This window comes from Lontra canadensis, unplaced genomic scaffold (assembly GCF_010015895.1).
Source record: "Lontra canadensis isolate GAN:19392208 unplaced genomic scaffold, GSC_riverotter_1.0 scaffold30, whole genome shotgun sequence".
In the NCBI taxonomy this organism is placed as follows: Eukaryota; Metazoa; Chordata; class Mammalia; order Carnivora; family Mustelidae; genus Lontra; species Lontra canadensis.
Genome location: NW_022631024.1, coordinates 6,968,516 through 7,040,604, shown reverse-complemented (window position 1 = coordinate 7,040,604; position 72,089 = coordinate 6,968,516).

Sequence of the window (72,089 nt, the reverse complement as noted above, 5' to 3'; positions counted from 1 at the left end):
GTGAGGCATACGGAGCGGAGAACTTTCCGTCCCCCGAGACCTGTGGGGGAACTGCTGCTCATTTATCATGTAGGAAGCATCAGCTCTTTGGTGAAATATCACCCTCGTGAACAAACACAGTGCGGGCATTTGACCTTTCTCGATGAGCGTTGGCTTCTTTGCTCACTGCCAGAAACGAAGCAGATTCAAGGAGGAGACGTGTGTCAAAGGACCTTTCAAAGGGGTCATCAGATGGGTGCTGGAGTGATGACCTTGGGGCTGAGAACAACAGTCGAGGTGGATTGGAGGCTGCAGATGAATAAACCTGATCCTGCTATTCCGACGGGCCAAGAAATTTCAACATCTCCAGGTGCAAACTCTGGAAACGAAGTCAGCCAGGCAGGTGCCAAGAACACATGGGCTGCGTGGCCCCTGCAGTCTCTCTTTGGTCTCCCTCTTGTGCCCTCTGCAGTAGCCATTGGCATCTGTCAGGCAGAGCCCAGAAGGCACAGCTGACCAGACCCTGACAGGTGAGTCTGCAGGTGGCATCAGTGAGCCCTCCGGGGTTTACAGTGGCATCTCTGAGGTTCTCCCCAGGGCCGGTGAGCAGGAGTGGTCTGGGATGGAGGCTGAAATTCCCACAAGGGACACAAGCAATCATATAACATGAAACCTTCCAGACACTGCACTTGGTTATAACAGCGAAGTTGAAGACTCTAGTGACCACCAAGGGGTCATCTCTGCTGCCAGGGTCTGTATAGGGCTCTATGAGGGATGGAGCATTTGTGTGAACTGTTGTTCTGACCTCAGGGACTATGACTATGAGCTGGCTTCCTTCATTCACCAGCGTTTACCGAGATCTACTGTGTTCCAGGTGCTTTGCTAGGGGCAGGGATACCAGAATGAAGGAAACAAAGTCATTGCCTTTGCAGAGCTCAACATCTTTAGAGAGGTCAGTGTTAGGGGTAGGGGTGGGGAGAGGAGAGATCCAGCATGGCTGAGACAAGGCCAGTGTCACCGGCACAGATGAGAGGTGTGGTTCTCAGCACTGCCCACGGGAGATGGCTCTGTGGTAGGTTCAGGTCCTGCAGGAGAGTCTCGGCTGGGAGTTAGGAACAAGGGACATGGGGGAGGAAAGCGCTACACACTTCTGGCACACAGGATGGGCTCATATTTCTGGGGAGCAGGGCAGAGGGAACAGTGGCAGCTCAGATTTGAAATGCAGCCTGTAGCTGAACCACAGACACACTGGGGAATTTCTCCTAATGGCAGTAAGGGGCCATTGAAGATTTTTGGGTTGTGCTCGAGGCCATTTCATACTGTAGTCTTTTATAGGCTGCATGGGGAGGGGCTTCAAGACCAGACGCAGGAAGATTAGTAAAGTAGCTACCACGCTCAGGCAGAGGGCTGGAAATTAATCTCTCTGAATCTACCAATTTCTGTGGTCGCCTTCATGACCCATCTCCAACCAGGGCTCTAGAAATGGATGAGCTAGAGATGTGACCGGACCATTACCATGGAGGACATAAGGAGGCACCGAACAAGACGGTGCAGACGGCAGGAAATATTTTCAATACTGGAGCTGCTGAAAAGAGTCTGCCTTCTCATTTCTGACCTCTCTTTGCAGCCGGGATCTCAGATTCTGCAAATGCATTAAGAACAAACACACGAAAATCAATGCAAACTCCATCCTCCTAGGCTGGAGGGTGGAGATGGCAGGTGTCCATTAAGCCCCTTCCATAAGATAGAATGCAGAGCACAGTGAACTACAAACCAACTGGAATCAATTCAGGTCTCCATCACTTGGTTACCGGGTAACCCTGCCTCAGTTCCTTACTACCGCTGAGCTTCAGTTTCCTTGTCTGAAAATAGGTGGTGCCACCTTCTGTCGTTGCGAGGGTCATGATGTTCTTAGGGAAATAGACATGAATCGTCCAATCAATATTAGCTTGTTTTCCTTGTCACTTAAAAAAGCCTGATGACCAGCTCTTGCTGTTGCTAAAATACTGCCATCGGAGTGTCCTTTCTCTTGTCCAAATATAACTGTAAATACTGGTCTCAGTTAGGTTACAGTTCTCATGACAGAGGTTGAGTTTTTCAGTGGTAAGCAGTCATTTATGCTTCAGTATGAAAGAATCTTAATTTACAAGATGTTCCTGCTGGAAATGTCTTTACAGATTGTCCAGGATGACCCACTTATTTTAGTCCAGAGGGCCCTGTCGTCTAGAGAAGGGAGGGAAGTTCTCAGGGTCTTAGAAGGAGATGCAGAAAGAACCAGGATTAGAACTCAGGTCTCCTGTGGCATGATTGCTAAACTTCCAATTATTCATGATGAAATTTATTTATCTGTTATTTTAATAACATGCAGATATTGAGCCTGAAATAGAAGAAAGGAGATGACTGAAGAGGCAAATATTTAATTTGAAGAGATGAAGCATGCTATCACAATTTTTGGGTCCTTTGGGGTTTTGGGAACCATGGAGACAGGCCTGCCCCATGTGATTGCAGGAGAAACAAGGTCATCCTGAGCCCTGCAGGTGGCCACCTGAGATGCAGAGCGGGGGCAGAGATATGACCCTGGGCAAACTGCCTTAGGGTCTGAACCTCTGGTCTGATGCCTCACACACAGTAGGTGCACATTAAACACTTGCTAATACATGAATGAAGGCAGTGATTTGGAGGTTGGGTCGGTTGAACTCCCAGAATCACTTTATTTTGAGCCTAGCCTTCTGTGAGCATGTTCAAGGGAGTGATCTGGCCTCCTTCTTGCTCCCTGTCAGTCAGAATGGTGCCTGGGGGCAGGAAGACATTCATGAAGGTCTTTTTCGGGAACAAATAAGCTGCTCCAGGTCTTAGTTTCTCAGCCTAATGCTGTCAGGAGAAGAAGGGACCCGACATTGGTTGAGTTCCTACTTTGTACCCGACACTGTGTCTCTGGCCGATGGCATGACACTCCACTCCCCATCACCCCACAAAGCAGATCTTCTCAGCTCTGTTTCATAGGAGACTCAGAGAAGCCAAAGAACTTGTCTAAGGTCACACAGCTAGGAAGCTGTGGCCTTGGGGTTTGAACCTGGGCTGGTCCACCTCCAGCATCCATGTTTTCCTTGCAGTCTGTGTTGTGACTCAAAATTTCCTCGGTAAAAAGCTTCCAAGATCTACAGAGCAACCCCATGCTGAGCTCCATGTGGCCTCCGACTCCAGGTCCCCCTGTTCTCCACTGGTGGGGACCCAGCTTCCAAGAGTCCCCTTTACTTGAGCCCTCAGAGAATGTCCCTCCTCCCACCACAGGCTGGGAATGAGTCTGCAGGACAAAGGGCTTTGTGCCTGAGGGACACTTCTCCTCCAGCTGCCCTTGACTTCCTTCTGCCACCCCTCTGTCACCCCTCGCCCACACCACGGGCAGGGATAAAAACGCCGTTATAATCGAGGGCCCGGTTCCAGCTTCACCTTATTACACGCCCAGGGAAGGAGAGCAGACGGACTAAATCACCAGTCAGATTAAAGCTCCGTTTGGCTGGAAACAGAGTTGTTTTTGCAAAAGTCCTTCCTTGATTTTTGCACTGTCAGAGGCTGTTTTTAAATTTTATGTTTTCCGGTCTTTTAGCATTCTGCCTGGTTTGCTCTCACACTTTACTGGGCAATTTTCAAACATTACACCTCAGTCCTGCCAGACACCCCGGGGGTGGGGTGGGGTGGGGAGGAAGGTCAACCCTTCCGGGCTCTGATGGATGTAAAGTTGAGGATGCAGGAGCTAGGAGGACCCAGGAGCCCCACACCCTGTCCCAGAGCCCCCTACCAGCACCATGCATTTGGAGCTGGGCCGTCTCTGCTCTGTTCACTGCCTCCAAGTGGCCGTCTGGGGGAGGTGGTCTGTCTGGAGCTCAGCTGCATGACACCTTGGCCTTATTCACTGCAGACCACCAACGGTGAGCCCTTGGACAAGGCATTCTCCCTCTCTGTGCTTTCATCCCCTCCTCCTATAATGAGGGAAATAAGTGTACTGGCTTCATAGGGTCACTGTGAGGGGTGTTTACGTGGAAAGCACTTGGAGCTAGCATGGCCCATACTAAGTGCTCAGGAAAGGTCAGTGAGCAGAATCCCAACAGCATTTATTTACCAAACACTCACCTTGTATTTTATGCATATATCAACTTGTTTGATTCTTATTCACAGTGCTGAGTCTCAGTGTTGACTCCATTTGGCAAACTAAGTAAATGATCCTCACAGAGGTTGAGTAAGTCCCCCACATCACACAGTTGGTCAGAGGGGACCAAAATTTGAAACTGGCCTATTGGATTCCAATGTCTGAGTCCCTTGCCCTTTCTACCCTGTGTTGAAAATACTGGGGCATGTGCTTTCTGTCCCCTTTGAGAATTTGTGTCTCCAGATTTCAGCTCAGCTTTGTAATGCCTGTATCATCAAGCATGGGACATTGCTCTGTGGATATTGTGGAACAAATGAATGGTCTCAGGGAGAAGAGGAATCAACACTCATAGAGTTTCCATTGTGTGTCGGGCACTCTGCCGGGCATGTCTTTAAAGTCTCATGGGTGGGTATTATCTTTGTTTTACAGCTGAGAAAGCACCAGAGGACTCTCTTAGCTCCAAAGTTAAGAAAGAAGATTAGATGCTAGATGACCTTTTAATGGCCTTTGCAAAGATACACTTAGAAGAAAATGGAATTTTAATACTGAAAGGAATTGCAGAAAGGCAAAGAGAATGCATTTAGACACCGCACTGTAGTAGAAGACGGTGCGGTGGTTAGAAGAGTAGCTTGAGAATCAGACACAACTTTTCCCAAATTTGGCTCTACCACGTTCTAGCTGTGTGATGTTATCTTGCTACTTGACATCTCTGAGCCTCACGTTTCTGTAAAATGAAGCCAGCAAAGCCCTAACTCTAACTGGTCAGCCTACAAATCTAGATGGAATGTCTGTTATAAGCCAAGCCCAGTTCTAGGCACTGCAGACAGAGTAATGAGTTAGCCGGTGCCATCCGACTGTCACCAGGAGAGGGACTCTATTGCAGGAGAGGGACATCAAACACTGCAAACAATACTTAGATTGGTAAAGTAGTGTCAAGTATTGATTTGTGCTTGAATCAGTTGGTTAGACTGGCGGTGTCTAAGGTGGATGGGGTGGTTACTTTAGAGCAGTGATACTTGACTTAGTCTCTAGATGTGGGAAGGAGCCAGCTATGTACCATGTAGGAACAGGAGTGCCCCAACAGAAGGACGGCAAGTGGAAATCCTGGTGTGGAGTGTCCCAGGGTTGAAGGACAGGCAGGTTGGGGTAGCTGTCATTGGGTGATCAAGCAGGGAGTGGGAAGTGCAGAGAAGGAGCTAGCCAGGGGGTCTTGTGCCTAGAGACTTCAGGGGGTCATGTGGATTCCACATGGGGTGTTCTGGGAAGGCCATGCAAGAGTCCCAAGACCATCAGGAGGCTGGGGGTAATTTTCTAGATAAGAGCTGACTGTGGCTTAGCGAAGAGTTAGAAATGACGGCAGGTGCTCCGACTGACCCCCATCACAACAGGGGCAGTGAAGCCCAGACACTTACTGACGGACTGAATGTAGAGAGCAAGGAGGGAGAACAATTGAAGATGACCCTAGGTTTTGAGTGTGGACCACCTGGGGGGAGGATGGTGCTGCTGTTTATGAAGATGGGGAAGACAGGGTGGAGGGAAGGTAGGGTATCAGTAGTTCTGATCTGAGGAGTTAAATTTTAGATACCTATTAGACTTTCCAATGGAGATGCTGGAAGGGCAGCAGATCAGGAAAATGTACTGGGGATGTATACTTGATGTATACTTCGTATACATCCAATATGACACAGATGTTTGTTGGAGATAGAGAGATAGATATGGCAGTTTAAGAGATGGGAGAGTCTGAGACCCTCTAGAGAGTGAGGTAAAGGAGAGGCTGGGCAGAATCTCAGACCATGACTATATTGGGGGCTCTGGAGAACAGAGGAACTCAATCAAAAGAAAAATGAAAAGTCACATTGGACTTTTTACAAAGTGAAGTGATTTTACACCCAGTGCAAAGTGCTCTTTGGCTGAAGTGAAGAGGTGGAAAGAGACCTCATATGGGAAATTTGAGTGAGGTGCCTCCAAAACTCCCTCCCACCCCGCAAATTACCTGCACTCTTTATCTAGATCATCCCAACTGTCTGCCTCTAGAAAATGGATGGCTGGATATCACCTCCATCATGGCAAGAAAGGCCAGGGAGATGCGTAAAGAGAACAGGCATGTTCACGAGACCCCAGTGAGGAGACGAATGGGGGCAGAGTGCCCTCCTGAGCTTTGGCACTGTCCTCATGTCATGACACAGGAAAGAAGAGGAAATGAACACATTTTCTGCCTGTGAACATAAGTGGAATATTAGAGAAAAGAGCAAGCCTTTAACATGACAGGACCCACCCTGCCCACTAGTGAAACATGGGCTAGACCTTCTGGTTCCTGCTGGTCAGATGAGCACCTCCCTCTCCCCTGGGGGGAATGAGCAAAAGGGGGCCAGAGTCATGCACAGCCTTCTGCATGGCCCCTGAAAGCCCAGGCTGTTGTCCTGTCCTCGACCTAATTGGCCTTCTGAGCTGGCACAATCTCAAGACCTTGCCCTTCTTTGCTGCTGCTCTTTTCTCTCTCTCTATTGCCAGTAACTTTCATGCCCAAGTCCAAAAAAAACTTGTGGGGAGATGGGCCCTGGAGAGCGCTGTTTAAATAACCGATCCACTTACATGTTTTGCTCCCACCTCAAGGCCTGGATGAGAGAGGTGTGGAATCAGAGCAGCGCATTTCAAGCCACATGATCCAAAATGTGTTTTTTATTTTTAAATTGGGCTTATTTATATATTCAACAGTTACTTTTTATAAATCCAAATGGAATAGCAATGAAAATCTTCTTCTCTTTTTTTTAATGCCTTGTGCAGACTCCTCAAAGTTTTGGGAGCCCTGGGTTCTCCCATCCCAGCTGGATCACACTGACCAAATTGGCCTGGAATCTATAGGAGGGGCAATGGGTCTGTCTTTACCAAGGCCTGTGGCAAGGTTATCTGTGAACATTTTTTAGCATTTGGAGATCACGCTGACTCTGAGAACTTTCTTCTGTGAAATATCTGACCAGATTCATGCTCTTTGACCTTGAAGAGGTCAAAGGGAGGGAGGCATGAGGACTTGGATCAGACCAGGAGTCTAATTGCTCAAGGTTAAAGTAATGTCCCACTCAAAGTCAATGGCAGTTTCATTGTCAGAGTCTCAGAGAACTTTAAGAATTCACTCATTTAACCCATATGGACTTGACACCCACAGGTGGTACTCAGGTGGCAGGAATCTAATGTTATTCAAGACAAGCTGGGTCCTGGAGTCCATGGAACTTAGGTTCTCATGGGTCATGGACCTGTCCAGTAGTGAAGACTTAGCTGCTCCATGTCATTAAAGTCAAAATCATTCTACCCTGATGGTGTGGAAGGTACTTGAAGAAACCAAAGGGAGTGTTTCATGCATGTCATGGAGTTATCAACAGACCTAAGCTCTGTGCAGAAGAGAGCAGGAGATGGAGAAGAAGGTCTGGAATCAGACCTGAGTGTGGATGTTGGACTCACCATAGATAAGCTGGGTGAACGTTGGTGAGCTGTTGCTCTTCCTTGGATGCCAGGTTGCTCAACTCTAATGGTGGGTATGAAAATAATTGCATAGGGTTGTGGTCAAGATGACAGGGAAGAGCCCAAGTATGGTGGCTGCTTTCAATAGCTCCACATGTCTCCCCAGGGCTTCCTGCAACCCCATGCTGGGAGATTGCTTAGAAATAACGACCTTCAAGGAGCTCCCAGCCTGGACCAGAGCTTCAAGAGGATAGGTACAAGGCCTCCCTCATTCTCTGCTGTCTTCCCCAGTGCTCAGCATCATACCCAGCCTACACTCTACACTTGATATGTATTTGTTACTCGCTGACTCAATGGTCATGGATTTAAAGAGCATAAATTCAAGGCAGAAAGTGATCAGTCCTTTGGGAGAGGTACTCAGGGCAGCAAGGGGGCAGCTACTGGGTTAATGCTGGAGTTTCCATGATAAACTGGGCTATAGGAAGAGGGAAGAGCACTATAGGGAACAACATGCCTCCTAGTATTGATGGAGTATGAAGTGCAATGTGGCAGAAGAGGGGTGGCAGGAGGTGAGGCTGGAGCGATAGGCAGGGTTGGTAGGGCATGAAGGACTTTGAACTTGACTCTGTGGGAACCACTGAAGGGATTGATTCAGACATGGTCAGACTTTAATTTGGGGAAGATCACCTGGGATGGGTAGGAGGGATATAAAAGCAGAGGCAAGGAGACTGGTTAGGGCATGGTTGCAGTTGCCTGGGGAGAAGATGACCACGGCTTAAGGTCCTGGCAGTGGGAATGGAGAAAACAAGAAGGTCCAGGAGAAGTCAAGGCTTCATAATCTATGGGACTCAGTGGTTACATAGTGTCCAGAGTAAGTCTTGGGGTCTAGGACGTGGTTGAGGATGGAGGATAACACCTTGGATTTCTGTCCCACCAAGTGGGAAAGGAGGACTCTTGCATTTCCCAGCGAGAGCTGGGCAGCCCTACTGGAAATTCCTCCCCAGAGCTCTCTGATGAGGGGAGAAGAACCACTCTGCCATCTCTTTACTCATGGGGGCTGTCAATCTGGTAAACAAAGGTGTTGTCAGCCTGCCTTATTGAGAAGTAGTTTAAATTAACCTTGACAGATGGATTAATAAATAATAAGGCCTGAATGGCTTATAAGGAAATCAATTACACTATAAATTTAAAAAAAAAGCACGTGCTTGGCTCCAACTCAGTGAAGCTGCAGCATTCTTGAGAAATTCCAAATGTGCCCAAACTCAATTCTAGACAATTTCATCATTGGTGGTAGTGGTGGGGGGGTTGGACAGGATGCATTTAGGGGCATAGATTACTGTATGTTCTGCGGATGGCTAAGCGACATCCAGCGGGTGAGGACAAATTGTGGAAAACAAGATAATTTTCCATCATTCTCTACCTGTAATGTGCGGCAGGTGATCAGGCCTGCTTCTCTTTCCGTAATACCCCTACTTTGCCTTGGCTGGAAGCGACCCGGGGGTCATGTGACCCAGTGGTTCTCAGCCCTTTCAGACTCATATTTTGTGATGCTTCCTTTATTATCCTGAAATAGAATTCATAAATTATATAACCCACCTAGACATCTCATTTTAAAAATCCATATAATGTCCGTACGGCAAAGTAAATGAAAAATAAAAAGCAAAGTAATTTATAATAAAATAATATGTATGTTGATATGTGAATAAGAGGCTACGGCTGGACCAGAAGACATAATAGCAGTCGGATGATTGCTTGATGGAAGCCCAAGTGACTGTGTGGAATTGGCCCCTCGAACGCATGAGGAGCAGCATGGCCTTCAGAGCTGTGACTTTCTGAAACAGTGGGGATCTGAACAAAACAGGAACTATCTCTCCTTTATTTGCATAGTAGCTGCATTCCTGGAAAATTCGTGTGTATTAAAATCATGCAAAAATTTGTCGTATCTCTATGTAGAAGTGAAACTAGGAGTGAGGCTCAGGTCACGAGAGCAGGCATTTTCAGGTGTGGCCCAGTTCTTTATCTGGCTCTGCCTTCCCATGTGTTGCAGGCTGTCCACAACCAAACACCAGCTCTGCCCCTTCCATCTGTTGGGATCACCAAAATGCCCCTGGAAATGTCCAGCCAATAGCAGTAGAACTGCCCATGGGGAGACCCACAGTTCTAATTCAATCTCCTCATGGTCTGGGTGGAGGTAGAGAAGACTGGAGAAGGGAGAGGACTTGCCAAAGGACTTTGGCAAGAAAGTTTTTGGAAAAAGCCTAGAATCTAGTCCTCCTGTCTGGTATCCTAGTCCCTTCCCATTTGCCTTGTACTTGCCTGCAAAGGGGTGTAGAGTGGGCCTTCCTCCAGTGCCTTTGCACCCCGGACTTCCTTTGGCCAAGCAGATGTCCATCTCTCAACCTGTCTGGGGTGAATTCTAGGCTTCTGTACTCTGTACCTATTCTTAAAGTGAGTCTCATCTGCATTTTAAGGTATTACTATTTTTCTGCCTCCTATTGTCTTAGTCTAAGCAATGGTGGATAAAATACTATGGATAACAATGTGTGTCTTGTGATCTAAGTGACAAAACCTTGTTAATCTTCCCACTGCTTCATAAGGAATTATGGTAGACACAAAGAACACATATGGATACCCTCAAAAGCTGATCTTAGGGCAGACATCATTAATATATCTCAGCACTTGTACCCATGGGGCAGACATGACTAATCTATCTCAGTATTCACATGCATGGAGACCATCATGGTCTCAGATTCCTTCCTGATTTAGAACTTCAGGCATCTAAGACCAACCTGAACCAGTAGAGATATTAATAGCTTTGTTCATCTTTGCCTTAGCTAGCTGCTGGATGGTTTACTATTAGTTTGGAGGGTTTATTATTTTATAATTCCATGATTTCTAGGTTCTAGAATTCAAAGATTCTAGGATCTATAACTTGGAGTGTCTAAAATTCTGTGATCTCACACGTCATTTTATTGTGCCCCTGCAGAAACGGGCTTTCTTGAGAGCATCCCCCTTGGCCATTTTTGGAAACTCCCGTGGCTTTCCTCAACTTCTTGGTGTTGTCTCTAGTGCCCTCTAGATGGCACCCAGCCCTCTGACCAATACTCAGCATGACACTGGCCCCTTGAGGCTGCACAAGGGATCCCTTGACAATACTCGAAGGGATCGACATCACTACTTTGCAAATAAGTTAACTGAGGCACAGAGAAGGGAAGTGACTTGGCCCAGGCCCCAGAGCTAGTAAATGGTAGAGCAGGTCTCATGCTCAGCTCTGTTCTAGCCCAGAGATTTCCACTGCACAGGCTGACATAAGAAAGAGAGTGGAGAATGCAAGACCCCGCCACCCAGCTGCCACTGCTCAATGTGGAGGCTTCAGGGGTCCTGAGGGTTCAGAGGGAGTGGCTCTCCCTCTGTCTCGCTCCCAGTTCAGCATCTCTCACCAAGACCATTGTGATCTCTCCCCTGTTTTGAGGCTCACCTCTCCAGTTCATCTGTCCAGGTAGGGGAACTTTGTAATGGACATCTGACCACACCCCTTGTCCTACAGTCCATCAGTGGCTTCCCATTGTCTACACATTTCAAAATCCTTACCTTGTAATTTAAAACTCTGTGGCCATGAACCAGGAACCACTGCAGCCAGCTTTCTAATGACATGATCTGCACTTCAACCGTTACAAGTTTTCATCTCTGTATTAGTTTCCTATTGCTGCTGTAAAAAATTCCTACAGACTTAATGGCTGAAGACACAGATTTGCTTCTTTATAATACAAATTATTACCTTGCAGTTTTAGGGGGGTCTGAAGTCTCAAATGGGTCTCAATGGATTGAAATCAATGTGTCAGCAGGGCTGCATTCCTTTCAGGATGGTTGAGGGGACAATCTGTTTCCTTGCCTTTTTTAACTGTTAGAGGCAACCCAAATTCCTTGACTCATGGTCCAATCCTCTTTTTCCATCTCCAAAGCCAGCAGTGACTAATGGAGTCTTTCCGATTTTCCTTCACTCTGACTTTCCTGCCTCCCCTTTTCTACTTTTAAAGGCCTTTGTGACTAAATTGAGCCCACCCAGATAAGTGCAGGCAGTTGATTAACAATCTTGATTCCAGCTTGCCTTGTAACATAAGATATTCATGGGTTCTGGGGGTTGGGACAGGGATATATATGGGGGACCATCGTTGTGTCTATCACATGTTCCATGTCCTCTGTTGCATCCATACTCTTTTATGAGCTGTTGCTTCTTCCTGAAATACCATTTCCCCCTTTTACAACAACTACCACTTTTCTATGCTTTTTTAGGACCCAGATTCAATGGTGTCTCCCTAATAAAGTCTTTCCTGAGCCCAGAGAGTGTTATGCCTTCCTGTTTGGTGCTCCTACACACACACACACACACACACACACACACACACACACACACAAACACGCATAAATATATTTATTTAAATAAATCTAACATAATTTAAATAAATATATTTAAATAAATCTCTATATATTTATATATAGACTGTAACTTTATAATTTGTTCTCTGGATCATGAGTTCCTGCCAAGAGCAACCATGATTTACTCTGTTTATGCAGCACCTGTTTACTCCGTGACACATTGTGTTCAGAAAGGTTTATTGAATAGGAGAATGAATATAGTGGAAGCTGGAACTTGGGAAGTCTGCTATTTCGTGATTATCTAATTGGCCAGTTTGATTTTGGGCATTCTCTCCTCCCGTCTCCGGGAGTCAGTTCTCTAAGCCTATGGAATTAACACCAGGAACTAGAGGAACTCGGTTTTACTACAATCAGGTGCAGACTTCAATGCATTGGAAGCTTATTTCTCTCATGTTCAAGTCCAGGGCTGCTAGGGGGCGTTATCCCATGGAGTTCCCAGGGACCTCTCCCACCATCTCTACAGTGTGCCCTTCGATCTCAAGGTCCAAGGACAAATTCTAACGATCATATTAATGTCACAGAAAGGTGGTAGAAAAAAGAGACTTACGAGAGGGCAAAGGATACCCAACAGTGGTACCTTTAGAGAGGTTTCTGGATGTTTCCATTCAACACCTGTCCTTATATTCCTTAGCTCGAAAGACGTCACATGACATTCCTAGCTGCAAGGGAAGCTGGGCAGTATAGCTCATATTCTGGGCAGATAAATTCTATTGTTGTGAAAGAAGAGGAGTTTAAGTGTTAGAGGGACTCTAGAAGCCTCTGCCATAAGCTCTAATTTCCCTCCACACATTCTGAGATTTCAAGTCAGATACTATAGCTCAAGGATTAAGAAGGTCAAGACGGGCAGGATGGTATCTGTTGTGGATGTATTAAGTTACATCCTAAAGAAGTCTAGTGTTAACATAGAACTATAGTGAATCTAGAGGAAGGCAAAAGGCTTTCATTAAATCTCGCTGACTTTGATTGGCCTCCATTTACATAGTGACCTTCTTTTTATCCTCTCCATCCTGGCTAATTGATCTGGGATGGTTATGTTAAATCACTGGGCTTACAGACCTTGGAGTCAGTTATAGCCCCCTATAAACAGGGTGACCATGCACAGGCTCACTTGGGACAGTGCTGGTTTATGCCTGTGTCCTGGTGAAGTAGCAAGAATGCCCCCTTCCTCACTCAAAAGCATTCCAGTTTGGATGATAAATAATACAATCACCCTACCTATAAACAGTGCAGAATACAGGAAAGGAAGAGGAATAGTGGTTCATATTTGAATATCAAATATCAAATCTAGAATTCATTTTGTTTGTTTGTTTTTTGTTTTTAAGGTTTGGTCCAGTGGGGGAGGCAGAGAGTGTGGAGTCAGGAAATAAGCTATTTGGGATATCAGTGTTCTCAGGACAAAAACCTTATGGGTTATAACACCCATTTATCTTTTTCCCCCCTTTTTAAAAAAACATAAGGTTCTATCCACCTGCCTCAAAGATCACTTTCTCAGTGGCCTTCTATGACGATTAGATCTAAATTTGCTTCCCTACCTTGGTTTTATGTTCTACCTAGAAATTATCTTGTTGATTCATTAGCTTGACTGTTTAGTTGATGTTTTCCTCCAACCCTTCTGCTGCTATGAATCCAAGCTACACATGATCACAGGACTTTTTTTGTTCACTTTTGTGTCCCAACTATCTAGGACACATTATCTATGGATAATATATAATTAATGGATTGGTGGATGGTTGGGTGAATGTAGATAGTTAAAATAGTTTGTTGAAAGGTGGAAGAATTGGGAAGAGATCTGGAAGCCACTGAGATTTGAAACCTATACAATGTTTCTGAAAAGCTCTTCTGTGAGGGACTGAGATGTGACTGCCTGAGTTCCATGACATGAGACAGATCACATGGACAGTGAAATCCACAAAGACATTATCAGTCAGAAGAGGCCAGAGCTTCAGGGCAAGATGGCTGCTGGTGGATGGGACATCTGCCAATCATTTTGTGTTCTGCCAGTGCTACCGTATTAGTTTCCTAGAGCTGCTGTAACATGGTACCCAAACTGAAATTGATTCTCTCTTGGTTCTGGAGGCTAACATTCCAAAATAAATGTATCAGCAGGGTCAGGCTCCCTCTGAAGGCTCTAGGGGAGAATTTCTCCTTGCCTCTTTCTAGCTTCTGATGGTTGCTGGCAACCCCTGGTGTTCCTCAGATTGTACACCCATCACTCTGTCATCACAGGGCATTCTTTGTGTGTGTGCCTCTGTTTCCAAATTGTCTTCTTTGTGTAAGGACACAAGTCACTCAGGATTAGTGTCCACCCAAATCCCATAGGACCTCATCTAGGGCTTGGGTTTTCTCATCTCTAAAATATGAAAATAAACATCTACCATTTTTCTCATTGATTATGAGAATAGATAAAGATGAACTTTAAAAAACTCCAAAATCTCCCCCACATGTAAATTGTGAATATTAAGAGGAGGAAAAGGGGCTTGTGGTTGTTAGTTAAAACAATAGGAGATACATGAAAAATTTGGTTTGGACAATTTGAGGCTCAGAGAGATTAAGTTACAATATTTAAGGTAGCATAGCACTTAGCACAGGACAATAATTGTGCTGACTTCCTTTTTTTTTCCCCCTTGAGATTTTGTTCCTCTCTGTTCATCCCTCAAAGTAAGATAACTGAGCCCTTCTGTCTCCTCCAGCTGCTTCCTCCCACCCTTTTTGGGGTAGCACTGAGGACAAGCAGGAGGCTTTGCCTTCCAGGCAGCAAGGCTGTCATGAGTTCATGGGAAATATGTTTGTGGTTTACTTTATCACAGAGCTATGGGAGAACTGGCTTGCCTGGAATACAAAGGAGCCTGAGGCTGAGAGCAGGCAAACTGAATCTTACCCAACCCTGGGATAGAAGGCAGCCAGGGCCAGGAACTGCCACCAGCAGAAAGAGCCAAGGTGATCTCTTGGGGTCACACAGCCCAAGGCAAAAGAAGATTTAGAGTCACTCCTGTGTGCATTGGTGTGTGTGTGTGTGTGTGTGTGTGTGTCTGTTCACTGCTTTGTCTGATTTCTCCCTGATGAGTGGGATGTGTCTCCTCCCATCTGCACGTTTTAGTTTTCAAAGGCTTTCACATGCTGCATTCTGTGTGCTCCTCACGACAAACACAGGAAGAGGTTGGTTTTATTCTCCCCATTTTGTAGGTGGGGAAACTGAGCCTCGATATGAGAAGGGACAAGAGAGATAAGATAGCCCACAGCTTTCTTTACCATGTACCTTATGGTACGATCCCCCTGGCTCTTGTGGGGGTGCCCTGCAAGCCAGTTAAGACAATGATTCCCTGTTTTGTCATGGTCCCCAACCTTGATGACTGTAGCCCTCTTCCTGGTTAATGCTTTGCCTTTCCTTCCAAACTAGTCTCTGAGTTCCACAGGCTGCTTTAGTCTCCCCCTTCTGTGAACTAGGCACTACACAATCTTCATGAGATACAGAATTATTCTCATCTCATTTTAGTCCTGTTTCTAAAACTAGAGGTTAATGTGCTTGAGAGTAGATATTTAATCATGCAGTGATGCACTTTTCCCAAGTGCCTGGTATGGGGCTAAGAACACGGTAGATGGTCAATAAAGGTCTAGGGGTGGGTAAAACTTGTAATGATAAGGGCCTTTTACTGAGTGCTCATGATATCAGGGGAGGAGACGTTAAGAAGCAAGGAATTCTAAGGATGGGTGATGGTTGAGGGAGAGCAACCAGCTGTGCAGCCCCTACAAGGTCAGGGGAGCAGCATTCAGGAATAGGTAGGGGCATCACCCAGGCTATTATATGTAATACATAGAATTATGTGATGAATTTGCTGTTATTCCCACATTAGAGGGGAGGGAACAGAGTCTCAGAGATTAGGTAACTTACTCAAGACCCCATGGTTTGAGCTGGGCAGAGCCAGGATCTAGACTCAATTCTCTTGGTTTTCAAAACATTTTTCCAAAGGGTTTTCTCCAGCATCAGTTTAAGAATGTTGTTTTGCACACAATAGGTACTCAATCAATGCTTATTAAGTGACTTTGACTCTCACAACAGTTCTCAGAGAGACAGGGCAGTAGGTGGGAGAATGTTTATTTGCATTCGTACTGAAGCACCTGACACATTCTGAGCTCTCTGTGAACCCAAACAATAGGAGAGGAAGCCTAGACTCCAGAGAGGGGGTTCAGACGGTGCAGTAGGATTTGGACAGAAGGCCCCTGTCCTCTTAGCCCTGTGCTGTGCTGCTGCTGATTCAGACCGAGATGGTACCGGGAGAATGGTACCTGGGGAAGCCAGGAGTTGGAGAGGGGGGATTGCATTTCGTCTCAGCATTTACATTTCCCCAGAGTGGATCTCACCGCATTTCAGGACCAGTGTAAATCACTTAATTGAAATCCATAATTCCAGCCCTCATTAATAACCGATCTTGGGAAGCAGAGAGCCTCATGACCATTAGCAATGAGCGTGATGCAGGCACAGGTCTTTAGAGGGGTACAGCAAGTCCCTGGTTCATTTTACAGTTGATTAGAGTGAGTTAAACTTTGCCCTGCTTGTAAGTTGTATATTTAATATAAGAAGCTGGCAATATGTGAAGTTATCAAAATACCACAGGTGCATTGGCAGGTCTCCAGCCGGCATCGCTCATCCTAAACAGCATGGTGACCCCGCGGAAACGGGTCTGGGACGCTATGGCACAAGATGGATAATGCGATTGAACCTAATAGGTCCGAAGGAAACAAGAGTCCTCCTTTCATCCACGGACCGCAGCTTCTCAAGGATCCTGTACCACAGGTGAGCTGGCTGCAGCGCCCCCTGCTGGCAGAATCTACAGTGGTCCATGGTTGTGACCTGATTTGGGATCCTGGCTTTTCTACTACAGATGGGGTAGTGTGGCCTCCGGCAAATCTCCTTCTTCCGGGGGACCTCAGTTTTGCCATCTGTACAATGAGATAGCGAGGCTTGATTGCTCTGATTGTGCCTACTGCTCCTGGAATCCACTTTGTGGGAGTGTTATTCCTCAGATCTGGTGGGTGATGATTTAAAAGGGGACAGCTGTTAGCATTCTCTCCATCATTACCCACCTTCTGGACTCCTTTCTTCTTTAACATCTCCCTCTCCAGCTTCCATAGTCTCAAACTTCTTAGTACTCCACTCTTTGCATTTTCTGAATATGTTTACGTCCTGGACACTTTGTTCTTGCTCTTTCATCTGTATCTTTGGATAGCTTTTTCACCCTTTGGACATTATCTCCACCTGGAAGACTCCTATTCGTTCTTCAATACCCACCTTGAATATGCTGATTGTACTTGTTTGCCTGGGACAGTGAAGAGAGCCTGACATGCAGAATTATTAGATTCAGGGTTGAATCCTGCTTCTAACATTTATGACCTTGGTCCAGCTATTAAACTTTAACGCTTCAAATCCATTCATTGGAAAATAGATGTTTTCCCCTATTTTGCAGACTCAGCCCATCATGGGGCTAAAACCTCTCCCCTTTCTTGGCATCTAAGACAGAGGTAACTTCTTCCTCTATAATGGGCTGGCACAATGTTTCTATAAAGGGCTACATAACACATACTTTAGGTATTGCAAGCCATACGGTCTTTGTTGCGAGGACACAACCCTACAGCTGCAGTGGGAAAGCAACCATAAACAATGTGTAAGGGAATGGGTGTGGCTGTGTTTCAGTAAGACTTTATTTACAAAAATAGGTAGAGGGCAGGACTTGGCCCATAGGCTGCAGTTTGTTAACCCCTGCTCTGTAGTATCTCAGGGACAGAGTCATGCACAGACTAGCCCTGGTGGGTTGTACATCAATCTCTCTTGCTAGGCTGTGACTTCTTTGACAGTGGGAGTTTTGTTTTTTTTTTCTCTGCATCTCTAGGACAGGGCTGAGACACTGTCTCATTTAATTCTCTCAGCAACTCAGAAGGTAGACACTCTTTTATCTCTATTTTCTAGATGGGAACACAGAAGCCCAGAGAGGTAAATAATTTAGCTGGTAAATGGGGGAAGCAGGCTGGCTCCAGAGCTCCTCTTTCCACCATGACCCCACATTGACTGGCACATGAAGGCCCAGCAGCCATTAGCTGACTGAGCATTGAAGCTGGTAATGCCATAATTTCCCTATCCTGCATTTATGTGTCTGGTTTTCAGAACCCAGAAACGGGATTTAACATTCTCTTAAATCAGCATTTATTGAGCATCTGTCCCTGTTAAATTCCACCCTGGTAGATTTGGCTCGGGTCTCAGACCTGTTCAGATCTTTTTGGATCTGGACTGCCTTTGTCTGATGTGCTCACTCCCTCTATCTCCTGCTTTGGAACTAGCCATCCTTTTTTTTTTTCCCCCCTCTGGAGTTGCTTTAGCTGGAGATGACTGTTAAATTAATTTTACATCCATGAATAAAGGCCTGGACATTGTTTGAGTTAGAAGTTGTGCTGGTTCTTATGGGGCTTCGCCAAGTCTGTTTCCTGTGGATTAAGTCCCCAATCCTTATAGTTTAAAAACAAAAATCTGTTAAGTTGGCACCCGGGAGACTGAAGGTTCTTGAAATTCTGGTCAAGTCCCCGAATACTCGTGGTTTGAGTCAACAGGAGCATGTTGGTTTGGTGTTACAGAGGTCTAAAATACGGGTAACAGAAATAGATGTGAGTGTTGTACATTTCAGCTTTCAGGTACTTAGCACGTGCTGTGCACCAAGGTCAGTGCTGAATGCCTGGTGCATCCATTCTCTTCATGTTTATCAGGGTACATGGCATTGGCCTCACTTTCCAGGTGGGGAAATAAATAAAATCTTTAAAAAAATAAAAGATGAAGCCAGAAGTCCCACGTAAACCTCTCATTTTTAAAAAAGATTTTATTTATTTATTTGACAGACAGAGATCACAAGTAGGCAGAAAGGCAGGCAGAGAGAGAGGGGGAAGCAGGCTCCCTACTGAGCAGAGAGCCTGATGTAGGGCTTGATCCCAGGACCCTGGGATCATGACCTGAGCTGAAGGCAGAGGCTTTAACCCACTGAGCCACCCAGGCACTCCTAAACCTCTCATTTTAACTGCAGTCTACTAGCATTTGACCTGCTTAGTTTGGCTGATCAGAGTAAGAGGGCAGGCAGGGTGTACAGTTACCATGAGAGTTGGGGGTGGGTGTCTCAGCTTTAGGACTAAGACAGTCTACTATGTGTTCCATGCTCTGCCAGCCTTAGCACATTTAGGTTACCTAACACCCCTACAAGCCAAGAATTTCCTTCCCATTTCATAGATTGAGAAATGGACATTCAGAGAGGTCACACATTTCCCTCAAGGTCACGGGACTAATGCTGAAGGAGTAAAACTGAATCCAGGGATAATGACTCTGATCACTGATTCCACTTCTTGGACCAGGAATTTACTGCCCTCTGGAAGCGCAGGGGATATTTTCTTTTTAAGTAGAGATGTCTGAGCCCAAGCCCATGAATTTCTAACTTGGGGTAGGGGGCAGAGGTGGGGCCCATGCATCTGAATTTTTTTAAAAACTCCCCTAGGAGACTCCAATGTGCAACTAGTCTGAGTCATGCTCACTTAAGCTTGGGATGGAGTTGACAAAGGAAGCACTTGGGCCTTTCCACTTCCCAAGAGTCTATTACTATGGGGAATTGAAGCAGTAATGATCATGTTTAAGGTCAAGGGTAAGGTTGAAAGAACATAAATACTAAGATTAGAGATTTATAAAGTCTGAAATCAAGGAGGTGTGAAGGTTTGGAATTCTGAAGGCCCAGAGAGAGAGAGAGGGGACAGACAGGAGTATCTGAGAGATGTGCCTGAGTGTGGGACCTTGGAGAGCTCAGACCTAGACCCCCTTGTGTGGGTTCAAGTGCTTCCAAGTCAGGCAGCCACCATCCCAGCCTCCAGCACCTCACTCACTTTGCAGAGTGAGGATGGAGATGGTGTCCATCCCACAGGGCTGACAGGAGGATGGAGAGAGTGCAGGACACTTAGAGTCATGTCCTGTGTGGTATGCTTGTGGCTCATGATAATGGTTGTTGTACCTAGGTTTTCTTTAATTTGATTCTAACACATGGTAACCCAGGGGCCAGGTTTTCTCCTGTGTTAACAACACAGACCCCATTGGCTCACACACCCAAGGAGGGACAGAGCACCACCAAATCAGCTCACGTTACTGTGCTCCTGCAATGGACCTCATGCTGGCTGCTGAGGGACAGAGATGAGGCAACTGCTGTGCCCACACTGGACCTGAGCCCAGGTCCTGTTTGGATCAGAGAGGAGGAATGCAAAGGGCTGGATGTCCCAAGGATGTTGGCTAAAGCTGCCTGGGGTCACCCAACTGAGGGTACAGAGGGGTGGCAGTTCTCTGAGAAGGATAGTAGCTAGCAAGGGTCCAGCCTCACCACAGGAAACACAGACACTGTGCTAAGAGCATTGTGTACCTCATTTTACCCAGTTGTCTCTGCACACACTGCCCATCTATGTTGAGGCAGTCACTTCCTTCTGAGCTCTGGCCCTTTCCCCCATACACACAGGTCATAAGACTGACCATCTCATTTAAGGGAGTAGGGGGGATGGCTGTCTCATTTTTATTACCTCTTGTACTTTCCTGAACAAGAAGAAATACAAAAGGAAAGTTAATTTGTGTATGTAGCAGCTGATCCCTGAGGTCCTGTCTGGTCTAAGGTAGACAGCGAAAATTGTAGAGCATGATGTTTATATATTCATTCTCATAAAACCTTGACTGAGCAAGAACTTTGTAAAAGGCATTGTGGTGAGTGTTGGTAAAATAGTGGTGAGTAATGACAGCAGCTAACATTTACTGTGTACTTGCTGTGTGCCAGGCTCCGTTCAAAGCCTTTTGTAGGTATTAATATTTAATCCATGTAAAAAGTCCCCTGCCATTACCCCAAGTTTCCAGAAAAGGAAACAGGCACGAAGAAATCATATGACTTCCTCATGGTCACACGGCTGGGAGGTGGCAGAGTGTGGGTGATGAGGCAGCCATGGCCCCTACCTCAGGGGACTACAGTCTCATGAGGGAGAGGAATGGGCTGGAGGTGAGGACCACAGGTTGATTGGGACTATAGAATGGGAGGGACGCCCAAGGAGGCACATCACCCAGACGTGGAGCCTCCAGGAAGACTTTCTAGACACAGCAATGAGTAGTAGAAAATAATTATGAATTATAAGTAGAATTTGGAGGGCCAAGGATGGGAGAAGTGGATTAGATATATCTTCTAGCCAGAGAGCATAGGATGTGAAACACTGGCCAGGAGAAGGATCATAGAGCATTAAAGGAGTGACAACAAAAAATCTCAGGGTGACCTGAGGTGTTGAGGGTTGGGGCTGGTGATGTTACAGGGACGCAGTGAAGTTCTCATTCAAATTTTCCTAGACTCAGAGTTCAAAAGGTAGGCTGCATCTCTCCCCTTACTTGTGCCCCCTTCAGGGCAGGGGTTGGATGTTGGGGGCCCCTGATTGTCGAAGGGCCACGGCTTCTTGTTTTGTTTCTGGAGCTCTGCCCCTTACATCGATTTGCTTCTGCATCCGTCCTGGGCTGTTCCTAAAACTTCAGACAAAAAGGGAGGAAGAGACAAACCCAACCCTGATAGAGAATCAAATTAGATGTGATTCAGAAGAGAGGATCAAGACAACTGGGTTTTATTTCACACAGATAAAATAAATTGGCTTCTATAATGGAACAAGCCAGCACCATTACTGAGTATAAGCCCCCGCCCCCCTATCCTTGTAGAAACACTGAGCTATTGGGCTATAAACCTTGACACCTGGACAGACCAGGGACGAGGCTGGCAGGGGGGGATGAATTGTCCACAGAACTGAGGTATTAAGTACCACAGACTTAGCACGACAGTCTCCCCAATGGTCTCGTCTATCCCGAACCATCGATCTGAAAGCAACAGTTATAGTTCAGCATTAAAAAAAAAAATAATAAGATGCACACCATTTTTGCAACGGAGGCTGCCCTATAATGTGTCTTGGTTTAGAACGAATCCTTGCGTTTGTGGCTCCCATGGAAACACTCCACCTCCTCCTCCATCAGACACTGACTCTTGTCGTTCTTGTCTTAAAGTTCTATATTTCATCTGTCTCCTTTAGGACAGATGTGCCTTATTTTATTTTTCTTTGGATCCTCTGTAGCACAGAGCATCCCCAGAGGCCACTTAGGCAAACTTTCAGACTCACTGCAGAGAACCCAAGTGCGGTGAGCTGGCTGTCAGACCGTAACGAAAACCCACATCTCCTTATTGGCTGTCCTGTGATTCCTGAGGACCTCTCTGGTCCTTGTAGGCACCTGCAGCCGCCTCCTGGCCTTCTGAGCAGCTGGGTCTACAAGGCAGCCCAGGTGAGACTTCTAGATGAAGCTGGACATAGCTAAACTCTAAGCAAGCGCAGGTGATGCTGGCCTTGGGGTACACCCCCCTACCCCGGCCCAGAGCATCTAACATGGTAATTGAGAAATGCACCCAGGGCACACAGACCAGCTCTTCCACTTACTGGCTGTGTGACATTAAGCAAGTGACTCAGGCTCTCTGAGCTTCTGTTTCCTCCTCATCTGAAAGGGCTGCTCGTGAGGATGAAATAAGATGAAGTGTGGATATACCGTTGGTGGGAATGCAAGTTGGTGCAGCCACTTTGGAGAACAGTGTGGAGATTCCTCAAGAAATTAAAAATAGAGCTTCCCTATGACCCTGCAATTGCACTATTGGGTATTTACCCCAAAGACACAGATGTAGTGAAAAGAAGGGCCATCTGTACCCCAGTGTTTATAGCAGCAATGGCCACAGTCGCCAAACTGTGGAAAGAACAAAGATGCCCTTCAACGGACGAATGGATAAGGAACATGTGGTCCATATACACTATGGAGTATTATGCCTCCATCAGAAAGGATGAATACCCAACTTTTGTAGCAACATGGACGGGACTGGAAGAGATTATGCTGAGTGAAATAAGTCAAGCAGAGAGAGTCAATTATCATACGGTTTCACTTATTTGTGGAGCATAACAAATAGCATGGAGGACATGGGGAGATGGAGAGGAGAAGGGAGTTGAGGGAAATTGGAAGGGGAGGTGAACCATGAGAGACTATGGACTCTGAAAAACAACCTGAGGGTTTTGAAGGGGCGGGGGGTGGGAGATTGGGGGAGCCAGGAAGTGGGTATTATGGACGGCACGGATTGCATGGAGCACTGGGTGTGGTGCAAAAACAATGAATTCGGTTACGCTGAAAAGAAATTAAAAAAAAAAAAAGATGAAGTGTGGAAGAGTGCTTGGCTGGACCCATGTCTTTAGAGGTCATGGCCCCACCTTGCCCAATGAGGTCCTACAAAGGTGAGGCTGTCAGTGTATCTCATGCCTAAGTAGGTGAGGAGTGACAACATCAAAAGATAAGTTTATAGTCTTGGGATATTACTTAATAATTACTACGGTGCCGGCGCCAGGCTCCCTGTTCTGCCTTTTCCCCCACAGGACACGGGACTGAGCTGCAGCAGGAATTTCACATAAGCAGGACTTGGGATGACAGCTTTTATTGTCTAAACATATAACCTGGGGCTTTGGTAGTGGGCCAGAGCCAGGGAATTTAAAAGTAGGAAAAGATTTTAGAAAGTAAAAGTGATTGTTGCTTATGGCTTTTTACATCGATTCCAAGGCTTTAAGCATCTCAACTCCCTCTGCAACCAGAAAATAAAGCTGCCCTATTGCCCAGAAGCCCCCCACTTCACTGTGCTCGGCCTTCCCCTGGTCCTACACACTATTCATTTGGAGGCTGTACTCCTTGCTGGTTAAAGACATAGAACTGAACCCCAACTCTGCCATCTACTTGCTGTGTGACCTTGGGGATGTTACCTAACATCCCTGAGACTTGATTTCTAAATCTATAAATATGGTGCATACTGTGTGTGGAAGAATCAGGTTAAAGCTTCTTTTTTTTTCCTTTATCTTTTCTGATAGAATATATTTCAGTGTACATTAGCTAAAAAAAAAAAAAAAAAAGAGGGGCACCTGGGTGGCTCAGTGGGTTTAAAGCCTCTGCCTTACGCTCAGGTCATGATCTCAGCATCCTAGGATCAAGCCCCGCATAGCATAGCATCGGGCTCTCTGCTCAGTGGGGAGCCTGCTTCCCCCTCTCTCTCTGCCTGTCTCTCTGCCTACTTGTGATCTCTGACTGTCAAATAGATACATAAAAATCTTAAAAAAAAAGAGAGAGAGAGATAAAAATGCCCTCATGAAGGAAAACAAAATTCCCAGTTTCCAGGAAATTATTGATCATTAAAAGGTAAGTGGGCAGAGCTCATCAACATTATCCAAGCGACCATAAGTTAGCAAAGCTATTTACAGAGAAATTTTGCATTTTTTTATCTATAAGTAAGAACCCACTAGGGCAAAATGTTTGTTTATGTTTTTTGGCCCCCTTTCCAAGGAACTTGAAAAATTACAGACACATTGAAATACTCCATCATAATATATAGGCAAGACTGGACATCACTGTCATCATTTCTGAACCATTAAGGTCCAGAGAGGTTAAATGACTTATACAAGGTCACACAGCGAGTCCGGCTTCAATCCCAGGTCTGCTGACTTAGTGATGACCCATTAAAGCACTGTACCCTGTCCACCCAATAAAGAACCCCAAGTGAAACACGGATTGTTAAGGAAGGAAAACAGCTATTGAGCTAAGGAAGTTGGCATTTAGCCTGCCAGAAATCATTAATGTGGCCAGGTTTAAGGAGAGCTCTATTAAACTGTCCATCAAATGTTTTACTCTTAAATGGATTTATTGAGAAAGGGGAAACGACTAGGGTAGAGAGAACATAGCAGAAGTAGCTTTTTCCTCTGTCTGCTGGAAGTTCAGTGACTGGGAGGGAGAGAGGATCCCTCTGGAGGACCAGACTGGTGTGAACAGTGGGAGGAATTTCTTCAGGCTCTGGGCCCCAGAAAACCAGTTGGAATGCTGGCAGTGAAACCTGTTAGCTGTGTGTCATCGGACACATTTCTTTCCTTCTCTGAGCAACAGAAAAATGAATCCACTGTGAAAATTCACTTAAAACATGGAGCCTGGCTCACCATAAGCACTCCCTGACATGTAGTTATTTGATATCATTGTTGTTGTAGTTACTGGAGACTAGAAGAAGGGAAAAGAGTGGACCCAGCCCAGCCAATGAAGTCAAGCGGACAATAGGAAAGGGAAGAGAGAGGGGGAGGAGTGCAGCCCTGGTCCAGTGTCATCCTCAGAGAGGTCTAGAAATGGAGAGACAGTGTGTGTCTTGTCAGGTAGGAGCAGCCCAGAGATTCAGGGGGGAGGGGGGTATCCATAGGTACAGAGAATCATTGAAAGTTTTCTTTTCAAGTGAGATTGCAAATTCTAACCTCAGAGTGGTCAGAGGATCAAGTGTGTCTCCTCCTATACATGTGAGATACATTCTGTATCTGAGCCCTCGGTCATCGGTCATTAAACGTGGCCTGTGCACCTCCATCCAACCTCTGCATTGGGCACTAGCGGCACAGGTGAATAGGCAAGGTGAGTGTTGTGGCTGAGGAAGGGGAGCCAGGAAAAGGTGATGACTGAGTCATGGAGAATAAGTAGGAGCTATCTGGGACAACAGGAAGGAGGTGGTCATTCTAGGAAGAGAGATTACCAGGAACAAAGGCACACACCAGGAGTTACCTGGCTGAGATTCGAGGTACTTGCAGTTCCTGAGATGTCAGGGGTGGATTGGAGAGAGGCAGAAGAAGGCTTTGGATAGGACATTTGGGCTCACATTGTGGAGGGCTTATGTGCCATGTTAAAAAGTTTGGGCCTTTCCCTTGGGGGCAATGGGGAGCCATGGGAGGGTTTATTTTCAGGGCAGAGGGATGCTTGTCTAAGAAAGCTAACCTGAGGGCAGTCTGGGGGAGGGTTGGAGGGACAGACAGAGGTGAGAACCAGTGAGAAGGCTGCTATATCTACACATTGTTCCTCTGATATGGCCTTTTGGATCTGACACTTGGCACTGCGTTTCTTATCTAAGAACTTCACTCTGCTGGTCAAAGGTTCTGGGTCCCCACTCTGAGTGTGTTCCCTTGGGTGGCCTTTGCTAATTATGTCTTCACATCTGAGTGGGTCCTTGGGTCCTCCTGCCTGCTTGGATGGCTCCCTAAACAAAGAACTCCGTACCCTGGCCAAGAAGCAATGGGAACACATGAGAGGGGTCAGCTGAGTTCCTGGGGAACTGAAAACTCAACAACAGATATTTGAGGGCCTCGGGTCTGCTCCTTCCTTCCTTCCTTTGTTGGTATAGAAGAATCAGTAGTGCTGAGACTCTACTTTCAATGACAATTTTAAAGGTCAGAATCCTCTCTTGGTGAGGGGGGTAGGGGAGCAAAAAGAAGAATGGGACAAGTTATAGCTGGGTCAGGAAGGGTTTCCTGGAAGATGTGATACCTGCAGTGCTGGTTCTCAGGAGATTAGAGGGTTTCCACCAGCTGGGAAGGGTGAAGGGCATTCTGGGAAAAGGGGGTTGTGTAAGGAAAGGGCTCAAAGCATGAAATAACATTAAATGTTAGGACAACCCAGCTGTGGGGCATGGTGGATTGTTGGAGAAATAGAGAACCCAGGGGCCTCAAAGTAGATTAGAACTAGACTCGTCCTCCATTTCCACCATTTCCCAGCTGTGTGACCTTGTGCAAATTACTCGACTTCTCTGAGTCCCAGTTTTCTTATTCACGAAATGGGGGAAGGTAATGCTTACTTTGTAATGTTGTGAAAAGGAATAGTGGGATGATCTTTGAAAGGTATTGAGCACAATCAATAAGCAATAGCTATTATTATGCTTATTTTTATTTTCAGTGCCTAGGGGTTCAAAATAGAATCTAAATCTGGTACTACAGAGCTGCTTCACCCTAAGTGCCAAGTCCCACTGATCGGTACCAGCTGCCTGGAGCACAGAATTGTGAGGCTGTATATGAGATCAACAGGAGGAAGTGCTGTGATCAATTAGTGATGTCTGTACAGGGCAGGGAAGGGGAGTGATGACATCTGGGCCAGGTGTTGTAAACCCTGAAGTAAGTGCTGCTTAAGAGCTAGATGCTGTGAGTATATGCCCTGTTTTAGGAAGATACACAGGACAAAGGGAGACTTTAATCAGCCCCTTAAGGATAGGAAGGTATGGGACAGGTAGAGAGGAGGGGGAACAATCTAACCCAGTTAAATTTGCATTTCATCTTATTGGCAATGTATCATTCTATTTTGGGCCCCCAGCGTCACAAGCCTAAGTGTTAGAAACCCATCCCTTATCAACTAGCTATAAAACAAACATCCGTCCCCTTCCCTGCCAATGCTGGGGCCACTTGAGCAGAATCTAAGTGAGGAGGGCAAGAGGTTCGTGCTTCATTTACCAAACCCCCAGGTCTCTGGTAACTTTCCGGAATGCTAAGCTGTTTATTTTGGGAGTCTTTAAGCTTAGTCAGTTGGTATTTAGAGACAGCTAGGAATTTTGGATTTCACTCCTATTCCAATAGAAAAGAGAAAAACTTAAGTGCCTTCCAAATACTGGTAAGTCAAATGAGGACAGCTTGGCTCCAATCTGCTCTCATCCCCCACTCCTTGCCCCCTCCCAGAAACACAGAATGAAAAGGAAAAGCAACATAATCAATGCACTAAGCCACAAGTTAAAACTTCCCCTGGAGAATGCCAGACAACGAGACTCCCTCCGCATTAGCTGATGCAGAAGACTGTCAGTCAGTGTTTGTGAGACTCAAGGAAGAGAAAAGGCAAACTCGAATATCAAAAGGGGGAGCTCCTGTGCCCTCTGCATAGGGCTCTGACACAAGCCTTTAAAAGACTTCCATTAGTGGTGTAATTGATCTTCTGATGAAAAGCGATAGGAAGTCCAGCAAAAAGAAAATGTGATTACAGTGTACAGAAGTGGACACATACAAGTCGCAGGTTACAAGTTCATAGTCACCACCATCTATAAACCAGGCTTAGATGTAACTTTCATTATTTCTCTGTCACGGTCCTTACCTGGTAAGTCCTGGTTTCTGCCAGGGGCAGAAAACTTAATCCTGTGCATTCACAGAGCTCCGTGACTTTCAGATTTAAATGTGATCAGTTTGGGATCCAACGTAGGTGTGCCCAGAATCTCTTCATCTCCCTCCTCCTTGTATCCCTGAGGTAGGAGGGCTGAGCTAATTTTCAGTGGCCTTACTTTTATCCATCAGTTATTGGCAGGAGGGCATTTGGTCCTTGTGAGCCTCCTTGGAGTGTGGCTTGTCCCATGATAGGTCCTTGACCTCCATCTATGGTCAGTGGTCTTGTTCTGGCCCATAGTTATCAGTCCTTCAGACTTCCCCCCCTGTACCCCAGCTGTCAGATGTCTTTACGCCCACCAATGAGTACTTCCATGCCCTGTTTGTTTGCTTTCTCAGCATCTTCTGCTGGTGGCTGGGGCTTATGAGTCTGTCCATGGCTCATGTGCCTGGAAATCTCAGCCATGGTGGCTGTCTGTCCCACACAGGTCTTGGTTGCAGACAACTGTACCCCTGATCCATAATCTTCCAAGCTCACTTGGGTTCCTATCATTTCACCCTGAGTAGATTGCATTATTGGCCCCAAGATTTTCTGCCAACGTTGATATTCATACTCTGCATATGACTTTGGAATTTTTTCCATGAAGGCAGGTCACCCCCTCCCCCATTTTCCTGCCCCTTTTGATTTTGAGCTTATCCATGTGACTTGGTTTGGCCAACAGAATAAGGCCAAAGTAATGATGGGTCATCTCCAAGTTTAGGCCTTCATAGGCTCTTCTCTGGTTCTACTTGCCCTCTTATGCCTTGGCTGCTACCAAGAGAACGTTCTTTAGTTTTCTATCTGATCCAAGGAGGATGAGAGATACATAGAGCAGAACCACTTCAGATAAGCCCAGCTTAAATAAATTGACCCCTAGTTGACCTATAGATCTACGAACATAAAGGTTTATTGTAACATGTCATTAAGATTTTGCATTTGTTATATAGTATTGGTGTGTAAGTTCCCAAACTGAGAACTTAGCTTCGGAGACTGGGAAACTGGGGGATCTAAGAGCTAGTGTTTCTCCTCTTCTTGTCACCCTGTTACACTTTATTCTCTTTTCTCCTTGGAGGTGAAAACTTCTTTTGAAGCACTATCCCTTTTTCTTCCCCTTTCTGGGATTTTATGCTTTCCATTTGTTCTTCTGGTCTTCTCATGGTATAGGTCTTAATGGACAAAGTCATATTTATGGACTCCAAAGAGTCATTTCCTCTCACTCGAAAATCCTATCCTTCTCAATCTGCAATATCAGTGACATGGTACAACTCAAATCTATTCAGGAAGACAAAGGTGAATGGTCTCAACTGTCTTTCTTCTGAGGCTGTACATATAGAGAAGAAGCTGCTTTTCCAAATAGTCTAAACATGGGAGAGGCATGTGATGGATATCCCCTGGTTCCAAAGGAGGAAGAGAGACAAGTGGAGCAGAGCCAAACTCTTCCAGCCAAATCCAAATTAAATCAGTGGAGCCCATCCCATCCCTGCCCCCCCCACCCTGACCCTGTGATAAGTGTGCATGGACTAGATCAAAACTGCATGGCCTAGGTTGACTGAGCCATGCCAACGAGTGAGAGAAGAAAGTTCGTTGTTGAAGTCACTGAAGTTCTGTGGTATTTTACAGTGACAATTTTGTGGCAATCGCTAACTGATAGAAACCTCCGTCTCTAAACCAATAGAAGTGGAGATTCTCCTGTTGGAGCAGGGTGAGGAGATCCTGGACCCTCAGCTGTGTGACCACCTCCATCCTCTGTGTCTAAACCTGAGGCTCTATACTAGGATTGGGGTTCCATGAACGCAGTTTTACAACCATTCCTCTGACCCATACCATCTGCCCAGCTCTCTTGCCATTCTCTACCCTTCTCCCCTGATTCACTATTTGTATTCTCTTCCTAACAGGTCTATCATGAGTTTTCAGCTTGAACTCCTTCTTGACAGGGAGCTCTTTCCTTCAAAGACAGCCAGTTCTACCTTTGGACAGCTCTGGTTGTCAGACAATGATTCCTCATGTCCTGGGGGATCTCAGGGCTATCATAGAAGAAATGGGGCAGGAGAATGGTAGAGAGGTGATGGTTTCTGGTCTAACTCCTACCCCAGAAATAGCAGCCATGTGAGCCCTCCGATTCCTCTCTACTGGGATTAGCAGGTTGTGGCCCCTTCACGTGCCCATAAGTAGGCCCATATTTTCTTAATAATTGTGACTTCTCTTTATTGAGCAGGGAGTAGTGGTCTGGATACAAAATCTTTTAGCCTTGGAGGTCGGCACTATTTGTCACATTTTGCTATGGTGAAACAGAAGCTTGGAGCTGAGGAGTGATCTGCCCATGGATCTTGCACGTGTAGGTAGTGGTGTGCAGTCTTATGCAGTCCCTAAAAACTGGTGTTTTTAGGGACTGCATAACAACAGCAATAGCAATAATCATAAGAGCACTGAAAATAGTATTAACTAAACTCATCAATTGTTAACTTTGTTGTGGGTTGAACATTGTAGTTAAGAACATTTGTGGACAAGATGAACCCTCACAGAAACTGCTGGGAAGGCGATCCTCTCCCATTTTTAGGGATCAAGAACTTTAGCCCTTCACTGGCTTTAGCATTTTTATCTCTTAGAATGTATTCATTTCTTATTTGAGGTAGTGAGTTCTCTGTCATAGAAGGCATTTAAGCAAGCACTGGAAGAATGCTTTTTAGGGATTTTTGTACTAGAAAGTAGATTCTACCAAGTGGCCACTATGGCGTCCTTTTCACCCTAATACCCATTTTCCTCTTCTCATTCCCAACCCTGTATTCCTTCCACATTCATAGACCAGGAAGGGAGGAAGGGCTCCCACTTACTGGATTTCTACTATAAGCCAGACACTAAACTAGATTTTGTATCATCATTGCCTGACTTAAAGCTCACCACAACCTCCAGGGAACCCTCTTCTCATCCTAGACCAGCTCTGCTTATTTTATTTCTCTCTTTCTCTAGCACATGTAGGAACCCCACATGAGGCCAATGGCCAGTGACTGGGAGCCAGGTTCACAAAGACATGACCATTTTCAAAGGTAGCCACATATGTGCGGATAAGATAAGCCAGACCACCTGGGTCCACATCCCAACTCTGCCATTTCCTAGCTGTGTGAAAGCTGGCAAGTGATTTGCCCCCTGCCCCTCAAGTTTCCCCATATTTGAAAGGGGAATCCCACTTTTACTGCACTGAGAAAATTAAGCCTGGTGATAAAAGTAGGGATTCTGGAGACCGATTGGCCAGGTTCATGTCCTAGCTCTGCCCTTGACTCCTAGGGAATCTGGGGCAAAGTATGTGTGGCTCTATTTCTCTCATGGAATGTAAATGGGGCTGCTACCACCTTCTTTCCCATAGCTATTGTAGGGGTTGAATGAGCTAATCCCTGTAAAGCACTCAGAAGGGGCCGTGGCCCTGAGTAGAAGGGCCAACTCAAGGTCACCCAGTTAGTTAGTGTGAGAGTCAAGGTCACCCCCAAGTTTACGGCTGCTTAGGTTACACCCTAGTTTTGTGTGGCGTTCTTTGTTCGTGTTGCTGGTTTCTAGCACCTTGAAGAGAGCAGAATTCCCTCACACTGTTTCTCCAGCCACATCCTGACATACTTGAAACATTTTCTACATCGGTAGAGACAAGTGTATTTTCCACTGAGGGAGGGACTGGGGCCTGCTTCTAGGAGGGAGTGAAAAGAGTCATCAAAAAACAGAGACCAGCCAAGGAAGATGCAAAAATAATTAAAATAGGAAACGTGCTGCTGTCTTCACAGGATTTCAATTTTGCAGTTGCCGGAGGGGAGGGGTGGTAGACGTTCACTTTCTCACACTGATACACATTTTGATAAAGTGTGATAAAGACTTAGAAAAATTGACAGATCAAATGGGAATACAGGTTGAGGACGTTTGTATCCTGTAAGTGAGGAAAATCAGCCAGTGGTGCCAGGGCATCTATGAGAGAAGGTGCTGCTCCTTCCTGCTCTTGTGAACGTGGTCCTGGCATGCCCCACCCAGCTCTTCTCCTGCTCATTCCCACACATCACTCAGTCTCCGCTCAGACCCCACTTCTTCAGGGAGGTCTGCCCTGGTCCCCCAGACTTGATGAGACACCTGGTTACATGCCCTCAGCACTCACTGTGCCTCCTTCCTGGTACTTGGCATTGTTGTAACTACCGTGCGTGCTCACAGAGGTTATCTGAATTCCCTCTGGACCCTGTGCAAGATTATTGGTATCTCGATGACAGAGGATGGATTTCTTTATTTTGCTGTGTGTTGCCAGTGACCAGCACAGCACCTGTGCATAGTCGGTACTCAGTACATACTTCAGGAAGGCAGGAGCAGAGGAAGGAAGGACACAGACGTGGGATTTGAACCAGCAGGGCAAACAGGGCTTCGTGTCGGGAAGGCATGTCCTCCATCATGTTCTCTTCTGCACGTCGATTGTACCTGAACCCCCGAGTTCCACTGAAAAACACTCAGCCAGTGGAGTTTGGTGAAAAAGGACTCCCTCTGCATTGCCCATGAGAACCAGTGTAGGCGTCCTCGTGTCATGGTGGGTGGGGATGCAGTGCGATCTTGTCATGGGATTGGTGTGGGTGCTGTTGGCAGGCCTGACCGTGCTATCTTAATCCCATTGTGATGTCTTGGAAAGGGGGTTGAAGCCTCCTGCCCACCTCCGCCCCGACACAGCAAAGCAGTTGGGGTGCTTAGGTGGATTGGGTGAGGTGTCTAAGGTCTGGGTTTAGGAATGGAGACCTGCAGTCTGGAGGGAATAAGTGCTGCCCTGGGATCAGGAGATAAGTCTCTGGTTTGGCAGAGCTAGAATTTGAACCCTGGTCTCCTGGTCCCTGGTGCATTGCTCCTCTCAGCCACCATTCATTTATCCATCCAAACATCCACCTGTCCATTTTTCTGATCACGACATTTGAATGGTCCTCCATTGGGTACCAGGCACTTGCTGCAAAAGAATCAGGATCAAGACAAACACGCATCTATGGCAGCTGATCTTTACTTTTATTTCTTTAGTTGGTCTTTTTCATGTTTCCCTGAGGACTGTTAGCTTATTCAGGCCTTTCCAATGGCCTATGTCACGTGCTTTGCAAGACAAGTTGGCAAAGGTTGGCCGAGATAGTCGCTCCACCTCCTCACCTGTCAGGTCCTTAATAAAGTCCTTTGTCCACTCTGTGGCTCCTCTGTACTCTCTGAGTTCTGGGAGGAGGCACTTGCCAGGACCCCAGGCCACTTGTCTCAGGTAGAGGGAGCATAGAATATCTCTCTTGGCAGTAATTAGCTCCCTGAAGTAAATTGGGCATTTTCAAAGGTGTAGAGGGCTGAAGACGGAGGAGAAATTGGGTGGTGCCATCTTTGGCTGCCATGTCATGTGTCCAACCCACACATTTATTGGGTCTGGGCTATGCGGTCAGGGATACAGTCTTTAGCAGCTCCCAGACTATGGGAAGAAGCTTTAGGTGGCCTTATACAGCTTCACATCGGTTCAGACACTCAGAAGGTGGCACTTTTGGAGTCTGCTGGACATTGGTCTAAAACCCCGTTCTTCTAATGGAAACATGTTTCACTTACTCTGTGAATCCCAGCTTCCTCTTCTATAAAATAATGGGATAATAGCGGACTCCCTGGCTGATTGTAAGAGATCCCATGGTGTGATGTCCATGGAGCACCTTGGAACATGGTAGTCAGTATTTATTTCCTTCTCCAGTGCTCCTAGGGCATGTGCACATTTCATGCCTGCAAACTGAACCAGGCATCTCCCCAGAACGATGGCCAATTCCTCAAGGGGCCAGGGTGAACTCTCATTGTGTGACCTTGGGCATGTCACCTGGAAACCTAGGGTAATGAAGCCTCCTTCACAGTGTTACTATGAGGCAGCTGGGACTAGGGTAGGATGAATGAGGTGTCTAGTGCTCCAAAGGTAAGGAGGTGGTGGCTGTCGGGGTCATACCACACAAGTGGCATTTGGTGACCGTGACCACCAATCCATTCAGTGATGCAAAGTGGAGCACCCAGGGTGAGTCACAAAGTGGGCGCTGCTCTTGTCTAGGGTTATTTGCTGGAAAGAGATGGAGGTCCACTCAAACTATTTCAAAAGGAAGGAGTTATTTTAGAGACACATGTGGAGTTAAACAGGGAACAAAGTCTTGTGGAAATCATGGAAGAATCAGGACTCAAGAATGAGGCCATTTCTCAAGGATCCTGTCATGGGAGAGTGGTTCTGGACTCACAGTGGCTCCCAGAAGTTCTGTAGGAGAGTCCAGGGCTCCCTTTGTGCAGCACTCAAGGTCCTACATACCCTTCCCCTGCCTGCTTCTCCAACATCCACTTGAACCCTTGTGCCTAATGAGCCTCTGCTCCTGCCCATGGCCTCCTGTGAGCTTCTAGAATGCCCAGGTGACTTTTGCCTCCTTGTCTCCCTGCATGTATCCCTCTGCCTGAACACTCACATCTCCTTTTGTCACTGGGGAGGCCTCTGGTCATTTGTTGGGATTTGACTTCATTGTTACTTCATCTAAGACACCTTGGCTGGCCCCTATACAAAGTAGGTAGCCAGGAGGTCTCCTTCAAGCACTTTTTGCAACAACGTATTTACTTGGATAGCTGTTTGTCGCGCGTCAGTCCTTTCCCACTCCACTGTTAATTCTATGATGGCAAGGACCGGATCTGTTTCACTATTTCCTGTGTGCCTCCTGCCTGGCCCAGTGTTCAGTGCGTGGGAACTCCACAAATATCTGTTTCATGGAGGAAGGTAGGACCGTGTCTTTCCCCCAATAACCCGCCCCTGATTAGACTCCATTTATCTGCCACATTCTGCTGTCCTTTGCCTTTCTCTGCCTCCCGGGTTTCTGGGACCCCCTCATCCACACTGAAACTTGCTCCTGGCCCTTCATGACCTTTGAAACCCCCCATCCTCCCCTTCAGCTGCAGCTCTTAATACCCACTGGCCCGTCTTTCCATGCATCTTAATTCAAACTGCCTACAGAAGAAATGAGACTGGTCCCACTCATCTTGTTGGGAGAGATCACAGGCTTGACTCTCTGATGGACAGCCCACCAATGCACTAGTTGCCTCCAGAGGAGGTGACTGGCTAACCCTGCCCCGTTTACATAGTCACCAGCCCCAGGTGGCTATTGAGCCCCCCAAATGGGGCTAATGCCACGTGTTGAGAGGACATTTTTCTATAATGGTCAATCAAATATGTTTCTAAAATCAGCTTTACTTGTCTTCTTACCGCTTGGAAGTGGCTACTAGAAAGTCCCAAATCACCTATGTGGCTCGCATCATGTTTCCTGCTTGGGTGATGCTGAGAGGCTGTCGCTGGAGTGGGGGTGGGGCACCAGATTTTATGGTATGAGTGGGGCTGCCCGAATGGCAGAAGCTGTGTCTAGGGACTTTTTCTGCAGAAGGAGGCTCTGAGTAACATCCATGTTATATTTTGATTAACACAGTTATTATGCAAGTCCATTCAATAGTTATTCCTAGTCTACCTCCAGAGTAGCAATATTTAAACATTTTATCACATTGCCTTCGTTATCTATTGCTGTCACCAATATTATGACAAACTTGGCGGCTTAAAGCAACACACACTAATTATTTTGGTTTTTGTGGGTCAGGAGTGCAGGTATGGCTTAACTGGGCCCCTCACTTTGGGGGCTCAGCCAGCTGAAATCAATGTGTCGGCCAGATTCCCTCTCATCTCCAGCCTTGTCTTGGTAGTTGGGGGTCTTTGGGGGGCCTCCATGGTTTTGGCAGGGTTTAGTCCCTCATGGCTATAGTTCAGAGGACACCATCTTCCTGCTGACTTCTGGCTAGAGGCCACCCCCAGCTCTTCCCTGGTTCCCAGCCACGCAGGCCTTCCTGGCACGGACACTTGCTTATCGAAGGGAGAGAGTCTTCTAGCAAAACTGATGCTACAATCTCATATAAGTCATCACAGAAATAGCATCCCATCATCTTTGCCATATTGGTTCAAAACAATTCATAGGCCCTGCCACATTTCCAAGGTGGGGGGGCTATACGAGGACGTGGATATCCACAGGTCATCCAGGGGACCTCCTCATTAATGATCTACCACATTCTATAAGACTGACTTTGGAGCTAGAGGTGTTGATGTAGAGCATTCTATGTCTCCAATAATTGAAGGGCCACTGACTACCATTCCCTTATGGAGAAATTGTGGCCCACAGTTGGAAGGGGGCTGCAGAGACAGCACAGCAAGCATCCATGTTCAGGTCAGAGTGTGACCTCATTTCTCGTCCTTCCTCTGTGCTGCACCAGCTCTCACAGCAAAAGGTAAAATTGATTTGAAGCAGTGGGCTTTGTTCTTAACATGGACAAGGCCATAAAATTCTGTAGATCAGGGAAATAGCTGATGGCTGATCAAATCCTCCTTGGGACTGCAATGGCTTTGAACGGACTTCTCTCCAGGGTCAAGCATCTTGTGTCCTAGCCACTAGAAGAAGAGAAGCAGAAAACATCCTGTTGTTTGTGACCGTTAGTGGCCATACATCTTCCCTGGCAGGTTGGAGGACCCGCCTGCAGAGACCCTACAAGACAACCCATGAGCCATACTTGGTTCTGCCTCTAATTTCATGGCTGTCCAGCCAGAGACAGGCCAAGGTGCTCCTTGAGCTCCATGGAGTGATGTGCAACCACATGCTGGATCCTGTTGGGTAGGAAGATGTATGCCCCAAACCCTACAAGGTGTGCAGAATATCACCCCAGAATTTAATAGCATGAGACATTCTTTCGAGCTACCAGGAATATTTATTTGTTTATTTATTTTACATAGCGGTACATTCCTGAATGCCAAGCAAAACCCAATTTATGCTTATTGAAAACATATGGGACTTCTAATCATTTTCTGTTTAATTATCTTTTTCCTTCTAAAATACCATATCTTCATAATATAAAATTGTCATTACATAATAAGATTTTCCTTTCAAGCAGCTTTATTGGTGTATCATTGATAAACAACAAAGGACACATATTTGAAGTGTACAATGTGGTTCATTTAGCTATGTACATACACCTGTGAAACCACCCCCACGGCCAAGGTAATAAGCATAGTGACCACCTCCTAAATGTTCCTCATGCCCCTGCTCCCTCCTTTTCTGGATTTTGGTTTTTGTGGTAAGAATGCTTGATGTGAGATTTAACTCTCCTCACAATTTTAACAGTTTTGTGCTGTGTTGTCCAATGGATCTCCAGAACTCACTCATCTGGCATGGGCACTAACTTTAAACCTGCTGAAAATAACTCCCCGGGGTCCACTGACCACAGGCAGCAAAGGTGGTGACCTCAGGTTTACAGAGCACACATCTCACTTAATGTCCACAAGCCCCTTATTTTTGATGAAAAGGCTGAGGCTTAGGGATAAGCTCAGTGACTTACAGGACCGGGTCTCAAATCTGTATCTTTGGGAGTTCTCCTCCGCCAAAGCCCACTGTGCTTTGTGGGACAGTTCAAGCTCCCCTTGTAATAGCAACAGTAGCGTGTATATCAGTGCATTGGTGGGCCACATGTGTTTCAAAGAGCCGTTCGTGCTCACCATACTCCTAACATGTAGGAATGATCATCACTGCCATTTCACAGGAAGGAAACGGAGGCTCAGAGAAGTTAGATCCTTGCTGGGGTCACACAGCTTATAGGTGGGAGAGGAGCAATTTGAGCCGACTCTGAAGTCTTAGCCATTGTGCCTTCTGGCTCAGGAGAGCACTATGGCATCAGTGTCCCGCCCTTTCTATTTTCCACATGGTGAGACTGAGGCCTGGAAACGTAAAGGGTTTAAGCTGGGACTGGGACCCAGGTACCCTAGTTCCCCAACCAGGCGACTCCCATCCCCACCCCACCTCTGACCAGCTTCATCTTTTAGAGTTAATGCCCTTTAAATGTCCCTGGGTGTCCTGCCCCTTCACAGAAAGGATGCAGGGTAATTAAAATCCCTCCCTCCCATCCTTCTTTCCCTTTTGACACTTTGTAAACTTTTTTTTTTTTTTTTTTTTTTTTGGTTCTATCTTTTTAGCCTTTCACAGCTGCTCATTTGGATAAGATCTGGTACCCATGGGTTTCTCTGATGAGCAACATCACAGTCCAGTCCCCTTCCCTTGGGAAGCCAGAGGAGGGGACAGGGAGAACAGGGAACATTTCCCATTAAATTGGCCTCCTGCAATCCTCGGAGTTTAATCTGAACTTGAAAGTGTTTTTGATCAGCTTTCCGGCTGCTTCCCCCTCCTGGCCCACCCCTGTCTTTGGACCCAGCACCCTTTCTCTCCCTGGCATTCGGAGGCATTCAAAGTTGTGCGTGGCGGGGTGTGTGGGGGGAAACGAGTGGCCATCCTTTTATCTCCATCTTCCAGCTGCCTTTCTGGCCAGACAGAAGTGCTAACTCCAGTTCCTTTCCTAGGAGCTTAGGATCAGCAGCTATATTGAGATCTGACCTGGTGTCTGCATTTCAAAGGCGTCTCTGCCCAGCACAGCAGCTGCCTCCTCCTGCCTGCCTCCTTCATCCACCCTCCTCCTTCCTCTCCCTCATTCCCCTCTCACCCTTGACCTTGCCTTCTGCTCTTGGCTCTGACACCTTTTTTTTTTTTTTTTCCCCTCTTTCCCAGAGACTGCTTCTGTACTGTCCTTTTATGCTTTGGAATGAATCACTAACACAGCTCCCCTGCCAAGCAAAGCAAGGTCTGATCTCCTTCTAAATGGTCCAGGATTTTCAGGGAAAATAATGTCTCAATGTTCCGAAGGCCTCATTATATATTCATTTGGCGGAATGCAGGTTTACAGAGAGAGGAAGACTGTTGCTTACTCCATAAATGAATTCCTGGCGAGGCAATATCCATCCAGATTGAAGGCACCCTTAGGTCCTCTTCCTCCCAAAAGAGCTGGAAGATGTTATTTTTCCAAACAAACCCAATGCATATTCATGACTGGGAGTGGGAAAACTCTCAACTACGAAAATGGTCTGAGATCTGGTCCTGCCACCTCATTTCTGCATGACTTTGGGCAAGTTCCTAACCTTTGTGAACCTCAGCTTTCTCATCAGTATAATGGGGATAATAGCTACTTCTCAGGTTTGTTCTGGGGATCATGTGAGGTGATGATGCTTAAAAGTTTCACTTGACCATAGAAATTGCTCAAGAAGTATCAATTCTGTCTTCCTCTCCTTGGGATCAACTGCAAGGAAGATTTGTTGAGTTTTTGAACTCCATGCCTTGCCCATTGTCCCCCATCATGACAGACAACAGTGCAGTTTTGGGAAAGGCATTGCTTTGGGTTACTTTGTTGAAGCTTTGTTTCCTCTTCTGTAAAATAAAGATATCTCTAACTCTGATGGCAGGGAGGACTCAACTGCAATTTAATCAGTGCCTTTTAAGAACAAAACCATTTCAAACAATCATGTGGTGTTAAAGAAAACATGGCTATGGTGCTTTCTAGTTTTTGCAGCATTTCCGTGAACACCATCTTATTTGATTTAAGCATCAGAGAAAGACCCATTTTCAAGGCTGTTGCTAATTGTACGCCATTCTTCTGTATTCATTAGAGCAGGCCCCCCAGACATTTTTGCTCTCCCGTGCTATCTGAGTGCAATCCGTGCTATTGTTTATTTCTAAAAATAATTCTTCAGCCCTTTTGACATTGTTTTATTGTGCGGAAGTTTCACTGATTTGAATATTCTTCCATGCAACTACACACACACAAACATATAGAAATTTGAGATTTTTTTTTTTTCCAGAAAAAAAGTGGGGAAACCAGGCTTATTTTTCATGTGAATGTCCTCTGTGCGGAAAGATGGCTGAGGACGTCCATAGAAATGGGAAGCCTCAATGATTCAGGTGCCTCTCCATTTTCAGGTTGATGTTTGAAATTCTGCCATCACAACTGCACTGTTTTGATTATATCTTGAATTCCCCATGTGAATGCAGCCATCATTGGCCATCCCCACTGTTATTAGTCATTCACACCTTATTTATGCATAGTCAAAAAGAAGGATAGATTGCAGTGAGGGATGTCAAGAGTGAGGAGATTTGGGAACAGAGGAGAAAATGGTACCGAAAAAAAAAAAAAAACCCAAAACAAAAAACAAAACAAAAAAAACAAACTCCACAGGAAAATGACTTAAGAAGCTTGATACTGCAGAAATTTTGTTGACGCTGGCTTGGATCATCCCTTTGACTCACTGTTTTAGCACTGGACCCCAGAATCCTTTAGGTGGATGGTGAAAGTGGCCTCTGTATGCACTTTCTGCCTCCAGAATCAACTACACAGTTTTCCTAACCTGAGTTGGACTGTGAGAGGTGAGAACTCTTTTTGTCTTTACCAAGGCTGGCATGACGTGTGATCTCTCAGGTTCCTTCCAACTCTGATAACACGGAGGTCCGGATTGCTGGCATCCTCTGGGCTAGCCACCATTCATTCACCCTGTGGGAGGAGAGAGCACAGATTTGGGCTGAGCCCTCTTGGGGTCCCAGCCATCAGCTGTTTCTGTGCCACCTCAATTTCTTGCCTTTCGGAAGACTCCTACCCGCCGTTCTCAGCAGCCCCTTGCTGTTCTCCATCTGCTTCTGAGCTGCTGACCAAAGCGTAGCCTCCGTAATGTGCGAGTGTGAATCTGCCGTGAAATCTGCCTCCCTTACCTCCTGTGACTGCCCATGTGTGTGTGGGAGGGGCGAGGGCCTTGGTCTCTGCTTATTCAGTGCCACACATTTTAGAGGGAAAACCAGAAACAGGTGGTTGATTAAATACACTTGTCACTAGCAGTCAAAGTAACACGAGCAAAAATTTGGTTATCGATCAGGACCTGGTAAAGAACTCTGCATTTGTAGTCAGGATTCTCATCTTGGTTTCACTGCTGAACTTGGATATGTCATTGTCCCTTGCTGGGCCTGTTTTCTTTTTTTGTTTGTTTGTTTGTTTGTTTTAGTAGGGATGAAAGGAAGAGTTGACCTGATAAACTTTAAGCTCTGTTGTTTCACTGAATTTTTCAGCACACAGATTTCACAGGTTGTTTTTTCTTCTCATTGCAAGATTTCTGAAATTGATTTGCATCTTACAGTCAGTGGCATGTCTTAGTTTAATTGACAACATTTGTTCTTTGTTGGTGATACAGAAAATGACGGTGTGTCAGGCAATTGATGGCAGGCAGGATCTGATGAATTATGTGACGTCCATTATTCCTTCTTCTTGAGATCATGTGAACCAAATGAAGGAACCAGATCTCATGGAGGATAGTGTCTTCTTGCATCACTTCTCAGACTAAGCTGTCTGGTTGTAATAGCCAGGTTGAGGGTTAGCTGCATAGAAAAGGAGCTCCCCCAAATAACAGTGACTTTATAAAAACCATTTCTTTCTTTCTCACATACAGGAATACCAGAGGAAGGCAAGCCAGAGTTGGCATGCTCAGGCCCCCAGGCTCCCATTATTGTTTCAACTTTTTCCATCCTGATGTACTCCTTGAGGCTTTGTCCTCAAGGTCACCTTGCTGCCCAAGATGGAGGATGGAGCTTCAGCTTTTCATAGCCAGGGAGCAGGAAGGAAGAAAGGCAGAGGAGCACAAAGGATCTATCCTTATTGATTCAGTTCTTCTGATAATTCCTTCTTAGAATTGTCCTACAAAATTCCACTTACGGTCTGTCCAGAACTTGGACACATAAAGAAACATCATTGAAAGGGAGGTTTGGAAATAAAACGTTTTTGCTTGATGGCTTGATGTTTCAAATAAAGTCAAAATCTGCTACTAAGGAAAAAAGGGAACACGCCATGGCTATGGGGTAGGCTGTCTACCTACAGAGATAGACAGAGACCAGCTGTCTCTGCCCCATCACTGAGGTGTGAAGACTGAATCTACAGATGAGGAGGAAATTTGTCTCATTTTAGCTTTTCTTGCTTGTCTCGGTTTTCTCATATACATCATGTGGTTAATGATGTTTCTACCTAATGGAAATAATTTTCACACAAATTATATGAGACATAAAAATAAAACAAGTTCTTAAATAAAACATACCCTTCAACATGAAGGAATTGGAATTTTTTTAGCTTATTAGGAAAACCTTTAAGAAGAGAAAGCATCGTGGATAGGTCTGTTTCTCATCGTGTGGATCTTCGTTCCCAAACTTTACTCTTTCCCTCGTACATGAAAGGAGGCTTCCGGGTGTCTGAATCTATGCCTTGGTGTCCAGTGTGGACTAGATTCGAACATTCTGGGTTCATGGGCATCTCTGTCTTTAGAAGCGGCGCTGTCCTTGTTTCTACTCTGGCTCCAGAAACCTTCAAGGTATTCTCTTTTCACTTCAATTGTGGACCCTCATTCTGTCACGTAATCTCTTTTCCTTCCTTCTGCTGGTGACAGACACAGGACACTCTGGGCTCAGGCGACTGGCAGGGATGTTTGTACGTGAATGTAGCGATCATTTTGAGGTCAGAGCAATGTGGTGAGAGTCAAGCCACCTGGGTTTAATCCCACTGCTGCCTTTTATACCAGTGTGACTTCGGAAAAATCTCTCCCCTTGCCCCCATCATCACCTGTGGTCTATTTGTTGGTAACATAAGGACTATTGGAAATAGTGAAATCTACTCTCTACTGGGAATCATTGGTTTCTTCTTCCGCGCACTTGTGTAAGCCAAAACAAAGGTCAGAAGGGGACAGTAACTTGCCTGTGGTCACAAAGCCCATACTGTTATCAAAGCTTTAAATCAAGTATCTTTTCTGATTCTCAAATGCCAACTTTTAGTCAACATTCCAACTCTGCACTATCAAGATATAAATTTTTATTTTTTAAATTTTGCATTACAAAATCAGAGACTCATGCTAAGAAAGAGGCTGAGCTCCCCTTCAGCGCATGGGAAGCATCTGGCATGGGGGACGTAAGTCCTGGTGGCCGGTTTCCTGTGTCTCTCTTCTAGCATTTGAAGAAAACTTTGGTGATGACAGAAGCCACAGAGCTGCCATGACACCAGCCTGACCCTCCCAGACTGGTGGGGTCAGGGTGGGGTTGTTTCCTGACAAAACTCAGAACAGGGCGGACATTCCTTGGACGTTGTTGTCCACAGTGTGCCAACAGCTGCCACTGTTGAGAAGCTCTGGGCTGGAGGCTGATAAAAGGGTGAGGCTGTGTGACAGCCATGCTTCTCTCCCTTGGGACTTGGGCTGGCAAATGCCTCTGACAATAATTAAATCCTCTGGGAAGCTGTTACAGTGACACAGGCATGTCCTGCTGGACATTTCACCAGGAACCACAAACTTAAAGAAGCGTTGACTGATGACTGACCAGCATTGGCTAATGACTCCTGTTGCTAATCAGACCATCCTTCAAGAAAGGATTCATGGCCCAGCAGCAAGAATGTGGTTGGATGCCAGCATCCAGCTGATCGATGGTTTGGGGCTGACCTTGGCCATATTCTTCCTGGGGCAGCCCTGTTCCTCAGATGCCATTTCTCTCTTTCCCACTGCTTCATTAATCCAATAGACATTTATTAGCTCCTATTGGGTATGTGCCATAATCAAAGAAATCAAAAGTAGAGATCAAAGAAGTTCTTATATCAGGGGACAAAGTGTGTGGTAAGCAGGGTACTAAGGAGACTGGAATGAGAATGTCACAGCCCTCTTGTCAGTGAGCCCAACATGGAAAGAGAGGGCTGAGAACCCCTGCCTGCTCCTGGCAGTGCTGCAGGGAGGAGGCGGGGGAAGAGTGTCAGTTCCTTCTAAGTATAGGGCAGGTTTCATGAGGTGCTGACATTAGCTTTGGACTCTGATGGAGAGAGTGTGTGTACCAGAAGTGGATGAGTTGGCTGACAATCACAGACCTGCATCTGTAGGAGAAGCAAGGAGGCAGGAGGTTATGTCCAGTACTGAGCAAACAGTGAATTGTTTTTATTGTCACTTTGCTGGGAGCTACCTCTCTGGCTCATTCCACTCTCTCATCCTTGCTCTTTACCCCTAACCTCAAAGGCTTTCGATTCCTCAATGGCCCAGGCTCATCTTCACCTCTGGATCTCACCCATATTGATCCCGAGGCCGATCCCTATGTCTGGAAACTTCTCTTCCCCTCCACCTCTTAATCTAGCCAACAGCAACTGGATTTAAATGTCACATCCTTGGGGATGTCTTCCTGATCCACTAGCAGAAATCATGACCCTACATCACACATTCCCATTGCACTGTGCAGCTAACTCTTGTGATGTCACAACTGTTGTGACATCAATCTCTGTTTTCCTTACCATACACCAAGCCTTATGAGGCCCACACTGCTTTGCCAGCCCAGCATGGGTCCCAGAACACAGTAGGCACTGTTATTATTAGTTGAAAGAAGGAACAAGAATGACATTAGATAAGCAGGTAATGAGAAACTCTTGGAAGTCCTTGAAAGTTGAGTCAAGGAGTTGGGTTTTATCATTAAGCAAAATGGGGAGCCTCCCAACCTACTTATGAAAACACAGTCTAGCAAACCTCCTTGGTAAACAGTAACAGATATAGAAGGAGCTTGCTGATTCTTTTAGCGACTCCTTGAGAATGTCTAGGAAATGCCTTTTATCCCCATGAAGATAAGTCTGAAGCTCAGGGACATTGAGCTGGGTCGCCAGGTCACTAGCTGGGCTCATGGTAGGGTGAACTCAATGTCAGGCTTAATGGCTACATTACTGGTCCTTTTTTTTTTTAAGATTTTATTTATTTATTTGACAGAGAGATCACAAGTAGGCAGAGAGGCAGGCGGGCGGGGAGAGAGCAGACTCCCTGCTGAGCAGAGAGCCAGGATGTGGGACTCAATCCCCAAACCCTGAGATCATGACCTGAGCCGAAGGCAGAGGCTTAAGCCACTGAGCCACCCAGGTGCCCCAAGGTCCTTTTTTCCTATCATGCCAACACTCTTTCTTAGAGGAAAGAGCATCTTGTACACTTGAGATAATTGGAAAACTGCAGTAGACAATAACTATGGATGAAAACACTTGTATACTTTCAGGGACCCATAGCACCAAGCAGACCAAAATGACTAAGAACAAAGCTGGAGGCTTCATGGAAGAAGTGATTACTTGCATCTGTCAGTCCTAAGCCAAATAATGAATAAGATTTGCATAATCGATGAAAAGAAGGTGGCAGTTTGTGTCCTTGCAATAGTCTTCCAGTGATTCCTCTCCTGCCTCTCATTTCTTTAAACATTCCATTGCGCTTGAGATGCAAAAGGAAACATGAGCCTAGTTCAGAGCCATCCTTTTCTAGTGAAAATGGAAGGCCACTGTGTGCAGATGCTAGATCTAGTGTCTAAGCATCTTTTCAAATCTCCAAACCCCTCCAAAGGCAGAAGGCGGTGTTCTTTAACTATGGTTTGTATTAGAAGTCATGAGCTGCACTGATTACAGGTTTTGGGGGACAGCAAGGAAGTGGGAGACAGGACAGAAGTTCTAAACCCAGCACACCATTAGAATGGCTTGGAGGTAGTATTTAAAATTACAGGGGTCTCCCTGTTGAAGACTTAGCTCCCATAGGTTTGGAGCAAAGCACTGAGAATTGATTTCTTTAAATCTCCTTAAGTGATTCTGATGATAGCCCAACCTGAGCTCCCAGGTGTTAAGGGAAGGAGCACTGGCACAAGGGTCCTTTGTCAGATATGTCTATGTATAAAAAGAATTACACATCACATTCCAGATGTATATGAGATGGATTCTGGAGAGGGAAGGCTGCTTTCATGTTCAAAAATCAATTAATATAATCTACCATATCAAAAAATAAAGAAGAAAAATTCTACTGTATAAATAAGCACAGGAAAAAAATGTGAGAAATCCAAAACACATTCATAATAAAAACTTTTGGCAAGACTACAAGGGAATATCCTCAACTTGAAGTAGCACCTACAAAAACCTTACAACTAATATAATACTCAATGGTGAAAAACAAGCACTTTCTTCCCAAGATTGGGACCAAGGAAATGATGTCCAGGCTTATTCATCATTTACTGGAAGTGTTAGCCAGTGTTATGAGAAAAGAAAAAGAAATAAAAGATACACAAATAGAAAGGAAGAAATAAAATGGTATCTATTTTTAGAAGACATGATTGTCTACTTAGAAAATCCCCAGGAATCTACGAAACCAAACCAAACACCTAGGACTAATAAGTGAATTCAGCAAGTTTGCAGGATACAAGATTAATGCACAAAATAAATTGCATTTCCATATACTAACAAAGAACGTGCAGAAACTAACATTAAAAACAAAATACCATTTAGAATCACGCCAGAGAAAACAAAATACTTAGATACACTTTTTAACAGAACACGTACAGGATCTATATGCTAGCAAATATAAAATGCTGATGAAAGAAATCAAAGAGACTTAAATATGCAGAACGTAATACTAGGCTACAGACTGGAAGAGTCAACATAGTAAAAATATCGATTCTTGTCAGATTTATCTGTAGAGTTAATGCAATGCCCAACAAAATTCCCGCCATGTTGTTGTTTGTAGACAGAAATAACCTTATTCTAAAACTTGTATGGAAATATCCAGCCTCTTGACAAAGACGTATAGAGAGGCATCACTCTACCTGATCCTAAGCGTTACCATGTAGCCACACTGTCAAGACTGTGGTATCGGCAGAGGGATAGACATGTAGGTCAATGTAGCAGAATTAGAGAACCCAGAAATACCTACACACACACACACACACACACACACACACACACACACCCCCAATTGGTTGTTTCCCTAGCTTTGCGATATAATTGACACATAGCATTGTGTGTGAGGTTAAGGTGTACACTGTGTTGATTTAATACACTTATTCATTGCCAAATGGTTGCCACTATAGTGTTTGGTAACATCTCCATCACATCACAAAATTACCAATTCTTTTTGGTGGTGAGAACATTTATGACCCACTCTGTTAGCTAATCTCAACTGTAAAATATGGTCTTGGTTACTATAATCACCAAGCTCTACATTAGATCCTATAACTCATGCATCCTGTATAAGTGAAATTTTTATACTTTGACTAACATCTCCCCATTTGCCCACCTCTTAGCCCCTGCCTGGTAACCATCTTTTTTCATTCTGTTTCTATGAATCTGGCATTTTTAGATTCTGCACATAAATGGTATCTTACAGAACTTATCTTTCTCGGTCTGACTTATCCACGTAGCCTAATGCCCTCAAGTTCCATTTGTATTGTTGCAAATGGCAGAATTTCCTTCTTTCTCAATACACTGGTTCAGTACAATAGATATGCAATCTTCCATTGTATTGTATATCTACCTATCTTCTATCTATCTGCCATCTAACTAAACAGCCTAGTTGTCCTTCAGTAGGTAAATGCTAAACAAACCGTGGTACTTCTATACCATGGAATTTTACTGAACAGGAAAAAGACACAAACTACTGAGACATGCAACAACTTGGATCAATCTCCAGAGAATTATGCTGAGCAAAGAAAGCCGGTTCAAAATTGTTACATGCTATAGGACTCCATACATATAACATTTTTGCACTCAGAATGTTTTACAAATTGAGAACAGATCAATGGTTGGCAGGGATCAGGGATGATAGGGGTGAGATACAGTGGGCGTGTGATATAAGGGCAACAGGGGGAATCCTTGAAATCTCTGATATATCTAGTGTCCTGACTGACATGGTGGGTACATGAATCTACACAGGTGATAAAATTAAAATTGTATAGAGTTCAACACACACTTATAAGTAAAACTGGACAAATCTGAGTAAGATCAGTGGATTATATCAATGTCAGTATCTTGGCTGTGATGTAACACTGTAGTTTTATAAAATGTTACCATTGGGAAAGTGCAGGAAGCGCACAAGCATTCTTCCTGCATTAGTTCTTGCAACTGCATTTTAATGTACAACGATCTCAATAAATACTTCAATTAAAAATGTAGCATCTCTGTTTTTTGCTTTCCTGACTAGACCTGGATGATTCACAGCCTTAGAATAAAGCCAACATCACAGAATGCAGGACAAAAAGATTTGGGGGGGGGGGACTCCAGTCCCTCACGACTTTGCTGAGCCCCAGATCAAAGCCACTCTGATGCCCACCTTCTCTCTGCACTTGCCAGTCACATAAGCCAGTGAATTTCCTTATCATCTGAAGAATTTAGACTATCAAGAGATTTTCCTTTACTAGTCCAGGGCCAGTTTTCACTCATGGAAATGAAGCAAAGAGAGATGCTATGAAATTCACATTTTGGAGACAGCAAAGGTGTTGCAGACACACAGTGCCTGGAAGATGATTTCAGCTTGAGGTTTTTTTAACAGATTGGTGACCTTAGCCAAGTTACTTACCTTCTCCAAAGAGGTTACAGATACTTCTCTAGTTTTTTTTGGTAATTGTCCACTCATGAAACAAATAATTGCTGAGTGTATTTTCTGGGTTTTAGAACAACAAGTTAAATGGACAAAATCCCTAACTCATGGAAGTTGCGTTCTAGGACAGGGAGACAAACACAAAACACACAACCAAATAAACATTGAATACAGTGGATGGTAGTAAGTCCTAAAGAGGAAAACAAAGCAGGTGCAAGAGTACTGTGAGGTGTGATGGGGAGTATGGTCTGGGAGCATGTAAATTAGTATATGCCTTTTGAAAAGAGATTTGAAGGAAGTGAGGGTAGCCAAGTGGATATTTGGATGAAAAGCATTCAAACTCTTTGGATGTGTTTATGGAACTGGTAAAGATAGACTGGGTAAATCTTTTGGGGAATCTATCTTCTACATGTTCAAAAGAGTACACTGTCATGGTGTAGAGTAAGAAATTAAATTTTGATTAAAATGGTTACTTTTCGGTTGCCTGAGTTTGTTTCATGTGAATAACCTATCTGTGATCTCATGGCTCAGGTCGGTGGAGAAAAGTGTGAAAATCTCTATGGAGGGCAATGGGCTCAGATGTCAGTTTCTCTTTTTTTTCCATCACGGGAAAGTAGCAGGCAGGGAAAAAAAAAATAAGTAGGTGTTAGCCAGTATGATCTTCTAGGTGTCTGTACTCAAGTGTCTCCATCTATCAGAAAGTCATAATTGCAAGGTTAACTCCACAGGGTTGCAGATGTGTGAATAAGAGAAGAAATGGAAGAAAAAGCATGTTATAAACTTCCTATTGATTGGTAGCTTTAGGTCAGATTAATGAGATCTTTCCTACAACTTAGTCCAAAACCCACTTTGGGGGGAAGGAGCATAAGTGTGAAATCCACACACCCTAACATCTGGGAAAAAATGTACACACGCCCAATTTCAGAGAATGTCAGAGACCCTCTGAAAACCAACCTACAAGGGTCAGGTTAAAACCACCTATTAAACCAATTAGTTGATATAGCTTTGCAAACAAGTGACTTATGGGTTTTTATTGGAGAAAAGTGAGAAAATGGACATGAAAAGATTGTATGTTGCAAAATGTTGTGTTGACATGAGTTATTATCAAATGTTTACGAGGACACATTTGTGTGTAGACATGTGTGGGTTAGTGCATCCATCATATTCTATGCTTGTCATGCTGGTGAAAGGGACAAAGCATTGCTTGTTTGTGAAAACATATGTGTGAGCACATTTGTGAGCCTTAGCAGGCGTATCTTTTAGTTCAAATGCGTCTGTCTCTGTGTGTATGTGCTGGTGTGGGTGTGCCTCAGTGTCCACGTGCTTTCATTTGATCTTGTTGGAAGTGAAGACTTTTGGATCAATACACCAAAAGATGAATGTCATACAGCGCAGGACCTGGCCCCGGGGAGCTGACATCTTACAAGGTTGTCTGAAAAACCCATTTGCAGGCAGATGCTAGCACAGTCTAGTCCCCAAAACATTGACCAGACCTAGAATCATGTCTGCTGATTTTCTGCAAGTTTTTAAAAAGAAAAGGGAAACGATCCTCTTTGGTCTTCATTGTTTTCCCTTCTTCTATTCCTTCTAGGGAGAGAGAGCCCAAAAGGAGAAAAAAGTTTCCATCAGGAAATACAGTCCTTCTGCGTTCCTGTGATTTTCAGGAGGGAGAGTATAGAGCATGGTGACAAAAATTTGAACTTGGGAGTTAAAATAGGTAAGTTCTGATCTTGTCTCCATTTTCACCCACTGATATACACTGGACAAGTCAATGAAGCTTCCTGACCTAAAAACTGCTCATTACTAGGATGGGGATAATATCTATTTTGTCAGACTTTGACATTGTTGAGAGTATAAGGTCACATATGCATAGAATATATGCATAGAATATGCATAGAAAAATATACATTCTGTTTATAAAGAACATTTCATGTTTAGTCAATAAAATTTAAAATATTTGAAAGAATTAAATAGTGCTTCATTTTACTGTGGTGGACTTTCTAGACTAACTTAGAGAAAGATCTGGGAAAATTCTCATTGTATATTTATTTAAAATAGATATTTGCTCAGCTCCTACTTTATGTCAGGCACAGTGTTAGGGGCTAGACATACAGTGGAAGACAAATAGAGCAATAATCCCTATGAAAGGAATTTATAGTCTACTGAGGGGGATAGGCATTAAGCAAGCAAACAAGTAAATATATAAATATAATTAAAATGATGGCAAAAGCAATAACAACAATAATGAATGCTACGAGTGACTAATAAAAGGATCTAATTTAGCCTGTGTCATCATGGAAGACGTCCCCAAGGAGGTGACATTCAACCTGAGATCTGAAGGGGATGATCGAATTGGCTTGGAGCAAAAGCAGTCCCTAAATTCTGCCCGTTAAGATCTGCTTTGTCCCCTGTGATTCTGTGGAACAAACATGAAAGTGAATTCCTGATCCATGCTGAAAAGTAAGTAAGGGAAAGGGGTGGAGGGATATATGTAAGGAGAATATTAAGAGATAAATCTTATTTTTATATTGTAGTCTCTTTCCTTCAAACTGTTCCTAATCCCCTGACTTTTGATTCATAAAGAGATAGCATTTTCCCTCACATTACAGCCTTGCCCAAAGACAATGAGCAGTTTCGCAACAAATGATTTATGTACTGAAATCTGGAGAGATTTTACTCATAAAAATATTCTAGCCATTTATCTTGATCATCTGATATATCAGAGCTTGGCTTGGATGCTTCTGAATTAACTGCAGATTAAATGATTCAAGCCAGTTGGAAAAGTAGAAGGGCAGAAAGGGGGCCATGGAAGGCGGCTCATCGCCACTATGATTGTAAACTTATTACGGTAGAAAGCTTATTGCAAGATTAAGGGCAGGATGGGGTGGAGGTGAAAGCTGGGTTTTGGGGTGGGGGGTTTCCGGTGTGGGTGGGTACTCCGTTATTAACACATTTATTAAACACATACTCTGTGTTAAACAGGGAGGATGCAATGCCGAGCATGTTAGGTATAGGTGTTGTGCTCTCGGAACTTACAGTCTGATGGGACAAGGACATAATAAAACAAACAAGAGATCTACCAATACATCTCCAACACAGTATCACTGGGGTTTAGTGGAAGCAGCGTGGGTCCGACTGCATTGCAGTCTTCCAGACATCATGGCTTTGCTCCCTCCATCAAGTAATTCTTGCTCTCCTATTCATGCGTTTATTCCGTCATCCCTCTGCTGTTCAACAAGTATGTTTTCCGAGCTCCTATTCTGCTTTTTATTTGGTATAACTGGGGGGAGCCCCAGAAAATGAATGAGATGGGACCTCCACCTTCACAAGAGCTCAGAGCCCCGTGGGAACAAACGACTATTCTTGCAAATCATTACAGCGTGAGGAAGAATTGAGTAAGTGCCTCAAAAGAGTTTCATCCCAGAGGTCATGAGTGTCTAGAGGGAACAGATGTCTTAGTTGGCTGGGTAATTGACCTTACTTAAGAAATCAAAAATTCAAACACCATATACTGAGTATGTTCCTCTGACCCAGTCTCTGTGCTAAATTCTGGAGATAACAAAGATGATTAGACTGAGGTAACATCCAATTGCAGCTTCTAGTATGGAAGATGGGACAGGCATTTGGATAATAATTGTAGTATGATGAGGTCATTTGTTCACTTACCAAATCTCTCCCAAGGATCGATGATGGGCCTATCTGTGTGCTACCATATGTGGATACCTGTGATATTATACTGCCCCTGTGATACTTATACTCAGGCTTGCAATTTGGTAGACTGATTTTTTATTTTGCTGGGCATCACCAGTTTTAGTTACTGCCAGATGGGGTAGATGATGAGGGGCCCCTGGGGAACTAACTTGCCTATTGGGGTCAAAGAACTGGATAGCCAAGGAACAAGGTTATAGTGAGGGTGATTCAGCAAGCAGCACCCCCTCCCCGAATTCCAAAAGAAAAGGTAGACTAGAGGGGCCAACCAGAGGAAGTGATAAACAGGGAAGTCAGGTAGTCAGCAAGAAATAGAAGGTCTGTTGGGAAGGAGAGAAAAAGATGAATGTTCACTGGGCACACACTAGGGGCAGGCATTATACTAGCTGTTTTATACACAGTTTCTTTCTTTGTAATGCAAGAGAAAGTCAAGGCCCAGACCTATGTAGGATCTAGGATTCAGACATAGTATTAGAAAAACACTAAGCTAAATTTCTAGGAACTCGGGCACACAGGGCTGGAGGAAGAGGGAGGAGGGGGCTTTGAGAAGGAGAAGATGGTAGAAGGATGAGAAATAGGTCAAGGTTTCAAGGCTGAAATTGACTGACCTGCCAGAAGATCAGGCTGGGATCCTGAAGAAGCCAAGAGCCTACTGTCCTTCCTCATGTTGGGATGATCTCTCAAGCCATCTGCTGGTGAGGGCTGGTTGTGGCCTCTGCAGACAGGGAGGGGAGGTGGAGATGGGGAAGCTGTCAGGTCTGGCACGGAGGAGCAGAGCCAGACTATTTCTAATACATTTCACCTACCAGAATCTTTGTTCCTGATTTCTACTCTGAACATTCCCCATGTTCGGATTAGATCCGGTAACTGAGATATGGCGTCTCACAACTTCTGGGGTTTTTATTCATAGCGATTGCATTAGGAAGTGTTCATTTATGAGTAACTACAACCCAACTCCAAATCAAGTTAGGTATTAAAGATAATTTATTTTTAACAGCTTCGTTGAAATATAATTCACATACTGTATGATTCACACTTTTATTTTTTAAATTTTTAAAATTAAATTCAATTAATTAACATATAATGTATTTGTAGTTTTAGAGGTAGAGTTCAATGATTCATTAGTCTTATTTAACACCTAGTGCTCATTACATCATGTGCCCTAGTTAATGCCCATCACCTCCACCCTCTACCCTCCAGCAACTCTCAGTTTGTTTCCTATGATTAAGATTCTTTTATGGTTTGTCTCCCTCTCTGATTCTTCTTGTTTTATTTTTTCCTCTCTTCCTCCATGATCCTGATTTATTTCTTAAATTCCACATATGAGTGGGATTGTATGATAGTTGCTTTTCTCTGATTGACTTATTTCATTTAGCATAATGCCCTCTAGTTCCATCCACGATGTTGCAAATGGCAAGATTTCATTTTTTGATGGCTGAGTAGTATTCCTGTGTGTGTGTGTGTGTGTGTGCGCGCGCACGTGCGTGAGGGCGCATGTGTGTATATACACACACCACATCTTTATCCATTTATCTGTCAGTGAACATCTAGGCTCTTTCTATAGTTTGGCTATCGTGCACATGGCTTCTATAAACATTGGGGTGCAGGTACTCGTTTGAATCACTACATTTGTATCTTCAGGGTAATTACCCAGTTGTGCAATTGTTGGGTCATAGGGAAGTTCTATTCAACTTTTTGAGGACCCTCCATACTGTTCTCCAGAGTGGCTGTACCTTGAATACCCATCAATAATGTAAGAGGATTCCTCTTTCTTTGCATCCTCACCAACATCTGTCATTTCCTGACTTGTTAATTTTAACCATTCTGAGTGGTTGATTCACCATTTAAAGTGTCTATACAGGGCGCCTGTGTGGCTCAGTGGGTTAAGCCTCTGCCTTCTGCTCTGGTCATGATCCCAGAGTCCTGGCATCGAGTCCCATGTCAGGCTCTCTGCTCAGTGGGGAGCCTCCTTCTCCGTCTCTCTCTGCCCGCCTCTCTGCCTGCCTGTGATCTTTGTCTGTCAAATAAATAAATAAAATCTTTTAAAAAATAAAGTGTATATACAATTCAGTCATTCCCCATAGTCAATGTTAGATCATTTTCTTCAACTCATAAAGAAATCCTATTCTTTATAGCGATCACCTCTCTAACCCTCATCCTTTCTAGCTCCGAGCAGCCACTAATCTACTTTCTGTCTCTAGAGATTGCCTACTTTGGACACTTCCTATGAATGGAATCATAGAATTACATAATAATATAATAATATAATTATATAATAATATAATAATATATGTAGTCTTTTGTGACTAGCTTCTTTGACTTTGCAAAAATAGTTTTGAGGATTATACCTGTTGTAGCACACATCATCTTCATTCCTTTTATGGCTGAATAATATTCCATTTTATGAATATATCACATTTTGTTTGTCCATTCGTCAATTGATGGACATTGGGGTTGTTTCCATCTCTTGCACATTGTGAATGATGCTGCTGTGAACATTTATGCACAAGCTTTTGACAGACAGATGTTTTCATTTCTCTTGGGTATGTACCAAAGAGTGGGATTGCTAGGTTATTTGTCAATTCTATATTCAATCACCTGAGAAATTGTTAGACTCTTTTCCAAAGTGCCTGCCCCACATTACATTCCCACCAGCAATGTATAAGAGTTCTGATTCTTCTCTGTTTTTACCAACATTTGTTAGTGTGTGACTTTCTGATTCTAGCCATCCTAGCGCATGTGAAGTGATTTCCCATTATTTTGATTTGCATCTCCCTGGTAACTAATGGTGTTGAGCTTCATTTCATGTGCTTATTGGTTATTTGTATATCTTCCTTTGAGAAATGTCTATTCAGATTCCTTGCCCATTTTTAATTGCTTGTTATTCTTTTTATTATTGAAGACTACTTTTCTCTGAATACTCTCAAGATATTGTGGATTTCAGGTAACGCCAGATCCAATGGCTTAACAATATTAACAGAGACTTTTTTTTAATGTATCTTATCTCTGTCTTCCATAATATTGGCTTCCTTGTAAGCTTGGCTCCTTTCGTGGTTGAAAAATGACAGTTAATTTGAAACTATTGAGTCAAAACATTCTCTGTTCTATCCAGGGCAGAGAAAGGGGGTTCTCTTCCCTAGTATAAAAGTCTTGGGCTTCTTTTTGATTAGTTTGATTTAGGTCATGTGATCACCTTTGAATTAATCACAGTGCTGATGGAATGGAAATTATACAGATTGGACTGGGCCATTTAAAGATGCATTTGAAGAGCTGAGTTCCACCCCAAATGCACATGGCTACTGCACCATGAGAGAGGAGTGGGAGGGAGGGTGGAAGGGCAGCCAACATAACCCACTGTAGCACTTTTGTGATTATAAGTTTATGGAGCTATTTGATTAATGTCAGTTCCCCATTAGGGTATCAAGGAGGGGACCATATTTCTTTTGCTTATTTGCATTTAGAACACCATCCTCTTCCTCATTATATTAATGGACAGACATGGGCCAGATACTATATTATGTACTCTTTGTGGATTAAAACATGATATGGTTGATGTTATTATTATCTTCCCCATTTTGTATAAGAAATATGCAGTAAGTGGTAAAACTGGGATTTGAAACCACGCAGGCTAGGGAATGGATACTCTTGACCTCCCTGCCCATGGATGATAAATAATTTTCATCTTTGCAACTTTTAGCACAATGTATGGCACAAAATAGGCAAAGGCTCTCAATAAATATCTGTTGAATTGAAATTGAATGAAAATTTAATATTTTAAAGTAAAGGTATGAATTTCTCTTTCATGGCAGAGATATAGGAGAGGTGAGAGACCAAAATGAAGAACCAGTGGCTGGATGAGTTTCCCAGCAGCCCCTCCCAGCACACGGATGCTCCCGCCCCACTTTTGAGAAAGAGGTCTGGGTCAGAATGTCTGAAGTCCCATGCATCAGTCAGACACATCTTCTGACCTTCAGTGTGCTCTCCTCTCAAGAGGTCAGACCAGCTTCTTAACGTTCATGAGTGACTGTAGAAATCCAGAAACCAACTTTGAAATAAGGCCTTAAATGCCTTCTGCAATAAATAATTGAAAAGTCTCACAGGTTTTTTTACCCCCATCCTTCAAATCAAAAGAGAAATAATGTGAGATCAAAACCCCCAGAAGAATATGGAGAAAAATATTCAGAAAAAATATGGGTGCTTGGAATAGAAAACATCTTCTTTTCCAATGCATCAAAAGAAGCTCCCAGTTTATCAGACATTTTCACGCGGGCTGCGACACGTTGGGATGAGAAGAAAAGCAGAGAAATGAATTCTAGGTCATTAGACTGTGAAGTCAGCTGAAATGAAGCTAAATCTTGTCTTTCCTTTGGGACAGACATGTTTGCAAAAGATTTATTCAATTTAGAACTATATCCTAATTTGCTTTCCCCAGAGTTGGGATTGAGAGATACCTGATATGGCCTGGAAAAAAGCCTCAAATATTTAGGTGAATGTTATTCTATACTTTTAAAGGAGGTTTTATTTGCCTCACCTCATACTGTCCTTATCGCTTTTGATGTACGAAAGGCTAGTATTATTGGTCCGTTTCACTGAGAATAAAGTTGAGGCTCATAATGGAGCACTGATGTGTTGATTATCGTATAGTTGGTGAGGGCCAGAGCTGCAGTTCTATTAGGACTTGGTCCTCTGTGCTTTCAAGAACAGAAGATGAAGGGGAAGTGTAGGCATGGGCTCAAATCTTCCATCACTTTCTACCTGGGTAGCTTTGTGGACTTGTTTTACCTTCATTTTGCTCATTTGTGAAGTTGGGATATACCTACATTGCAAGACTGTGGTGGGGATTAGGTGAGACAATGTATGGAAGGTGCCCAGTTGGAATATTTGAGATGGCCTGGTAACTAGCAATTCTCTTCTCTGTTGGAGTTCTGAACTGATTAAGAAATTACAAAACAGATTGATGAAATAGATTATTAAATAGAATTATAGAAGTTGGCATATGGGGAAAATGTAGCTTGAATCAGGGAAAATGTAGCTTGCATCATTAGAAAAATGGGGTTTCCTAATATTAAACCCTGGACCCAAGGGGTCCTTTCAGTCTTCTGCAAAGCTGGTCCAGGTCCACAGCTCCTCACGTGGGGCAGGTTACATTGCCGTATGGCCAAGAGCATTGCTGAGCAAATATTTTTGGTTTTGTTTTGCAAGGAGGCTGGATCCTGAGACGAAAGGAAGAAGAAGGGAGGAGGGCAAATCAAAACCATGAGAACAGATTGAAACATAAAGCTGCCACTAGGTTGGATATAAGGAAAGACAATAAAAGGTGTTGAAGAGGATATGGAGAAAAGGAAGCCTCACTTATGAATGGTGGGAATGTAAAATGGTGCAGCCATTTTGGAAACCAGTTTGGCAGTTTCTCAGGTGGTTAAATCGAGAATTACCATGTGGCATAGCAATTCCAATCCTAGGTATATATCCAAAAGAAATGAAGCTATTTACAATTTATAAGTTAAACATATTTTGAGAGGAAGAGAACAGGGGGTGCAGTAAAGGAAAGGTAGCTTTGATGCAAAACTCTAGGGGGTGCCATCCATTTTGTGGTTGATGTAAGTGGCACTCGTGGGACTTGAGCATCACAGTGGTCCTCCGTGGAGAGAGAACCACACTCTCTGTGTAACCTTGGGAAAGTCATTCTCTGTATAATTGGCGGGGGCGGGGGGGTTTGGGCAACTAGGTGGTTTCTAAGGGATGTGGGATTCTCTCTGCATATCTCTGTCCTACATTTCTCTCTTGCTTAATATACATGGGGCTGTCTGTTGGTACCTTGATGTCTTAATTTGGGAACTCCTGGAGCAGTAAGATGGAAATATCTAGGGGGAGCTGAATGCCATCTGGTTCCTTTGAGTCCCACTTAACATGGGCTTCCCCCTTATGGGAGCTACTTCCATCCAGCCTTGGATCCATTTCATTCCCATGGGTGAGATTTCTGTAGAAGCAGAGGCCAGCTGCAGGCCTTACTGACGCTGACTGCTGATGTCCAAGGCAACAGCAGAGATAGAAGACAATTGCCTGGAAACTGGAAACAATGCCCAGATGCTCACTCAGCCTCTGATACTACAGGATACTTTCGGCATTGGTGGCTGTGTTGATGATGGGGGATGGGCCTATCAGAATGGATTGCACAGCCGTCCCATAGTTCTCAAAGGCAATCAATTGAACAAGAGAAGGAAGAAGAGAACAACTTCAACAGCCCTGATGGGCAGATATCAATTGTGTGTCCAGTACTGTATTATGCACTTTATATCCTTTTTATAATAAGCCCAAGAGGTAGATACTCTTCCACCAATTCCTATGCCAGCAGCTTCAGAGTGGTTGAAACACTTGCTGGTTTCCTCTTGTTAGTAGTGGAGGGTTGGAGCCTCAAATCTAAGTGATTTTGCTCCAGTGACCATGTACTCAACTACTCTTAAAAATCTATAACTTATCCTAAGCTGGGTTACCGAATCAGTTCAATTCTGCAAGTTTTTATTGAGTATATGCTATGCTAAAGGAAAAGATGAAGGAAACCAACAGTTTGGGGCCCTTCTCTTAGCAGGGACCCTTCTAGGGATTCTATTACTTTGATTGAAATATTTTTAACTTTATTGAGGCATAATTGACAAATAAAAATTGTTTATATTTAAAGTGTTCAAAGAAAGGAAAAGTGAATTGGGGGAAATCAGAGGGGGAGATGAGGCATGAGAAACTGTGGACTCTGAGAAACAAACTGAGGATTTTGGAGGGGAAAGAGGAGGGAGGATGGATGAGCCTGGTGGTGGGTATTAAGAGGGCACATATTGCATGGGGCATTGGGTATGGTGCATTAACAATGAATCTTGGAACCCTGAAAAAATAAAATTAAATTTAAGAAATAAAAAAAAATAAAAGGGACATTGTAACACACACACACACACAATAAAGGCACTTGGGAATGTAATCTAAAAAAAAATAATGTCCATTTGTCATTTAGTTCAGGAAGTTATACAAATCTTCCAGTGTGGACACATTTCATTATAAAATATTTTAAAAACCATAGTTGATAGCATCACCAATAATCTCATTAAAAAATAATTATTAAGTATTGGGAAGCCATCAAGCTCTTGATGTCCAATCCAAGTTGTCTAAAATTATACTTTTTTTTGTTTGAAAGAATAGATTTTATTGTTGCAAAAAAATTTAAAGTGTCCAACTTGATGTTTTAATTTATGTGAAATAAATAATATATGGTGAAATGATCACAATTAAGTTTATCATCAGATGTATCACCTCCCACAGTTTTTATTTTATTTTATTGTGGTAAGAACCCTTAGGATCTACCCTCTTATCAAATTTCAAGTATATACTATGGTATTATTAATTACAGTTACCGTGCTGTACAATAGACCTCCAGAACTTATTCATCCTACACAAGTGGAATTTTGTATCCTTTGACCAACTTCTTCCCATTCCTTTCTACCCCCAGCACCTGATAACCAGGATCCTACTCTTTGCTTCTCTGAGTCTATTTTAGCTTCCACATATAAGTAGATCAGGCAGCATTTGTCGTTCTGTATCTGGCTTATTTCCCTTAGCATAATATCCTCCAGTTTCATCCATGTTGTTGTGAATGGTTGTATTTCTTTCTTTTCTAAGGCTGAATAATATTGCATCATGTGCGCGCACGTGTGCGGGCACACACACAACAGCACATTTTCTTTATGTATTCATCCACTGACAGACATTTAAGTTGTTTCCATATCTTGGCTGTCATGCATAATGCTGCAATGAACATAAGAACACATATCTCCTCAAGATACTGATTTCATTTCCTTTGGAAATACACCCAGAAGTGGGATTTCTGGATCATATGGTAGTTCTATTTTTAATTTTTTGAGTAAGCTTCATACTGTTTTCCATAATGGCTATACCAATTTACATTCCCTCCCACAACGCACAAGGATTCCCTTTCCTCCACAATCTTGCCAACATTGGTTATCTTTTGTCTTTGTAATAATAACCGCCATTCTAACAGGTGTGAGGAACTATTTCATTGTGGTTTTGATTTGAATTTTCCTGATAATGAGTGATGTCAAGAGCATTCTCTTCATATACCTGTTGCCATATGTCTTCTTTTGAGAAACGTGTAATCATGTACCTTGTTCATTTTTAAATCAAGTTAATTTTTTTGCTATTGAATTGCATGAGTTTGTTATATATTTTGTATATGAACATCTTATCAGATATATGGTTTGCATATATTTTTTCCCATTTTATCGGTTGCCTTTCTACTTAGTTGATTGTTCCCTCTGCTGTTCGAGAGTTTTTGTTTTTGTTTTTATTTTTATTTTTTTTACTTTGATGTCATTCCTGTTGTCTATGTTGGTTTTTGTTACCTGTGCTTTTGGTGTCACATCCAGAAAGTCATTGCCTAGACCAATGACAAGATGCTCTTCCCTATGTTTTCTCCTAGTAGTTTTATGGTTTTAGATCATATGCTTAAGCCTTTAATCCATTTTGGGTTTATTTTTGTGTATGGTGTGGGATAATGATCCAATTTCATTCTTTTGATGTGGATATCTATTTCTTGAAGCCACATTTATTGAAGACATAATCCTTTCCCCATTGTATGTTCTTAGTACCCGAGTTGAAGATCAATTTGCCTTAAATATGTGATTTGTTTCTGAACTCTCTATTCTCTTCCATTGGTCTATATGTCTGTTTTCATGTCAGTACCATACTGTTTTGATTATTGTTGCTTTGTAATATATCTTGAAATCAGGAAATGTGATGTTTCCAGCTTTTTTTCTTCTTTTTCAAGATTGTTTTGGTTATTGGGATCTTGTACGGTTCTACATAAATTTTAGGCTTATATTTTATATTTCTGTAAATAATACCCTTGGGATTTTGATAGGGATTACCTTAAATGTGTAGATCACTTCGGATAGTATGGACATTTCAGCGGTGTTAATTCTTCCAGTCCATGAACATGGTTGTCTTTCTATTTATCTGTGTGTTCTTTAATAGTCAGTGTACGAGTCTTCTGCCTTTTTGGTTAAGTTTGTTCTTAAGCATTTTATTCTTTTTGTTATTACTGTAAATGGAATTGTTTTCTTAATTCCCTCTTCAGATAGTGCATTGTTTGTATATAGAAACACCACTGATTTCTGTATGTTGATTTTATATCCTGAAAATTTATAAAATTTGTTCATTTCTTTTAACTTTTTACTTTTGGTTGAGTCTTTAGGGTTTTTTAAATATATAAGCATGTCATCTGCAAACATTTTAGATGCACTATTTCATTGACTCTTCTCATCTAGCGCTAGGAGATGAGAATCACGATGTCTGTTGTACAGACTAGGAAACAGAAATTCTAGAAATGAAACCACTTGCTCAAGGTCACCTCTGTGATTCATGGCAGAACTAGGGCAAAACAAGACTCCTTGAGCTTGAGCCCTGTATTCTTTCTACTTTCTTTGACATATTTCACAACTTGCTCAAAGGTATAGATATGTTTGTGCATATATGTATAATGTAAACATAAAGAAATATAAACACATGTATACACATCATAGGTATCCCCACATCAGAAGGCAATGGGAAGGACCAAAGTGCATACAAAGGGATTTAAAAAAAGACTGTTAGCATATTATTATTTATTGTTAGCTTCTGTGGTTATTACTATAGTTACAAACAACAGCTGCTCATCTGTGGAGGATGCTCCCTGAACCACAGCATTTGGGGGCCCTGGGGAGAAGACAGAATTTTGCCTTCCCTACCCCTTTCCTGCTGACATCACGACTCTGCTTCAGCACACATAAAAAGAAAAGACGGATTAAGTGTCCTAATGTTGACTTCAGCTCCATTAACGTCATAGAGGGATAGCGTCAAGGGAAGGGAGGTCAGCTCATGCGAAGCAGGCAGGGAAATGAGTGTTGCAGATGGTGGGCTTGCAAGTCTTTGGAAGCATGACGACTCCTCTTATACCCTGAGAACTCCCAGATATAGCAAACCACAACAACTGTTTGAAGGCATGTGTATATGTTCAGACTTTGGAGCTGCTGAGGGGCTTGTAGGGATAGCATTGGGAAAGGCATGGGAGGGTGGAGGTAGTGGGTGCTTTCTTGGCTGGTACAGGTGCTTCAGAGCCATGGGAGTAGGGTTCATGCATGGCTTCCAGAGGAGGCTCTCTGAGTTCAAATCCTGATTTGTCTGTTTTGACCCAGGTGAATTTAGGTAAGCTAATCACCACCTTTCACCTCCATTTCCTATTTTTGAAAAAAATTATATTAGAACTTACCTTGGATGGTGATGAAGGATATGAGGAAATAACATACCTAATGTTATGAATCCTAAACCTCACCCACAGTGAACACTCAGTAAATGTCAGATATCATTCTGTTATAAAACCAGTCAGATGTGCTCCACCACTGTAAAAGCAAGCAGAGTGGCACTGCCAGTTGCCTTAAGTACTGTTTTCAAAATGAGGTGTGGAGGGAAAATACCAAAAAATGGAATGGGTGGGGGGTATATAGGAGAAGAAGAGGGTGCTGACTCTCCCTGTGTGTATTGAAAAGGTTTGGAATCAAATAGGTCTGGATGTGAATCATGAGCAAGTCATTCAATCTCTCTGAACCTCATTCTCCTCATGAATAAAATGGAAATAATAAATTCCTCTCAGAATTTGACAAATCAAAGATCTGATCCCGCTTTTATTTCTGACATAAGAGGAGACAGAATGGGGATGGAAATAAAAAGAAGTAAGATTACTGGATATTTACCCTAAAGATACAAACATAGTGATCTGAAGGGGCACGTGCACCCGAATGTTTATAGTGGCAGTGTCCACAATAGCCAAACTATGGAAAGAACCTAGATGTCCATCAACAGATGAATGGATAAAGAAGATGTGGCATATATATACAATGGAATACTATGCAGCCATCAAAAGAAACAAAATCTTGCCATTTGCAATGATGTAAATGGAACTAGTGGGTATTATGCTGAGGAAATAAGTCAATCAGAGAAAGACCATTATTATATGATCTCCCTGATATGAGGAATTTGAGAGGCAATGTGGGGGGGGGGGCTTGGGGAGTAGGGAAGGAAAAAAATGAAATAAGATGGGATCGGGAGGGAGACAAACCATAAGAGACTCTTAATCTTACAAAACAGAGGGTTGTCAGGGGGAGGGAGCTATGGAGAGGGTATTTGGGTTGTGGACATTGGGTAGGGTATGTGCTATGGTGAGTGCTATGAAGTGTGTAAGCCTGATGATTCACAGACCTGTACCCCTGGGGCAAATAATACATTATATGTTAATAAAAATAAATAAAATAAATTAAAAAAGAAGTAACATTAGTAAGTGTCTACTGTGCATCAATTGTGCAGCTTGACAGAGATAACTTAGTAGGTGCTCAGGACAAAGTCTTGGTGCATTGGGGATCAAATTTCAGCAAGAGACAGACCCATAGATGTTTGAACTCACTGTGCTATACTCCTTCCTTCTGTCAAAATTCCCCACTAGAGGAGGTATAGATGTGGGAAAACAAGACTAGAGCTTGAAGTAACACTTTATTAATAACTAAAGAGGTGCCTGCTTTCCCAAGCAAATACTTTCAGATCAAACTTAGGTTTGACTACATGTCCTAGGCTGAGGCTCACAGAGAGCTCCCTATTCTCCCATTCCACCTGCATCAAACTTGCCCCTTGAGGCCAGCATGCTGAGGAGGGAGATAGAGAGAGAGAGAGGTGCCAAAACTTGAAAGCCACTGTGCCTCACTTCATAAAGTTCTCTGAATTGTGTAGATGCTGGGTATACTAGAGGATGGCTGGTCTTGCCCCAAGGGAATGCCTTGCCTGGATGTGAGGCAGGATGTGCAAGCAATGATTAGAACAAGGGTCCTGCCTTGGAGGTTCAGTATCCTTCCTCACTAGCGGAAGGGGGCCTAAGCAGTGCCCTGTGCTCTGGCTTATCTGACATCTACTCCTTCTACCCTTTGGGAGGCTGAGAAGGAGGCTATCAGAGAGGGCCCTGACATGCAAAGGGAAGTGGTCTCTTGTTCCCACACTCAAAGTATTTATTTCCCATGGGGATCCCTTAGGCTGACATTTTGTGCATTTTATCCCCCTTTGAGTTGGTCCTTGTGTCTGGATTTCATCTTCCTTTCTAGAATTTGGTCAAATCTAGGAATTGGATGGACTCCATGTTGAGCTTCTACATCAGGCTCTGATTATCACCCCCTTGGTCCACAGCCATGGTATCCTGGCTCATCTCCTGAAGTCCAGTTTCTCCATTCACTTCATTCACTGTTCTCCTAGTCATGGTTGACTTCTCCAGAACACACTCTCCAGTTCAAGAACATCCTTGGCTACAGACTAAAGCCCACATCTGTTAGTATGATGCTCTAGACCACCACACACTGACTTCTTCTATCCTTTCCATTCATGGAACTGTCAGCTCAAGCCATTTGCCTCTTATCCCAGCACCCCAATGTAGCTGAGCATGTATTGGCTTCAAACTATAAACCCTTTCAGGTGGGGACTGTCATTTCTTCATCCTTATAGTTCCTACAGTACCCAGTGAAGTGCTTGGCACATACTAGGTGCTTAATATGTTGGAGTAGACCTTGGGAGCCAGACTTTTGGATTGGATATGGTCTCTACATAGCTTTAAAAAAATCATGCATAATCTCTGCACCTGCGTACCTTTATCTTAAAAATGAGAGTGAGAATAATATCTACCCCACAGGGATAATTTGAATATTACCTTGGTTAGTAATCATACATTCCTTTGACAAGTGCAAGGAATAAATAAGTGTACCATAGTGGTGAGCTATGACTACTATCACCATTGCTCACAAGTCTCACAGAATGGCAGGTTTATAGGAATTAGCATGCAGCACAATCATCATGATCTATCACTCTTATTTGGGGGGCTTTTTTGCTTTCATCACAATTCACATAAGCAATTTTAAATGATTCTCACAACTAAGTTTTGAAATCCCTTCCTTCAGATGAGGAAACTAGAATAGAAGGGGTGGTTTAGTGGCCTCCTCAGTGACACAGAAAAAACTTGAAATTAAATTGGTGGATGTCTGGTTCATTACTCTTTTCATTGCACTGTGGTCATCCCATGAATTCCAGAAGAAATCATGTATAGATAAGTCATATGCTAAATTGATTTCACTTAAAAAGGAAAACAATTTTTCATTTTATTTTTAAAACATTTTGTTTTTAAAAATGAGATTGTGAATTTCTTGAGTGTTAAGACCACGTTTCATTTTTTTCCTGATTCTCCCAATAACATACAGCATCGGGAACAAGACACACACCCAAATGTTGTTGGAAGAAAGAAAACAATGAATAAAAACGTTTTAGGGTATGTGAGCCACCCTCTCCCACCATTTTCTAATACCTGTAATATCACTTTAATTAAGTACTCAGTATTGGAACTGAAGATCTTTTCTTTTGCACTTTAGTGGACAGACAGGCACTAACAACTAATTGTCTTACCCAATTTCCCTTCAGAAAATGCAGAGTAACTGCAAAAAGAGCTCTCTTACAATTTCTCTGACATCATGAAAACATCCATAGTGCGACTCAATGTGAAAGAAACATTAATTATGTTTAGAACTCTTGAGTACGGTTCTCAGGAGTTGCTTGAGATGGAATTAGCAAGCTTCTTTATTTTAGTAAAAACCCTAAACTCATCGAAGAGTTTAGGGTTTTTTTTTCAGCTGCCTTTCTCTGCCTTGCAAACTCCTCTTAGCCAAAGTGTTGGAAATGAGAATGTCTAAAAAATGCTTCATTAGAACGCATGCTCCCCAAGAGCAGACCTTGCCGGTCTGGGTCTGTGTGTTCCTAGGTCCTGGATGTAGTCAGAGCACAATGATTAGGTACTGGGTGAATTAAATCATCCAAAAGAACCTTTGAATGAGATCACTTTTGGTTTATTTAAGCTCTGTGCAAGTTAGAGACACTGGCATTTGTATGATCACAATTCTCTTTTATAAAATATGTTCATCCCTATACCCCTAATGATTCTGTGAAATCAGGCAGAAGTGGCTGCATGTTTATGATCAATCATACCAATTAGCAAATGGATAGGCTTCAAGATACATACATAATACATACATACATACATAATACCTGACTCATACATGCCACAAACCCAAATGTATCCCAACTGTTCACATCACTACCATGTACAGTATACTAGAAGGTCTGATTGCCTTCTTTTTTTTGTTGTTTGTTTGTTTGTTTTTTTAAAGATAATATTTATTTCAATCTCAAGTAGGTGGAGAGGCAGGCAGAGAGAGAGAGAGGACAAAGCAGGCTCCCCACTGAGCAGAGAGCCCAGTGCGGGGCTCGATCCCAGGACCCCGAGATCATGACCCGAGCCGAAGGCAGAGATTTAACCCACTGAGCCATCCAGGTGCCCCTCTGATTGCCTTCTGTCAAGTGATGTTCCAAGTGGCTTCCATGAATCACACCAGCTCATTCTCTTTGGGGTCCAGAACAAGGATGGGCATCATCTTTAATTCTACTTGAGGGCTTCAATGCTGGGACATCTCAAATACTACAGGTGACATACGCTGTCTTTCCCAAGGCCACATTTCAAAGGGTTTTCTAACAAGGAAGCTGCTAGATTTGAATATGGTGACATTAGACCTTGTCAGACAAAAACATCAATATTGGTGCATAATTAATGCTTGGAGCTTATCTGACATGGACAGAGCAGGCCCAGAGTGCTTTCAAAAATCAATTTGCTACCTGAATTACAAACATCATAGATACAACCTGACAGGCTGATGCTATTAGAACATGGGGGCATCTAGGAAAAACATTTGAGCTAATCAAAGATCTATTCTCCCTTTCACTCCTGATATACGAAGAGATTGAGCAGGGTTGAGAAAAGAGAAGTAACATTTATTAAGGATCCATAACAATCAGATGAAAAAGAGGGTTGTGATACTAATACTAAGGATGGGAAAAGAGGTTCAAAGAGATTAAAGAATGTGACTAAGATCACACTGCTAATAAGTGACACAGGTGGAATTTGAATGCAAATATGACCCTAAAGTCCATGTTCTTTGCATTCCTCCCCAAGATCACACACACCTATGTTCTTTCCTTCTCTCTCCTCTGGGATGGTTCTTTCAAAGCTGTGTTCCAGGGAATGGGAGGTGCTTCTGCGAAGAGCAAGTATCACTACCTAAATGTCTCCATTAACCTAAAAGCTTGCTTTAAACAGTGTAATTAAGTTACTATATTGTACACCTGAAACTAATATAACACTCTGTTTTTTAAAAGATATTTATTTACGGCACATATGAGCAGGGGAGGGGCAGAGGGAGAGAGAGAATCTCAAGCCGACTCCATGCTCAGCTTGGAGCCTGACTCAGGGCTCGATCCCACAACTCTGGTATCATGACCTGAACTGAAACCAAGAGTTGGAGGTTTAACTGACTGAGGAACCCAGGAGCCCCTATATAACACTATATGTTAATTAACTGGAATTAAAATAAGAACCTTATGAAAACCCTATAAATAAAAATAATGTACATGCTTCATTATATCATCTAACCAATTTATACACCAAAATGGTTACTGAAGTGTTAGCTTATTTTGTATATGTGTGTGTGCATGTATGTAGACCTTGAAATAAATGGAATAAACCTACTCCTGTAGTTCCTATGTTTGTGTGCATATAATTATATATAATATATATGATATATTAATAACATATCATGTTATATATTACTTCTATGTATATCTAAATATATGTATTTTTACATATATGCCTTTATATACATTCTTGTATGTGTGTCTGTGTGTGTGTATACATATATGCATATATATTTTGCATATATACCTTTGGAATTTGAATGTGTCATTAATTAGAAAACTAATTTGGCAGTGGGATTTGTTTGAACCCTACGGCAGTGATTTCCCACTCATGTAACACTCTGTAAGTGACCACTACTACTTTTCTGTGTGAAGGAGGTTTTTCTCAATACTATACAACTTGAACAAAATACCCAAACATATTAGATGCTCGAGCTGTCTTAAGATCATAATTCTTATCCACAACTCCTGAGGTACTGTTTGATCAGAATAACCTCATTGTTTTTAATGATGGGTTTTAAAGTAAGTGCTGTAAGAAGGAACTTGGGAAATAAATGCATATTGTTAAGATATGCTTCCATCTGCTTTCCATTTTAGGGTTCCATGTACAATTTCATTTTTAAAAACGGGCTCTCCTATTAAAGAAAGTTGCAAATGATGAAGAAAAAGAGGAATTAGGACATCTACAAGTTCTGTTTCCTTTGGTTTCAACATTTCCATTAATTCTGTATCTAAGAATGAGTATGATGTTAAGCATAACACCGAAAATGCCTAGAGTGAATTTTGTACATAAAACCCACTCATCTTTCAAGGCCCAACTAAACAAGCAATGTTCTGATGAGTCCTTTTTGCCAGAGTACAGGCTTTTCCCAAGGTGAAGATGACACCAGGAGGGGGCTTGTGGCAAGAGGCCTTAAGATGGGGTGTAGAAGGGAGGTGTGGGAGTTACACTGCCCACTGTAACACAAGGGTCCCCCCAACAACATTCTGCTTGTGATCTGTAGGCAGCTCCAGACCTTTGGCCTAACCTGTTCCTCAAGCCTCACCCACTTCCCCTCCCCCGTTTCCTCCATTGTGGACTCCTGCCTCACTCTTCCTTGCAGACTTCCAATGTAGCCCAGTCTCTTCTCCTCCAACTACAACCCTGCCTTCCATCTCCCACCGTGTGAATTCTCCCTCCAGTTACAATGCATTAGACTTCTCCAGTTAAGCAACCATGATGCATTGATTATATTGAAGCAACTCATGGCCCTTTTGAATCCATGTCCTTTTACTCTGTGACTGTGTTGGATTTCCACTCTCTTTGACTCTGGGCTGGATTGGGGACCTGCTTTTGCCCTTAGAATGCAGCAGAAGAGCAAGCATGCTGATTCTCAGCTTAGGCCTCAGGGAGCCTTATCCACTTCCACTTGGTCTCTTGTTTAATTGGTTTTCTTGTGCTTACACTCTTGCCTTGACTTAAGAACATGCTTGAAGGACGGGAGAGCCCATGGAGGCTGACACGGGTGAAGAGCAGAGGTGATCCAACTGATAGTCAAGCCAAGACCAAAGAAATGGCCCAGCTGGCTTCAGCAAAAACTGACAACCTTCAGACTTATGAGCTGAACAACTGGTTGTTTTAAACCACTGAGCTACAGCATGACTTGTTGTGTGCAAGAGCTAACTGATAGAGTGATCCTCTTAGATGCAACTCACCTTCATTTCTTCCACTGGCCCCACCTGAGTCCTGCCTCTGGCCGAGATAGGATTTCAGCATTTTGAGGCTCTTACCATAAGTTATCTTTGCTTATAAATATGTTGCCTTTTTTTTTTTCTAGAAAATAAACATGCTGAGGATGAGATCTCTGTCTAGGTCACTCCAGCTTGCTCTGTAAGCTCCAACCATGTTATCCTTCTGACAGTTCCTGCAATGTGCCCTATTGCAACTGGACTCTGGTTTTGGGCACTTGCTGTTTCTGTTGATGGAAATATTTGTCCCTAGCATTTTCCATTCTTCTCCTGGCTGCCTGCTTTTCATGTTCCAAGTTCTGGTTTAAATGCCACTTCCTTGTGGAAGCCTCCCCAGACTGCTTAAGCTAAAGCACATCACCTTCCTTAAACTTGCTGTTCTCGATCCCAAAGCTGTGTTTCCCTCACAGGGTCTTACCATGTACAACTATATACTGGATTTATTAGTGTTCTTATTAATTATCAAGTTCCTTTACTAGACTATAAACTTAATGAGCACAGGGGACCATATTAGTCTTGGTTTCTTCACTGTATCCCAAGTTCTTAGCTCAGTGATTGAGACTGAGGAGACATATTAGTTGTATTCATAGAATGAATGAATGATGTCTTTTTGTATCCTCCCAAAGGGTCTTGTAGATGTTCAGTGTATGTGTTCCTCGATGGGTTGTTTGAATGACATCATTCTATCACTTAAAGTTTATGAGGTCAGTTTAACCTACAGGTATGCCTTATTTCCTTGGTTGAGAGAGGACTGGTGAGGTTATTTAACTGCAGTGAGTCACTGAGCAAGGTGGGAAGTACTTTGATAAGAATCCAGAGTTTCTGAGTTCCTACCTGGCGCTGTCTAAATCACTCCGCAGTGCTTTTGCAAAGCAAGCTTGGTGGAAGGTTTCTTCATTAGAAAAACTCAGAAGAAGTGATTGTGAATTACCAAAATCTCAATTATCATTTAATGAAAAAGATGGTTGTTAATTCCCAAGTACACACCACAACCCAAAGGAGACCAACCCAATCATATACGTATAGCTCCTCAGGGATTCCTTTACAAGTGAATAGATGAGAATGATTTTGTAATTAGTGGAGTGATTTTATGCAAATGGATATCAGAATCTGACCTTAAGCCTTGACCTTCATGCCATGTAACTGCTGTGGTCATATTGGTCCAGAGAAGTTGGCTTATTTAAAATAGTTAACTAGTTTTCCTCCCTGTCCTGCTTACCAAAACCTTTAAAGCCTTGGTTGAATTATCATAAAGTCTAAATTAATGGATCTGAAATGGTGAAATTTGATTATTCTTGGAATGTTAGCGGTTGGCTGAGAAATGAAGCAACCATTTTTAGGGACAGGATAACCTAGCCAAGGATTCTAAGGCAGATGATGGGGGTTGCGTAGCAGTGTGTTGGACAGCGACATCACTCACAGGCTCTGTCAGAAAGGGCACCAGGAAGGCTTTGACAACAATTTAATAAGATTGACACCCACCTCACCCTTCGGGTTTAATTTTGTCCCTGGAAGTCAGATGCTTAAGCAAACCGGGCAAAGTGTTTGCTCACTTTGAATGGGGTGATTCAAGGACAGTCAAGCAGACAGAGTGAGTCACAGACGGTTCCATTTGGAGGGGTCCTTAGCTGTCACGTAGTTGGAGGAAAAAAATGTCTGGACCAAAATAAAGGAGATAAATAAAAATAAAGCCATGTGTGTAAGAAAGCTAGAGATGGGCCCAGACAGTGTGTCCTGCTCGGTGGATGGAGCATTGAGCTCAGAGTCAGGGACCCTGGGCAACAGCCGGTAGGTCCACTCTGGCCTTTTCATAGGACCCTCCCTGTGTGGGCCTCAGGTTTTGCATTTATACACATGCATGTGCGTGCATGCGCGCATGTGTGTGTGTGTGTATGATGTTGATGAAAGCTCTCAGTTCCCTTACAACTCTGGCTTTGGAGTAAAGACAGCACAAACCCAGGAGTGGGAGGCCAGGGAAGCCCAGACTCTGAAGGCAGAGATCTTGCCCCCCAAATCTGGATATTCACCTCTGACTTCACCTCCCTCTCCTTGGAGGTTTTCAGGGGTTTCCAAAACAAATTTCCTGGGGTGGGTAATCTACAAGACAAGACTCAAACATTTTCACAAGAAAAACAAGAAAGAGTCTTACTGACTTCTCCTTAACTTTCCTATCATTCTGGCCTCCAACCTGATTGGTAGGGGGAGGTGGGGAAGGCAGACATTAAAATTTGGCAGAAAAAGAAAAGACAGGATCTCCCAAGTTTAAGCAAGTTCTTTTAGAGGAAGGCTGCTTCTTCTGGGGAGGTGCTCAGTCTTTCTGTGTCTCCCCCTTCTGCTCTCACCTTCCCAAGACAATGGCAGGGGGCAAGGGATAGCGGGCCCATCCTCCTGGTGGACCCACCAGCTGGCAGGAGTCTGCCCCACTTGTTTCTAGGCCCCTGGCTCTGTCCTCTGCACCATCTCTGGGGATGTAGCAGTTCATACAGGGTCTCAGGGTCTGGGCTGGCTGCTGCCCTTGGAGTCGTGCGTGGAGATTTGCATGTCCTCACACACAGGCCATGGGGAGTCTACTCTACTCCCTCTGCCAGGCAGGATCCTGCCTCCATGTACTTTGGTACAATCAGTGAGGAAAT